Genomic DNA, 72089 nt, shown 5'->3' with positions numbered 1-72089 from the left:
ATTCATCATGGGCAGGATGTCACTTGGTGGATGCAACTTTTTCCCTTTCATGTGGTTGTTCTATATGCGATAACTGTTGTTGGGCTGTGCACTGTGATCCACATGGGAGGTCTGTTGCACCATTTCCCAGTTTATTTCATTGTACTCTGAGTTTTTACCAGATTCCTTTCTGCAAAAAATGGAAATTATATTCTTGGCTGAAACCAGCTGCATTCTGGAATCCTGCTGCCTCCCATTGTTTTCAGAAGGTTTTCTAGTTTTTCATCTACTCAGTTGGTCTTGCTATTTTTGTTTATTTTGTTGCTAAAGAGGAATTGGAGGCACATTAGTATTGTCTCCCAATTTTTGGCAATTACTGTTGACAAGCTACTATAAAATTCTGGTATTTCTCAAAAATAGCCCATACATTTCAAAGCAACAAAAAATGACTTGACATTTAGAATGCACTCAAGAACACAAAATTTGTGAGTAACGCACTGAGTTTCAAGATGTATGCGCTCAAAATTTCCCATATTTTAGATTCAAAGGAAATACACCAGTAATGACTTTGCATCATAAATTAAATCAATCCACTTTTCTAATGCAAGTCTCCCTAAAGAAAATGCACCCTTTGAAAAAGAAATCAATTTTGGTTTGGTAATAAACTAACTATTTGTTAAATACAAGTCTAGTGGCCTATGAAAAGCAGAGAGAAAAATAGCCTTCCACGTGACTGATCTTCTTTAAAAGGAAATAAAAAAACAAGCTCCTCTTTCTAATTTTTAGCCAAACTCCAGAATCGTGACAGTTTTTACCTCTCCTGATTTTTCTTTTTACTGGTGTATGTCAGCTCTGAGAATTTTGGAAATACTGGTGTGACCAGAAAATGACAATTCCAGTCAAGCAAGGAACAAAGTGCTTTGTTCTGCCTAAAGAAGTTCACTCCTTGCTTCAGAAAAGTTTATTCTTTTGCTTAGCTAGAGCTATTGTATAATTTGGTATTTTCCAGTACTTTACTGAGGTATTCAAGGGTGCCATCATGATCTTAAACTCTCTTGCAAAAGAAAGAGAGCAGGACAAGAAAGCCAAAGAGGCTGTACCTCTGCTATAAGACTTCATAGCTTGATAATGATTAATATAGTACCAACCTAAGTGTCCTGATAACTCTCAGTTGATTCTTTCTGGTAATTCAACTATCTGTCAGGTGATTCAGTCAATAATGCACACCCAGGTAATAACATATCCAGGCAGACACATTAAAAAAAACCAAAAAACAAAAAAACCTGAACCAATGAACCAACTAAAACCCCCAAATACAAAACACTGACAAAAACCTGCAAATCCAGGCAGGAAAAGAAGCTAATTCTTATAACTACTACGGTTCCAACTCAGCTATCTTCTATTCATGATGAGTAGAGAAAGAAAGTTATTTGCTCTGTGGAAGATGAAAAAAGATTTTTTAGTCAGCTTGATTTTTTGTAAGAAATTTATCCTTTCAGTCCTTTGTCATCATAATGTTTAGAAACATAGAGTGCAGTGGTAAAGCATTTCTGTATGATGGTGAGGAGCAGTTTATATTTGAATAAAATGAACACCAAATATAAGCGGATGACTATAGAAGTCATTGGAACTATTTACTAGATAGTAAACTAAAGTGAGCCAACTAGAGAAATGAAATCCTTTTCCATCTAGAAAACTGAGATATTTCTCCACAAAATGCTTTATTTTTCAAAGAGGATGCAATATTTACCTCGGGTAAATAAAGACAAAAACATCTTTGATTTACCTGCTGCATAACTCCAGTATCTGGTAATGCTATTGGAGTAGACATGAACATCTGTAGGCAAGGCTAGATGTTTTAGTCAAAGGAGAAGAAAGCATACCCTGACAAGGTTTCTCTGTCAGAATTAAGGGCTTCTAGTTCTCAAGTTGCCTATAGCTGATTTACTTTAAAAAAAATTATTTATTCACTACTATTTGAGAGTTCACCTGGAAAAACAACTTATTTTGAGATAAATAATGATATTTTATCCACCGTGCATCCTTTCATAAGTAAAAAGTCAAACACCTCAAAAATCTAGGCTCCCTAAGAAATATTTTTTATGTTACAAGCTTCTCAACAAATACACCTAAAATCCAGAATAAACTGTTCTGGGATATTTAGGTGTTGCTTTTGAGTCAAATTTTTAACTGGAAGATGCAGATTGCATGAGATTTGGACCTGCAGGAATGGCTTTGGGTGAAAATGCTTTCACACATTTATATTGTGCCTGACATTTTTGAGACTGGTTTCTTCTGTGAACTCAGATTATGTTTGGAGGCTGGAATAAGATCAAGCTCATTCCCAGCATAAAAGGCACGAACAAGAGAAAATTACAAGCCTGTATTTTTGTGTAGCTGAAATATGGATTTGGCTTGACTGCACAGTCTTTATTCATATTAATAAAAACTTATCAAGGAAAGCAAGCTACCAGTTTCAATACGAGAAAAAAACCTCAATCCCAACCACAAAACAACCTAACAAAAAACTCAATGACTACTGTGAATAAGTATTCATCCACAGAAGCAAGGTTTGCACAGTCTAGCCCAGTTAATAGTACACGATTATAGACACTTGACTATCTTTTGTATGATTCTTAGCCAGAAAGCCTTGAAGAAAGAATACTCTGTTTTCTTTCTGGAGGAAAGAAGAAAAGCCAGTTCTGCTCAACCTTATTTGCATGTCATTTACCCATAATTCCACCTGCTAGCTTTTGATTTTTGATTTATTTGTGCCAGTGGGTGGTTTGGCACATTACTGCTCCCAGGAATAAGAGAGGTATAAAGCTGGTTTGGAAGCTACCTTTTCCTCTCAGCTGTGACAAGTGTAAACTCAGCATAGCTGAATGCTCTGAGTTGGCCCCACAAAAATACTTTGGCACTTAAATCAGCATCAAAGTCCAAGATCCCGTTCAGTTTCTCACTGCCTAACCTTGCAGCTCCTTCCATTTTTAAAGAATAAAAGCTTTTTGATATTTATCTAGGTACTTAAATGTCTCCTTGTGGGTGTTCCAAGAATTGCCCACACTCAGACTATCTTGCCCTTTAGGTACCTTGTTTGTATTTCAGATCTATAGATTTACAGACTTTAACTTGTTTTTTTTTTCACTGTTTCCTTGTGGGAAATGTGCTGTAACAACAATGGTTGGTTTATTAAACATGATGCAAGCTAATAGTAGATGCCTCTGCTCCTGGGCACTCTCTTCTTCTTCCTCTTTAGCATGATGAGTTTTCAACTAAATGTGCAATTGAATTGACTGAACAGAGAGGACAGAAGTAATTGAGTTATACCAAGCAATACTCTACAGCTGCCCACTGGAGTACGTATCAAAGGATGGTGAGGTATAAAGATTTCATCCCATATGCCAGCTACAAGCTGCTGAATATAAAAAGAACACCTTCAGGAGCTCTTGGTGTATTTTACAGGATGTATGTGTATGGCTCAGTGAATTTTTGTAGCTGTGAATTGGAAATGGAAGGGCTTGTCTTCCTACAGCCAGGTGGATGCCTAATTCACTATGGTCATTCTTAAAGATCTGCTTGAGAAAGTTCTGTTCAGCAGTCTGACTTCCATGGAGCTGTTTTGGGCAGCCAGCTCTGCCCCTGGAGGTTGATTAGGGGTCTGACTCAGAGCTTTGAGGTACTCATATTTTTGCAGCTAGCTGGCAAGTTTAGTTATGGTATTTACTCCAAGGGAAAGACCCTTTGGGGCTTGGCTGATCTAACTAAACCAACCTGGCCTGGTTCCATGTTACATGCATTAGGAACAACTGTAGTAATTACTCACTGATCAAGTATAAAGGATCATACTGGAGAATCAGACTCCCCTGGTCCTCAAAGATATTCTTGTTGCCAACTTTAATTTTCATAAAAGTAGAGTTTAATAAAATTATAGTTTCGTAAACTTCCTATCTTCAACAGAATCTGATGCATATAAATATTTGCTTTCATTTACATCTGTGTATTTTCTCCAATAAATACTAAATAATTTTTTTTCAGGATGTCACTGGTATTTGGTTCATGATTGCTGTGGCAAGTAGGTTAATATGTGTGTTAATTTGTTTAACTGTAGAAGTAATAGTGGAAGAATGATCAAGAAATATTTCAAAAGTTAATGTGTTGCTTAATCAGATAACAGCCCTAAATATTCATGAACAGTAGATAAAAAACTGCACATAGATCAATTTTTCTGTGACCACATCTCATCCTGCTCACCCATTCTCCTGTTACTACTGCTTTCTGAGTATTCACAAATGTTCTTAGGCTTCACATTACTTTGATCCTAAGTAAATGACACTAAATCAATTTCCTTAGTTTTAGAAATAATTCTCCCTGACAGGTTCAGTCTGCCATAGACTGGGCACCGACTATAAGTTTTAAGTGGAATAGAAAATATACTTTCATCGAGGAGAAAACTGCACACACAGAAGGAGGTTACTCCTTTTTTTAAAAAAGTTCCTGGTTGTTCACTGGTAAATCTGGAAATGTTCATTAATACAACACTGCATGTTTTGCTCAGTTTGCACCACTTGGACAATGAGAAATATCAGGTTACAGCTCTTTCAACAATTTGACTCATACACGCTTTGATGTGGGTACAACAAAACTAAGCAGCAGCTGAGCAGTGATTTGTGTTGGTTGCTTTAAGTGATAGATATGAGTGCACCTTAATCTTTTTCTGAATCTAGCTCTTCACTGCTAGTTATTTCAACTTGAAGTACTTGTGCTATTATTTGAAGAAGTACTGAATATTCTGTATGTAAGTTCGTAGAGAATCTATTAAAAAAGAGTTACATAGAATTTGAATTACTTTGAAAAAACAGAGTATTTATCATACAGTACCTTGGCAATACAAGGGTTTTCACTTTTAGTTTAATCTTAATATGCCTTCATATATTGAGTGGATAGTGAAATGAAATAATGCCTGGAGTCACAATAAAAAAATTCCATCTTTTTCTGAGGAGAGATAAAGGGCTAATTGAAAAAAAAACCCAAGTACACAATTATGTAGTTAACTATTTCATAATATACCAGGAGGAGAACTGAAGTTGTTTAAGCATCCTAAATTTTGGCGTTTCTTAAATTTAATTGGCAGCTTTCCAATCTGCAGTTCAATTACACATAACAAAAACAAAACATAACAAAACATGCCAGTTATGAGGAATATGCTCATCTGTGTATACAAAAGTGTAATTTTGATTTTATGTCAATAATTTGCTTGATTGCTTTAGAACAAACACTGAGATTTTAAAATATGCTTTCATTATAGCTATGTTGTGTATTTTAGAGGATGGATTTCAGCTTGAAAGTAGAGTTGGAAAAAGCTGCTATGTACAATGATGAGTTGTGGAGTACCAATATTTCTCCCCTGGAAAGATGTAGTTGGTGAAAAGATGTATAAGCCTGTGCCAGTTGTGCTCATTCCAAGGAAGTGGGAATGACCATGAGAAAGGTGTACAGATGGCCAAGGCGTTTCAGCCCAGGTGAGATTATCATTTATATCAAACTGTGACCTGGGAGGCCTGCATCAGTACTTACACCACATATGAATGCTGAAGAGTCTGAACAGCTCATTAGGAAAGAGTGACAAATAACCTTTGATGACCTTGTTGCTACTTGGGCTGCAGTTCTGCTTCAGAAAGCTGGGTTACAGGCAAAATGGATTTCTCCAAGCCATATGCATCCTTGGCCTCAGGAAAACACACTAAATGCCACCTGTCTGACAAATTAATTTATTCCCCAACTTTTGCTCCAGATTGCTAGTGATTAGCAAAATTTTTCAGTAAAATTATGTCTTAGCTTTCAATTTTATGTTAAGTTTTAAAAGATTCTTTGGATACAAGTAAAAATGTTTGTCTTGTTTTTTAACACAGAGCTTTTTGTTCCACTTCAGTGCATTTTTATTGCTTCTATTCTTAATTGTACCTTCATGTCCAAGAATGCAGAAACAATTTTGTCAGCATCATCTTGACCTAGTATTGGACATTACAGTGTATAAAAAAGTAGTTCTATGTTCACATCACCGTACAAAACTTCACTTTAGATAACTGGCAATATCATGGCTTTCACACTCTAATTCATTTACATTATGCACCTATACAGTAAACACTAATTATTTTCATTTGATAGTTGTGGAAACTGAGGCACACAGCAATATGTTGCCAGAACTTCTTTAGAAAGGTAAGGATTAAACCTAGGTCTCCTGAATCCATCTGTGAGTCATGGTGCAGTCTGCCTAAGCAGATGGCTGTGCCCTGCATCAGCTGGATCTCCCAGCTGCTTTGAAGTGCATGATCTCTGCAGATTTTGAAGAACAACTTTTCAGAGAAAAAAATGAAAAGGTGCATGCGTGAAGAAGGATTGAAGGCCAAGGAAGGCACAAAAAAAAAAACCCCAAACTTTTCTTCCAGTTTATCGCAGAAGTAAAACAAAATATTGATCTGCTATTCCCTGAAAAACTGAAAATGTTCATTTGGTACCGAAATGTGTTTGCCTGTAAGGCACTTCCTCTGACTAGTAGAAGACAAAAAGTGCCAGATGACTGCACAGCCTTTGTTTGTCCCTATTTAGGTTGCTTATAAGCCTTGTACATGGTCCACATAGGGATTATCACAGGCTGTTCTAAAAAACAAAACAAAACAAAACAAAATTTGACATAGTTTATATATTGTTTCCATTCCCCAGCTAAGAGAGCCTCAGAGAAGTGAAGAATTGTATTCTGTTTTTCCAACCAAAGAACAACTCAATTTAGCTTTTGTCACAAACACTTTCTCTCAAATCCGTGTTTTCCATGAAAGTTGGCTCATTTGAGTATTGCTAAAATACATCCCTGCATTGCCTTCTGACTGCACAAAATCACAGTCTAAGGGCCAGGGCAGCAAAAAGGGTTTACTATATTGCAGTAGAATAAGGATAAGGATCAGAGAGAGCTGGTATTTTAATGCAATTACCTAGAGTTAGACATTCTCTCTTATCTGTCTATTCTTTGTGTTAGGCTGTGATTTGTTTCTGAATAATGCTATGTCCCAGTTACTGAAAAGCATTTTTTTACTTTCTAAGTTACTGCTTTGGCTTAGCAGGTAGAAGTCTGCACGCCTGAGGTTGAAGATCATAAATTCTATTTCCAATCCAGAATTTGTAAGGCTACCTGACAAACTTGTTGTTCAGAGATGGACTCAGATTCTTAAAACGGTAAAAAGAGTATAGTTTTATTTCAGATTTTTGTACTTCAGGGCAACACATCCTACCTAAATGGAAAGGAAAATTAAAACCCAGACTGCACCTTGAATTTCTCAGATGGAAGGCCAGGTGCACTCTGACACATGAATTCCATACATTTTAAAAAGTTATAAAAATCTTCTTGACATTTTACTGATTCTGCTGCTCAGCAATTCTACCACATAAAGTTACAGTATAATTTCACTGATCTGACACATTTTCCTTCAGGATTGGGCATAGTGGTCTTTTTAGCTTTTAAAGTTTATTTCTTTAGATGGAAAGAGAAGCAGATTTTTAAATCCACTGCCATTTTAATGGAAAAATCATACACCAGCTGTTTCAAATTGTATGCAAAATGCACCATGTGTGACTGTGCCATTTTAGAATGTGCTTATGTGATTTGCTCCAACAATTAATCAATGAAAATTAAGCAGGTTTGGAAAAAAGGTTGCTCATTTTTGAACTTGAGGCTTAGATAGTCCTTCCTTAAAACCCAAAAGCCCCAGAGCACAGTAAAGTTTGAAAGTTGATGTCAAAGGCTGACACAACCATTTCTTGGGATGGCACAATTAGTGGCACCAGAGATGCAGTCAAATATTTTCCTATTGGTCCATCTGTCTGTTGCACTTGTTTAATAATTTCACCTTTCTGGGCCCAGACACTGGAGTCTAAACATTCCCAAATTTAGGCTACAATCTAAGTAAATTAAAGAAATTTGCTGATTGTCCTGTTTATGTAAAGAGTCCCCAAAAGACCCTTAAATGATGCTACGATATGGATGAATAAAATGATTTACAAAGTCTGAAATACAGAAATAGATTTCTTGATTTCTTCTAAAGTGTCTAGATTTGTGTGAGTGGATCATACTATCTAGACCCTATCTTCTCTGAATGATTGTCTCATTCATCAGTCATTCTTTTATTTTTCATTTTCATCAGGAAAATAGTTTTCATGAGACGGCTTGATCCATGGACACAGATCAGATGCAGATCTTTGAAAAGAAATGTTAGTGTCAAAGAGTGCTTCAGCTTTGATCTAACACTAAATCTTTTCTTGGTCAAATTATTGTTCGCCTCAGGAAAGGTAGTAAACTTCTGAGTGTGTGAAGCAAAAATAGTGTTGTAAGTCTTTTAATATGGATCCCAGATGTTTTATATTGACATTTATTATCCAGAAAAAGTATAAATCAGCAAAAATACAGGCCGTCTTTTTTGCTGTCAAATTTTCATGACAGTAAGAGTGGATGAAACTCCTGGAAACAGTGTTTTTCTTGCCCTGGTCTCTGGACCAGTCAAAATGAAGAAAAATTGCAATTTTCTCATAGCAGAATCTCAGTACTGTGTCCTTCTCTGGAATTATTTGCATATTTTCTACTCCTTATATTATAAATATATATATATATATCTATAATTGTTCAGCTCATGCCTTAGAATGTGGAATATGTAACTTAGAATATGTAAGTCTACATATTGTTTTAATTTTAGGAGTGATTTTTGGAATTTGGGTAATGTTTTGGTATTTATTGCTTGAAAGTCAATCTTAGCAAAATCATTGCATCTACTGTCCCAATTACTTTGCCAAAGATTTCCAAGATATTTTAACAGGGAGAAAGTGAATGTTTATTATCCCATAACTGCATTTGATTAGCCCATAATCTAATGTCTATTTCACAACAGTAGGTGATGATTTTTCATTGCAAGTAAATAGCTAAACAAATAATCTGCTGTGCAGTAGGATGAAATCTGTCATCTTCTCCTAAAAGTAGTGGGAGTATTTTGACTGAGACCAACTGGTGTGAAAGGCCATCATGTGAAGGTCTTCCATCGATGGTTTTGAAAATAGAAAATATTTTCATGAGGTCATGAAAGGATGTATTGATCTTGGTAACTGGCAGGAAACATAAGGAAACATCTACTTATAATGAACCAAATAAGACTGGAGCAAATAAAACTGATTATATCATGTATCAAGCATGCATATAGAAAGTTCTGCCTCTTTCAAACAAAAGATACTTAAATAGGTAAAAATAAATATAAGCTGTGCATCAGAAAAACACACTGTTTGAACCATCAGGAAGACCAAGAGTGAAAAAAAAAAAAGTACATGTGAAGTATTCTGAGGGAATCTTACAAAAACACCCAGATATCCAGTACATGAGTGACACAATATACTTCAACTATGTTACTAATAATTTACAGTTTTCTGTGGCTTTAACAAAGCACTTCAAGCAGTACCTTGATGTAATAAAATTAATTTGTCTATAGCATATTTTACAGAATATTTTGAGTTGTAAGGGACTCACAGGGATCATCAAGTTCAGCACTTAAGTGAATGGCCCATACTGGACCTTCAACCTTGGTGTTATTGGCATCAGGGCCTAATCAACTGAGCTAATATATATAATAGAGTATGTAAAATTCCAGCTTCAGCCATGCTACTGATATTCTATGAAGTAAGGAAAAGGAAAAGAGAATAGCTTGAATTCTACAAGTACCAGTGTGTCACTAACTTACAAGTGGGAGACTGGAGAAGGAAGAAATTTATTCAAATGTCTCTTAAGGTCAGTACAAACATATTGGTTTAGGAAACATTTGTGAAAGTAATTAAAAGAAAAAAATTTAGAACAAGTTAAAGGAAAAACATAATGATAAATTATTGCTTTTTCATGGAATTCCTAAATACATTGTAATAAGTATTATCCTTTTAGATGACTCCTTAATCCATCATTTCCTATTAAAAAATAATAAATCAAATCATCATCCTGTTTACCAATATTTATTGTACTAACCATCTTGATAGATGTTCTTTAAATACTCATCCAAAATAAATTTGAATTTATACACAATAACAGACTGAAATGTCAAGAAAGAACTCTTCATTATCCTGAACATGCTATTCAGCAACAATGTCAGCAGATTTAACATTTGTTCTTTGTCTTCATTAACATTAATGTTTTTTTCTTTTTTTTCCCCCAGGAAAAGCATCAATCCATTTAAATACTAGCAAATGGCACACAGGAACAACATCTTAGCTTGACCAGCTCTAGGACATATATGGAACTTTTTCTACCAGAGTATGCTTCCTCTGGGTAAGGAGAATACCTTTGAATTTAATAATTCATCTCTCATTTCCTTATAGGATTAATAAATGCTTTGTTCAGGTATTTATGTAAGGTCTATCAGATTTATATCAGATGAATACAAATAAATCTAACGGCCCTATTTAAAAGTATCCTTAAGATTTTATTTTTCAGTCATGTCTACCTAAAAATCCTTACTGACAATACAGCTGTTGATGACTTTCTAGCATGCTCACCAACACTGTATCACATTGAATCTGTTAATCTGCTGTATCCTTCTTTGGAATAATAGTATTGTAAAGTTATAATATTTAAATAACAGAATAATCCTTTGTGTGCATGTATGTGTGTTGTCTAACACAATCAAATCCTTCTTTATGATGATGAGTGCATTCCTCCATGTCACTGTAATAGCATTTTAATGGATTTCACTCCTTTGGAAAACATAGGAGTGAAAACATAAAAGTAACAAGGGATGGCATTATTTTTTCTTCGGTGGTTGAGATAAAACAATAGTGAATTGTTTTCTTGAATTGCCTGATTGTATATGTGTTTTCAAATCATCTGAGAAAAAAAATCTGTTTGAATAAAAATAAAACAATCAAGGAATTTGAAATCTACCTCTAATTTTTAAAAACTCTGATTTTCTTTCATCATAAATTGCTGATAACTGTTGCACTGGCATTAACCAATAATGCTCTGTAAAATCACTGCAAATACAGACAAATAAAGAACTAGACTTAATTCTGGAAAGCACATTTTTTTCATACTCCTCCATGGTACAAGAACCAGGCTATAATTTTACTATGCCATGCATAGTAACTGTTTTCCTAGGAGTTCACACACGTGTAACACGACTACACACACCCTTACCCTTGTAAAACAGTCTGCAAGGATGTGGAGAAACATGACATGCAAAGTAAAAGGAAAACTGCTGTTAGAATTGGAGGTAGAAGGAAGCGGAATGGAAAGAAAAGCATGCACAGGAGTCCTGGTATCGCAAAAATGGAGCTTACTCTAACAAACAATGGGAGTTAGAGTGCCACTAGACAGCTGCATTTAGAAAGAGGAACCTGAGCTGCATACTGTGCGATTAGTTCTGTAGTTAGACATGTTGTGCCAACAACTCATGCTTTTGTACTCAGCACTGAAGACCTCTATGTGAGTGTGTACAAAGAAATAGTGTCTTGAAAGGTGTGTCTGTTTGGGATTTTTAAACAAATAAGGTGTGATGTTATGACTGATGGATGGTATTCCTGCTTTGTCCCTTCAGTTTGCAGAATGTTACATTCAGAACATTCAAACATAGAAAGATGTTTGTGGGCAGCAGAGATGAAGGCTGCCAATTTGTTTTGGATGTTACTGAAGTGAAGAAAACACCAAACTGTGAGGAAACTCCCCCAGTAGGAAAGGCAGATTGCTGCATCTCCAGTTGCTGGGCAAGGAGAGCTAGGATAAGGCAGTGCCTGGTCTTTGGCATGGGGCAGGCTGGCAGTGAGGAAGATGGCAAGCTTGCAGCACGAGGGCAGATGGAAACCTCTGATCAGTAAGGCAGTCAGACTTCCAAAAGGACAGAAAAACACGTCTTTATCTAAGAGCCCAGAGGAGGCTGAGTGTGGTTTGTTTAAATTTTGGAAATTACAGAAAGATTCTACACTGTGAGAGAGGATGACTAGCTTTGCAAGGTTTCCTGGGAAACAAGGTGTTGACAACACCTATATATTAATCCATCCCCAAAATTAAACATTTTAGAGTCTATACTCTCAAAATCATTAGGTATTTAAAGGTCTTCAGCTATTTCTATGACAAAAAACTGTGGCTAATTCAAGGTCCCACAACTGATATAAAGATTTCTCTTTCTTTAGCACATTTCAGGGAAGGAAGATTATGATGATGCTTTCTAATACGTTGACTACAAGGGCAAAGAGAGAAATTGCAAGGGAAGCTAGCTGCTGTCCATTCATCTTCCATTGTACTTTAGACTGTTGCTTTCCAGTCCTCTGATTCTGTGCAGCAGCTACAAAATATTTTTCTTGTATTTGTTATATTGACAGATACACAAATTCTTGCAGTGCAGGAAGTGCAGTGCAGAGTCTCGTGTCTCTGTCAGCAAGGACAGCAGCTGGTGGTCAACATCAGGTCTAAAATTCAAAATCTCTACTCCAAACATTTCTGTCCATAGTGGTGACATGGTGTTTTCTAATTATCATGGGATGCCCAGATTGACTCCAAGAACTTGATTTTTTGTATACTATATGGAAAAGAAATGCTTCTCATAAGGCTGCAAAAAATGCAGTGGAAGCATTATAAATATGAATTAAATTGCAAGAACAGGAGTGGCCTAAAATAGGGGGGTTTACATAAGAAAATATGGGGTTTTTTTGTTTGTTTGTTTTAATCCCCCCCTTTTTGATTTTGCCATAGCTAAAACAGAAGAAAAAATAAGAAACTAAAAACTTTTGAGAATCACTTTCTTCAAAGACATTTAATAATCAACACCACTTCCCAAAATTTTCTTCCAAGTTGTTTGGAAGCAACTTTTTCAGTGTATTTGATAAGAAGTGGCCCGAATGGTGAGCTGGTTTGACCTTGGCTAGCTTCTGGACTCCTACTTGCTCTCTCACTTGCCCTTTTCAAGAGGTCAGTAGATAAAAGAAGACGAAAAACTTGTGGGCCAAGATAGAGATCACTTACCAATTAACATTGTGGACAAAGCAGACTCAGCTTGAAGAAAATGAAACTATCTTTCTGCCAATTAAAATAGACCGGTGTAGTAAGAAAAAAAAGACAAAAAAGACTAGCATCTCCTCCTCCATTTTTTTTTTTTTGGTCTGGGCTCTAGTTTAGTCCTTCACTGCCATTTCCTTTACCACCACACCATCCAGGCAGGCATAGGGAGGAGGGTGGAGGAATAGGTGTTCCATTCATAATTTCTCTCTATTTCTCCTTTTTTCTCACACTTTTCTTCTGCTCCAGCAGGGATCTTCCATGGGCCATAGTTCCTGCCAGAAGCCTGCTCCTCTCTGGGCTCTTTATGGGCTGCAGTTTCTTCAGGGCATGACCTTATGTTCCAACATGGGGGCCTCTGAGGGCTAGAGGGGAATCTCCTTCTTCTCTGATCTTGTTGTTCACAGAGCTATTTTTCATACATTTTTCCTCACTGATCACTGTCTAGTCATGCTATGCCCTTTCTTGAACCTTTCTGCAGAGGCAAGCCCAGCTTGGCTGATGGGCTCATCTCTGTCCTGAGTTGGGTCTGTTGGAAGGAACAGCTGGGTCCAGCATGGACATCTCTGGTCTCTTCACCATACCAAAGTCTTTGCAAGAGGAAGACCACAAAATATTTAAGGCTTCTTTTTAGGTTGCCTGCTTCCTGATTAAGGTGGACACTGTTTCTAATTTTTAAAGAATGATGTACTCTCAAGTGGCATCTAGTGCCTGGTGCAGTTTAAGAAAATATATTTCATGAATTTTGGGGCAAAAAGTTTCTTTGGAGATGAACAAAGATGAGCAGAATTAGCCTGATGATAAAGGAACACAAGAACCAATACAGTGTGGAGCTGCACACAAAAAACGGCAGCAGATCTTCTGGTCCTTCCTCTACTTCTTTCTTGGAGTACAGAATACCTTGAATATAATTTGGTCTTCAGCTCCACTGGGATTAACTTAAAAATAGAGGTATGATTTATGTAGAAAGTCTGCTAGGTACAGAGTTCTCTCAGAAACTGATATACCTACATTGTAAATCACCTTCAGGCCATGAGAGAAAAGTAACAACAGGGTAAATATATATGATGTTTCCCCAGTGTGCTTTTTCTTCTTCAGCTTCATGTTTTTTATCAGTTTAGAAACATTCTGTGGATTTCTCTTGATAATACTTCCTGGTCTCTTGAACTCATTTAGGGTTTTTGATCTTTACCATTCTTTGATGAAGAGTTACATCTATTTTCTCTTTCTTGTCTAAAGAACTACCTTCTTTTTTGTTTTTAAATTCAGGCATAAATTTATAAATCTGCCTTAAAAAAATCCCAATAACTTTTCTTTATTAAAAGGACATGCCAGAACTTCTGTTGAAAGATGATTAAAAAATCTTCCAATTTTCAATCTAAATATATTCACTGCCAATTCTTTCCCTTTTGTTTATTGCTAATTATCTGATAGTTAATATGGTGATTCTCAGAAAGACGCAGTATGTCCCTTCTCAGACATAATTTTGTTAGACTAAACAAGCCAAATTTTCTAGCATCTGCTCACAAATCACTTTTATTTCTTTATTTATCTACTCTGCACCTTTTATGGTCTTAATTAATGTTTCTTGTAAATTAAAACAGAAATGGAGAAGAGAAATAAATCTAGACCTTTGCCTCCTATCTCCAGAAATTCTTTTTTAGATCTTATGCCTTTATGTTTCTTTTAAATCTGACAGACTGCAATACTCTGTGTGGCTGGTGGCAGTACTGCTGCTTTTTCAGGAGATTTTCCATTAGAGATGTTGAAGAAATTAAACACTAGATTGTCATTTACCCAGTGATCTGATAATAGTTTGGTCTTATAATAAATGAAATCAAGAGCTCATGTATAATATGCAAGATACAGCCTTCAAAGAAAAAAATCAATTGTAGTTAAAGACAGACCTCAGCCATACTGATGCATTTTGGTAAGCTTTGGAACAGCTTCAAGTCCAATGCCAGTCCTGAATTTTGTAGCTCAATCCTCGCCAAGACACAGGGAGAACAATGCCATAGAAGGCTCAGAGAGCAATGTGGCATCTGAAGTCTGCCGCAGGTTCCCAGAAGTCTGGGTGTATCAGTGTTGTTGGCACCCACAGGTGTCTATATGAATGTGTCTGTCTGTGTCTCTATTTCTATTTTAAACTCCTGTTTCCCCCCCCCCCGGGGCAATTACCACATTGACGTCAGAACATTGCCCAGCACCTCATTTATGTCTGAGAAGAGAGGGGAACAGTGTTGAGAAGAGAGCTCAATGGAAAAAATAATATTCAGTGTGTGTTAAAAGCATTGAGGGAGGAGGAGTAGGTGGAAGAGATGGGAAATTTTAAGTCAGTGTATTTATGTTATCCTAAATACCAAAAAACCTGGTTATTTTGGATATGAATACTGCATTAATATCTGAGAATATAGTTAGGCAGAGGTTTTGGAATATCTGAATACCTGACTATACATGAAATAGCTTGAAGATGTATCTCATTGTTTTATTTTTCATTTGATGATTTTCTTTCTGTCATTAATCAAAAATCATGATAAACCTCTGATGCCTTTATTCTTTCACTCCATGTACTTTTCTTAGACTAGTCACACATAACTTTGCAGCAGATATTAGATATTTATAGAACTCCAACTTGTTAGTCATAACATCATGTACTTAACTGAAACTGTTGTGAGCTCCAGATGGAGGTAGACAGTATCTTGTCCAATAAACTCTGGTGTTAATGCACCAAATAGGCAATCTATGCTCATGTGTCTTCGAGTCAGAGAATGACAAAATGGAGCTATACTGTGTGTAGTAGCATTCAACACTCAGCATTCCACATGTTGTTTTTAGTAGACCAGAATGACTTTCAAGAAATTTTTACCATCTCTGTGACCTAAAGCAATAAAGGCAAAACACCATGTTACACAGCATACAAACTGCAGTCCCTTTTACATCTTAATCTTTCACTTTTCTTTCTTACTGAACTTTGTTATCCATTTCTATCCCCATTTCCTGTTCTTTTACTCCATTCATTTCCATTTAACTCTTCCTTTCTAGTCCTGCAGTCCAGTAGGCGTGTTTGGCTTTCATTTCTTAACAAAAAACTTTTTGTTCTGAGGAGGCTGTATCGGACCCAAATAACTTAACCAATAAGGAAAGTACATTATTTATTCCTATGTGAAGATTTTTTTGGTTTAAAAGCTGGTCCTGCAATTTGGAGACAGGCTTCATGTTTTCTGAAGGCTTGTGGTTGGCAATATTGCATGGAGCTCTTCCAACCTTCTTCATCTGTAGAGAGTCTGAATAGAAAAGCAGTCTTTATATTTCTTGAATCTGGAACATTGCTCTCCAATATAGCTGGCTGATATTTTAATGGAAAAACTGAGTTTTGTTAGCTTTTTTTTTTTTTTACAAAGGAGAAGGGAATTTCCATCCCTACCTGGTTTTGCATTCTTTTGGATATCCTGAATTTCCTGTTATCCAGTTAAAACCAAAGCAGAGTTTCAGGTTTTTATTTTATTTGTTAAATCATGAAATAACAGCTTTTAATTTTTTTCAAATGTTCTGGGAAGCATGTTATTCACCCAACATGTAGAATACTTATCCCGTGTTCCCTTAATTACTTATTGTGATGAAGACCCAATTCTTCGTACTGTAAACCTCTGACAACTCAGGGAAAAGTAATACACACTTAAAAGGTCGACTTGACTCCTCTTTGGGAAGCACAGTGCTTTGCTGAAGGACATTGCCCTCTGCAGCCTATGCTCACCAACAGCAATTTGATGATGGCATCATTTTGAGGCCTGGGGTGCAAGGGAAACTTAGTTTTACTTTGATTACATTAGCCCTATTTAACCCCAAGTGGAGTTTTTTGTTGTTGTTGCGAGAGGTTTGGGGCTTTTTGTTTCTTTATTTGTTTTCTTACTTGAAGGTTTGGTCTTTTAGAAAAGAAAAGAGTGTGTAATGTGTAACAACATAGCACAAGTCAAAAGACTCTATTTCTGCAGTTAAAAATAAGAAAAAAAATCATGCCTGCCTGCTTTTCTCAGTCAAAACCAGCATTGTCAGACAGGTGTGCAAGGAATTCAGTCAGTAGCACTAAATCCTGAGACACTAGCTGGTTAGGTAACCTGGCAGCTAAATTTTGGAAACATCCAAACGTGTCTGAAGCACAACATGAAGGAGATTGATTTACTGCTTTCCCTGCAGCCAGAGCTTGTTTCCATAGAAATAGCTTTGGGTTGCTTCCTGCTTTCATGAGTCCTTTATACGCCTCTGGTAGACTGTATCATGGCCTAAGTGAAAAACATGTAAAGATCTGATTCATCTCTCCCTTGTAAAAACTTTACACTGCTGCTAATCAAAAAATGTGATTGAATTGCTCCTGATCTGCAGAGCAATTCCTCTTAATGGACTAATATTGTTTATTTTCCTTTAAGGAGATGCACAGAAATTATACTGCTTGCAGAAGAAATTAATATAATTTTTTTTACATTAAACTGAACTTCTTACAGCAAATATTTTTACAATTTTTGCACATAAAAAATGTTACAATTTTAATAATAACTTGGAGCTATGCAATCCTATTATATTCGGAATAATGATGACAGCTAATGTTAGAAACAAGAATAAATATTTTTCACTGCATTGTTTTTCTTTCCCCCTTTTTACATATATATGAAAGTTTTATTATTCATCAAAATGCAACATTCAAAGTTATTCATAAAAGAAAAACATCCTCATGTACTAGCTTGGTGGTATCTTATGCATGACTAATTATTTAATTCTAAAATTTCAAGACAGTCTGCTTTCAATGATTTTCTTAAACCTATAAAACTTCATTTCATGAAAGCTGCCAGAAATGCTAAATACAACAGTCCACTCTTAAAAAGGCCATGCCCTATCAGCTTATAGCAGATGTCATTATCTTATTTGTTTCTCAGAAAACTAAGGCTATAATGGTTGGAGAAATCAGGCATCATGCTGACAAATATGTGAAATGATGGCTATAATTTCTTGATAGGCAGAGTAATAAAGTGTATACCAAAATTATACACTTATAATCTCATACAATCTCATAATTATTTTGGAACTGTGATCTATGCTAATAAAAAAGAGTAATGCTGGCATATGAGATGCTATAGATTTGCAGCATTCAATGCCTTCAAATTCAAAATGTCTGCTTCTTTTGTGTGATTTTTCTGGTGTTACATGCTAAGGTTGCTAAAGAGCCACCTGAAAGCACTTATGCACATGCCTGTTCCATACCTACTTAGTAAAGTTCTTAAGCTCATTCTTCAAGTCCTCTTAAAGTCAATAGGAATTGCACATATACCTCAATAGTGGGATGTGTTTGAAAGGACAGCTCTTACTGAGAGGAGAACTTGTTCAAAAATTATTATTTAAAAAGAAATTTCTCTGGGTTCGAATGGATTTAGGTTTGTCAGAGAAAACGTGTTAAAAGGAATCACGAGTCAGATAGCAAGGAGCTGGTAGGGAGATTGTACTGTGTATAATAAATCTAAAAAGAATCCTCTTCTTTCAGATAACTGAAGTCTTGGTCATAGTTTCGTTTCATTGGGAAGAATATTGATGTGCAGCTTTGATGGAAGGTATTAACCAAAATTTGTGAAATCACAATAATGAGAAGCGTTTGCATTTCCTGTTTCAATGATCCTACCACCATAAGGAAGCTAGCTTCAGTTACACTGTTCTACGTGAGCTAAAAGAGCATCAGTATCACAAAAAGACTTGGGACATGATTCTGTGTAGATGAAGTTAATTAATTGAAAGAGGAACTAGTTCTTCCTGAATAAGGCCAAATAATTGCAAGTAAAAATAATGGAAGAGAATTTCTTCCCTGTAATTTTATCTTGTATCCATTTAATACTCATGGACAGTGGCTTCATAAGAATTACTCTTGCTTCTCTTTAGTTTTTGTGGATTTGTTCTCTTACTTTTTGATGCTTAAAATGGCTACAATGCTGCTTGCACCAGAGCGCACTCTACAAATTTGTTCATATGTTTACAGTATAGATTGATTTGTAAATGCAATGTGAAAGTGTTCTACAAAATTATTTGGTAAAATAATCCAACTCTGTCAGATTAGTCAATTTAAGACTTCAAAAAGAATGGATTTATTCCTTTGTTAAACTCAAAAGTCACATGAATCTTCTTCATCATCTCCTTTGTACTGGGAGAAATTAATCTCCCAGGCAATCACTAATTTTATTTCAGATATATTAGGTCAACAATTCATGTCTGATCATCCAAGCAAGGATTGTGAAAGACAAGTAACTGAATTTCCAGAGCATTTGGTTGGTAAGGCACTTCTGATTTTACAGCATTCTTGACTCTCAGGCATTGAAGTGTTTCAATTTAAATGTAACACTAATGGTGAAGGAAGAATAGGATTTGGGTTTGCATTCAAATATAATAAGGAAAAAAATAGAGATTCTGACAAGCAAAATGGAACAAAAAAAGGATAAAGCTCTCCAATATCTCAACACAGGGTACCTCTCTTCTGAAATATCTACAAGTAAATATGTCCACATGTTTGTACTTACAGCAGAATACATGGAACAATATTTTATGCATGTGACTGCTATTGTTCAGGCAGCAGTGAAGCTCTTTTATGTTGTTTGTAATTCTTCTTTTAGCAGAAGGGAATTTTTCAGATGCCTGATATCTGTCACCGGAAACATTCTGTGTGCGTTTCAGGAACTGTAGAGATGTGGCCTCAAATTACAAATTTCCTTAATTTTGGGATATCTGTTGAATGTCCATGGTACTTGCCAAACCATATTTAGAGAACTGAGTAAAAAAAGATAGTGTGGTTTGGGAAAGAATTTTGAAATGTAGTTGCATTCCACATTGGGGGGAAAAAAACCAAAACAGAAGCTTTGATGCATTGATGAAAGGGAATAGCATCCCTCCTCCAAAGCAGTCTGTCTAGTGGTCTGCCCCCAGCAGAGATCACAGAAGCCCCAGTATTTCAAATCACACACAAAAGTCTGGCAGACAAGTTTGCCAAGAAAGTGGAAAAACTTGACAGACAAGTTTTATAAGGCTCCTGGTCCGAATTCCCTTATTTGAATTTTATCACTGCCTCCTTCCATAAATCTTTATAATTTTGATTATCTAAAAACTCTGAGGAAACAGAAATTTTGTTCAAGTGTTTTTTTCAGCTTGCGAGATTAATAGAGTTTATTCTTATTTTAATGCTCACTATAAGCACGATGATTTCATTAAAATTCTGATATTAAGAAAAATTGAACAAGGAGTAAATTAAGGGGATTTTCCAAAAAGAGTAGAAATTGTGCTGAAACTTTAAGAAAAATTTTACAATAAATGTGGAATGAAAATATTTAGATAGTATTTTGGTAAAAAATTAGCTGCTGCCAAAGCCTAAATATGTGACCAAATTTTGTCTTTGTAGGAATAAGAGTACCTGAAAGAGCAAATTCAACTGCAGAATGAAGTATTTTGTGAAATGTTTTGAAAAGATGGCAAATTCTTGCAAGAAGAGAAGAACAAGTGTGAAAAGCAAGGCTGAGTGAGACTGAGTGCTGAGAAGGAAAAGTGTTCACGTGCAAACCGTTCTGCATTGAAATTCTCAGACAGCCATTAAGCCTTTCTGGTGTTTGTTGTCACCAATAGCAGCAGCAGTAACCAAGTAACATTGAGAGAAATGGTAGAGATCCTTCTTTATTTTTCCCTAGGGAGTGGATCCTCTCTGGGACCCCTTAGCTTTAGGAAGTGCTGTATTTCCAATCCTTTTTAGGCAGCACAGTTATTGCATGAGTATAAGCAATGTGCAAAATAAGCGTGAATAATTTCTTTTCTTTGTGTATCAGCAGATACTGCTGTACAGTTATTATGTTTTTAGAAGAAAAATAAGCCAAAGGGTTTGCAAAAGCCTAATACCACGTGGTGTTTTTATTGCTATCTACTGCACATAATGGTAATAATCTATATTGATATTTTAATATGGAAATGTTGCTATGTCCTGTTAAAACGCAGTAACTATCATGTTTTACAGACAAGTTAAAGAACTTCTTGGGAATATAATTATTACATGCACATGCCAGACTGGAGTAGGGGAAAGGGAAAGGGAAGACAATTTAATTTTCAGGCAGTTACATAGATGGGTTGCCAAGAAGTTAGAGTACTTAATTTACACAGAAATACGTGCACATCCAGAGGCTTTGGAGATGCAGAAGACACCTCATAAACCTCTATACTTATCCTGCTTGGAGCACAGGGTTTCCAAGTTCTGTAAGAGACTTCCTTATGTGCTGGTGGGAAGGTCGTCACAGTGTCTTGGAAGAAGGAGGTTGTTGAAGTTGACTGTTTCGCAGTCTCTCTGGAAGAGTGAGATTAGCAGCACACAATGCACACAAGCAATTAAGCCCATAAATAAAGCAGAAGTCCCAGCTTGCATCAGAAAGATGAGTACTTTTAGAACATTGTTTAGCAGAAATCCTTCCTCATTGATATTCGCCATGCAGAAGGCAGTATCAAGGGCAGGAACTCTCTGCTCACTGGAAGCTGCTTCTGCTTCTGACATTTCACCAAAGCTGGGGGGGTGCCTGCATTTCTTGAGTGAGGACTTTTCTTTCTTTATGTTTTTAATTAATGTTTGGCTGCAACATGTACTGAAGCCAGGGCTGTGACATTATATGACCAATTGATGAGGATATTCCCAGCATCTTAGGGCAGTTTAATATTAATTAAACCCATCAAATTGTATTATTATTCTATTTGACTGTGATTCTCATGGATTTCATATTATTTCCGAACAATTCTGTTTCTGAATACAAGCCTGTGTGTCATGAGTGGGTCCATCAATCCAAATGTGAATGTCTACCAGGGCTGGCATCTTGTGGTTTAGATATGGGTTTTCCAACTCCTTTTAGTTACTATGAACAAATATAGAGACTGAGAGAAGTAGAAACTAACCATGACACATTTTACAGTCCTCACACCTTTTAGTCTGAGAAACTGTCACCCACCTTTGCATTTGCTAATGTACTTCCGTAGTAAGGTTGAAGAAGTAAAGAGAGCAAAAGCATGGCAGTACAGCACACACTCTTCCCATCTTATTAATTTGGGCTAAACTCTAAAATCCAGATTTGATTCTTCAATATTTTTCCAAACACTAAGTTACCCCAGAAAATAATTTGGTTTTCTTTTTAAATATAATTTCCCAGCTTTTGGGTATCATGTCTGTCAGAAGAGGAATTCAAAGGCTCTTTTGTTTTCATTTTCTGTATAGAGTATTTAGTTTTTTTAGAATTACTTGGTAGCTGTTCTTCTGCCAATAGTCTACTGGATCTTCACTGGGCAGCCAATATATCTGAGGAAGAAACTGTTCTTACCAGGGATATTTCATCACAGTGTTTTGACAAGATACAATTAGATTTTTTCCACCTTTTTCTCTTTTCTGTGAATAAATTTCTAGGTAATCCTTTTCATTTCCACTAGTGGAAAAGTAGGAAAAGAAGACAGTTACTGTTTCTGGCAATCTGGTTTTGACTGCATTTACTGCAGATATTTTCAGGATTTAATGGTTTAGGCTTTAACTAAGCTACAGGTATTTTGGAGATGCAGGAACTGGATTTTTCAGGGACAATGATAAATTTCATGTTGAGCATCTAAGACTAGTAACATTGATAAAAAACCTTTTCATTAAAATTATAATGTTGATGGGAAAACAGAGGCAGAATGGTTAATGGAAAGAAAGATTTAGAAAACTATGTACAGAAGGAAAGAAACAAACCTCTAATAGCTCAATATGCTCAAATAATGAAAATAAAGTATTATCTATCCTACTTCTAAAAGAACTGACTCATGAAAACAGTTCTGTACCAAGCCTAATCAATAAATATAGTTGGAGTGGAGTAGTACTCTCTACTCTCTAATGTTCTATAAGTAATTAAAAAGGAGGTTGGAGAACTAAATCTCTGCAGTTGGAGAGATACTAATCACAGCAAATCAAAGAATAGTCTGAATTGGAACAGAGCCATGATGATCATTGAGTCCAACTCTTGCTTTAATGGCCCATATAGGGATCAAACTGTGGTGTTGGTGGCACCATACTGTAACCAGCTGAGCTTTCTCAGGGTCTAACATGACCTCTGCAGCTTTAAAGAAAAGCAGAATAAAGGCCCCTGTTATGCATGTAAAAAGGTATTAAATGCAATCCAGGTTTATTAAAGGTGGGTCATAATTTTGATATGATCATTCTTTAATAAAAAAACCTCTACTTTTCTCAATAGGAAAAAATAAACCCACATTATCTCTCACCCTTCTTAACACTCCAGGAACAAAATGCTACTTTCTTTTGAAAAAGATAGTGATTAAGACAAGAACTGAAAAGATGAAAAACAGAGTAAAAGAAAAATTATGTTTTCTGTTGAAAGAGTAATTTCAGGCTGAGGAAGGCTACTACTACCATCAAAGTTGCAAGTGATTTCTTTCAAAATGCTCTTTCCAAATTTGACAGAAAGGGAGTACTGGGTGAAAAGAAACAAATACAAAACAATTTTTATTTTCTCTACATACTAGAGAAAGACATTTATCCTAGTAATTAAATTTATGATTTCTTGATTTATGCCTGTTGCTTGCATTTATGCTCTAGTGTGTGATATATTGTTTCTTTTCTTTGACTGCTGTATTTCATATGAACAAGCCATCCTCTGAACTTCAAAAAGAATATTCACATCATTTAACTTGTGCATAAAATATTTAAATATTTTGTTTGAAGAGTCTTTCCCATTGAGGAAAATTTGCAAAATTTGATATATATAAATGCTAACACCTGGAGTAATTCCCTTCATGTTTTCCTCATACGGAGTCTTAAGGATGAGTTAACAGTGATGCTTCACCCCGAATTTCTTAGTTGTTGTTACTTCTAATTAGATCTATGAAATTGTTTAAACTACTCTTTTGGTATTTAACAAACTGTACTGATCTCTTGGAAGTCACTTTGTTTTCTTTAAGAGTAAACAGGATAAAAAAAAATTTATTTTGGTATAAGTTTAAAAAAGTAGAGAGAATAATGAATAAACAAAAGAAATCCCTATCTAAAATCCCTGCAAGATGTAATAAAGCATGAATGCAACAAAGAAATGTAATAATGTTAGCAGCTATAAAAACTGTTTAATTAGAGATTAAATCACACTCAGAGGTTGTCTCTGTGACACATATCACTGGAACTCCAGATATCAATGGAATGCTTGATGAAAGAGATGCAGAGCTGTAATATGGATCTATTTTTACTCTTTCAATCACTTCAACGAGAAGGATCTATTTACAGAATTATTATATCATTGTATTATGTAAAATGGACAGGCTCTAGGGAGGTCTAGGAAGATGCACACTTTTGCTCAAAGTGAGTTAGAGCCCGGACAGTATTTATGCAGGAAAATCCTGAATATCTGCAATGATGGAGACTTCACAATCTCTGTTGAAAATGGTTTTTAGTATTTGACCATCTTCATGGTAAGTCCATGCCCTGCCCCTCCATCCCACTTCCTACTGCTCTCTTCAAGTCCGTTTCTTATGTCCTACTAAGGACATTTAATAATATTGGCCCCTATATTTATCCCTGAGGGGTGCTCCTGATAACCATCCAGACTTCATATTGTGGATCACAGGACACTGAGCCTAGTGATGAAGCCAATTTCCTCAGCCCCTTCCGTTATCTAATTCATATATTACCAATTTTCCTCTAAGAACACCATGGGAGACTGTCAAACATCTGACTTGAGCTGACGCATCCAACACTTCCCCAGCTGTACTCAAGGCCAGGCAGAAATCAGGTTGATCAGCCACTATTTGTCTCAATCACTTGACTGCAAGTCTGCCCTTGACCTTTGCATTCTCTGCCATCTCCCTCTTGCCTGAGCACAGCAAGAAACCCCTGAGTCATGCATGTTACCTGCATGAAGGGGTTGATGCCAAGACATTCTAGTAATCTCCTGAACTGCTCGTATCCAGGCCTCTTCTCTTCCCAGCAGATATTGGGATGGTGGAAGTCTCCTATGAAGTCTAGGTTCTGTCATCATGAATATCTTTCCAAATCTCTAAGGAAGGCATTATTTCTTTCCTCTTTCAGATATAACGGTCAATAGCATATATTCCTAGATATTTATTTACAGAAAAGTCTGACAAGATGTTAATTCAAAATACAAAATGAATGGAGAATTCTTTTAGAAGTTTTCAAGAGTTTTGAATAATCCAAGTACTTTTCTTAACCTGAATTTTGCCAAATATTCAGATAAAATACAAGCTTTTCAAATCATTCATTAAACAAAATTTTGACCTGTCCAAATCTGCACTAACCTAGATTTTCTGAACACATTACATGGGGTGATTGTTTTCATTGATTGTATAAAATATTTTATATGAAGTATTGGTTATGTGATTTTCTTTCTGTCCTTGATCAAAAGATGCTGTTGATGCTGTCATCTCAACACTTTATATGTTGCTTCCAAATGTCTGGTACTATTGATATTAATACAACACAACAAAGAAAGAGTCAAGATACATTGAAAAGAATTTGTTTGAGCCACAAGAATGGTATTTCAGACTGGGGTTTCCTGGGTAGACTCTATGTGAGTAAAATCTGAAAAAAAATTATGGTTATTCAGACATAGTCTAAAAATTATCAAATTATTCTATCTGTGACAAACTCGTGCCCCTCTTTACACAGGGCCAAACTACTGGAAAAGAATGAAAATAGCTTTCTTTCTCTATATTGAAAGAAATTTAAAAAGAACAGACAGCACAAAGGAACTTGTGAGGAATAAAAACTGGCATATATGCTATTTATTAACTGAGTTATTTAGGGATTCAAGATGGGCCTATTGCTTGAAGATGGATAATCTTGCACAATAAATTTATATTATTGCTTAAGAACTTATAAATTTAATGCTGTGACATGAATACAAATGATATGAGTTTAAAATCATAACAAGCCTAAAGTGATGCTCTGAATTTCATTCCCCAGACTAAACTGTATTTCAGTCACACTTTTGGCCAAATTTTTATTGATTTCTTTTTGCCCAGGAGGATAAAATATTTCCTGACTTCACCTGAGAACAATAATGGTAAAAATGCCAAAATGCTTGTGGTGTTAAAAGCAAACACTTTGGTTTTCAGATTAATAGCTAAAATTTAGCTTTTATGTCTGCTTTTAGTAATCAAAATAGAAATTATTTTATTTTTTTCTTGCACATCTAAATAGGTTTTTAAAATATCTATAGCTTTCAAAGAAAAGTAGCTTTTCCTTGGATGGAGTTAACCTTCACATTTGATCTCTTTTTTCTTCAACAAAATCCATGACATTATTAAAAAGTTATTCAGTATTCTTTTGCACATGCATGTATATTTCACAAAGCTAAAAGAAAGAGACAAAAGGAAATGTTTAAATAATCAGTAATAAATCATTTTAAAAATCAATTTTATCATGGCATAACTGATATTTTTCAAAAGGAAAGTAAGAGTATTGATTGTCAGACATCAACTCTGTATATTTACCTAATTTATGAATTTCCATTAAAAATCTGAAAGGTCAAAATCACTTGTTTTTTTAAAGAAATTACAAACTATATCGATTTGAGGATTCTCAAATAGAAGAATAATCGGAGTTGAAATAACAAATTTTCTAGGCAAGCATGGCAAATTTTGGGAGGTTCAGTGAAATGAATTTTTTCTATCTTCATTAACAGACTATTGCAACTATCCAGACATACTCTCTTTTGATTTAAATGGTCGTGCTAATATAAGTGACCCTAGAAACTAGTGAAATGAGATGCTCAGTGGTTGTTCAAGTGCTGGTATTTGCAGAAAACTTTAATGTTTTCACAACAAAGAATCTCTTTATCCTGAAGCTAAAAGGATTAAATAGGTTGGAATAAGATACCTCCTGTTGGCAGAAAGCACCTTTAGGATAGAGCTATGCTTGTCACTACATCTGTGCATTTGCCTGATTCTTTCACACCAGAAAATTTCTGCTTCCTCATGAAAGTAGACACAAGAGGTCCAAAAGATAACACCCAGAGAAACTGGTCAGAAAAAAATAAAATCAAAAATCTGAATAATGGTTCCTCAGAAATTAATGGAATACATTTAAAGCAGTCCTGGCTCTGATGTTGGCAAGACTCAGGATTATATGTGGAGGTTTTTTTTTCACAGTAAAACCTTTGCTTGGCACTTCCTCAAGCTTTGGTACCTAGAAGTACTGGCCCTGGATTTATATTGTTTCTGGTATTTTATCTAAAAAATGAAAGCACTATTTTTCCTTTGAAGGCAAGCAGCTAACATGAAGGAAATATTTCAATTTTAATTTTTTTAATTCTACATCGATAAAATTTGCAGCAATTACTAAACAAGATCTTTTTGAAATTTGTTACTTTTCATGAAAGAGTACAGAGTTTGTTTTCTTTTTCTTTTCCACCTAGGCCTACTAGTTTTTTGCCACTTCAGTGAAATTTAGCCCTCATTCACAATTGAGAAAAACTGCATTCTGATGGGTTCAATTTGAATGTTTTTTCCACATTCTTCTTTTGCCTAGCAGAGAACAAATGGTCTGGTGGGAAGCCTTCTTGCATTGTTCAAAAAAAAAGTTAGAAAAATAAATAATAAGAAAACCTCTTTTCTCTATTTTTCAACAAATAGGAATCTGAAAAAAATCAGAAAACTGCTGTTATTTCTTAGCACCTCTGCAATTCCTTATTCACTATCTTAGGCAATGATTGAAAAAGGCAATTAGGCATCACATATGTGAGTCATATATCCTTACATACCACCATCAGTGCCAAGACAACCAAGAAAATGTTTGCTTTTTATGTCTTTGTGTAAATGTATTAAGCAAAGATTAACTTACTGTTTTAGTTTTTAACTTTCTAGTTTTTACTAAAGTCATCCCATTACAAGTATAAACCAAACTTGTTTGAAGTATGAATGTTATGTCTTTGTTTCAATATAAGATTATGATTAAATACAAGTATTTTCAGTTATGTCAGTTTTGTTCTCCTTTTCAGGTTATATAGAAAGTTATTAAATCCCATAAGACATTAGGAACTAGAGTGCAAGCATTTGAAAGCTGTTTTATTATTATATAAGTACTTTCTTCACATACTTTTAACATTTTTTTTACTCTGCTGAAATTTTAATCAAGGTACATTTCTGCAAGATTTATGTCAAGCCACATTCAATACTGTTACAATGCTCTTTAAACTGAAAAAAAAACCAACCCAAGAATAATCACTGGAATTTATATTGGAAGAAATTTTCAGTGAATCTGCCCTTTTCACCCCAAGGAATTTTAAAGGATATTGTCTTCCAAGGGTTATATGCAATATCATTAATTTAATATAAGGTGGGAAAAATGATACCTCCATCCCCTTGCCTATTAATTGCAATTTCCTTGATTCTGTTATTGCCTAAAAAGTTGTGATCAATTAACAATAGTACCTTGCCTCAAATGGCAATTCACTATCTTTTCCTTTCTACTAATTTGTTATTCAGACAGTCATGACAACACATTTTGTTTTCTTGTAGGAGAGGTCACCTGACTGTAGCCTTCACAGCTGTGCTGGGACACACTTCCAATCTCCAGTTTATGCCCTGGATTCAGAAAAACAAAGATTAACCATCATAGAATTAAAAAAAAAATGTTAACATGTGTTTTCTGCTGCATTCATGCTTCACAATTCTGCTGGATCAGCTATAGAATAATGGAAATTACTTTCTTTGCAAAATATGAATGATGATTGTTTGCAAAATACTATGATTATTATGTAAACAACAAAAAAGTAACCACCTTATACTCATTAGCTATTTTACTATACCTTTTTTTAATGTTTTGGGCAGGCTTTTTGGCAGTGTCAACTTCTTTTTTTCTTACACATATACTGCAATATCTGTCATCATTCTGGTAGGCACAATGGGCACTACAAAATGAGCCTTAAAAGCTTGGATGGGAGGATACTATTATTATTATCATTACTACTACTACGACCTTTTTAGCCTGGAAGATTTATTGTATCCATGCAATTAAGAGTTTCCACAGTGAAACATGGTACTACTCAGAGTTTACTTTTCTTACATATGCAACATTTCTATGCTATTAAGTATGTTTAAGTAAAGGTGTTGCCAGGTTCTATGTGCTTTTAAACACAGTGTGTAAATGCATTTTAATTCCAACAATTTTTGTGACTTTGACGCCTACAGTTTAAGAGATGCATACTAAACACACGGAAAAACTGCGCAGGAAAATGGGCTAGAAATTTTAGCATTCATACCCTGACTCTAATTATGTTTAGATGTGTTAGAAACTGCTGCCTCACACCAAGAAAGAAACATAGATTTAAGGCCTCTATAGGACTTGGGAGCTTTGTCATTACACAGATATGGTGAACTTTAAGTCTGAGCAGACTGAAGATTGGAAAACCCCCTCTGAGCTCTCAGCTCCTGTGTGTCCTATGACAGCAGACTCATTTTTCCAGTTTAGACTCTCTGCTGGGTATCATTCTCATCTAGTCAGGTCAACTGTCACCCACAGGTGCTGTGCAGAATGAGAAATCTTTTGGAAGGCCAGCAGGAAGTCCAGAGAACTTGTGGCCATGGTCAGTAAAATGTAGGTGAGTCAATTCCTTGCATTTAATGTCTTCAAGCATCTACTAAAATGAGAGGAAAGGCTGTGTTAAGAGAGAATTAACTCTGGCTTGCCAGGGTTTATGAATTGACTTTCTTGTAATATGGACTTCCCCTGGTTCATATACAGAGTTAATAGGGGATAGTTTGCTCCTTCATGGTACACTCTTTTCACATCTCACTAGGAAACCTGACTGAAGGAGTCTTGCAGAAATTTTCAAAGCTCTCCCAGAAATTGCATATCTCTTTTCAGTGTGCAATCTAGAACTCATCATCTGAGGCAAATGTTTCTACATGGCAGAAGTAATTCAAACCACAAAAATTGAGAGAAAAAATATGCCCTTGGTTTTAAATGTCTTGAAAGAAGGAAAGTAAAAAAAATGTTTATACTATGATTCTTACCCAAAGGCAATACAACTCCTCCCAGAAGAATAAACAACAGAAAAACAAAACACCAAAACAAAAACCCAAAACCAAACCAAACCAAAACCAAACATGAAACAAATAGCAAAAACAAGACAGAAAACAAAATGAGGAACAAAACCATTGGACACAAAACCAGCTAAAATTTTTGTCAGTTAATATATAACGGGTAAAATCACCCAAGCTAATGTACCTACGAGTTCTTTGAGATCTTTTTTCATACTCTAAAGCTTTAAGGGAATCAAAAGCCTCTGGGTGTCAACACTGTAACACTTACTAGAGAAATGAGATCTGCAAATTCAAAAAAAGTGGAAATGTTCCTTAGTTTAGATAAACAAGATGTATGCTTGAGAAAAATTCATGTGTGCTTTAGTTCATTGACTTTGACGGAAACCTTGTTAGAGCTGAATCTACTGGAAACTTCTAGAGTAGGATATTACTATATGAGAAATAAATTCCTAAAATTCTGCTTTAGTTATTTCTTTATAAATTATTTATATTGTCAAGTACTTCAATTTTAATATTAATTTATTCTCAAGTTATTTTGTCTAGATAAAGTACAAAAATACTTATTTACATTTTTTACTTAGCATTAATTTCTTCAATAAACCCTAATTGATCATAATGAAGACCCCTTGGAAAGGAAGCTATGTTTTAGTTTTCCAGGTCAAAACCACTTATCATTTTAAAAGATAAACTTGTTGTCTTTCAATCCTATTCTTATTTTTTCTTTATTGCTTTCTTTTTTTAATTACTCCAAGACACATGTTTAACAATTCTGGGCTAAATATCTTTTCAACTTATCTTCTAAGAAAAATGTTTTTGAATTTCAAACCTGTATTGAACTGGGAAAGTTTCTCTTGATGTGGACAATTTTTACTTTGTGTAAAATCATAGCAGCATAGAATTGTTTGGGTTGGAGGGGACCTTAAAGATCATGTAGTCCCAATCCCCTGCCATGGGCAGGGATACCTTCCACTAGACCAGGTTGCTCAGTAGCCCATCCAGCCTGGCCTTGAACACTGACAGGGATGAAGCATCCACAACATCTCTTAGGAAGTTGTTCCAGTGCCTCACAATCCTCAAAGTGAAGAATTTCTTCCTGAAATTTAATCTAAACCTTAAAGCTGTTCTATCAAACTGAACTGATAGGTGCTGGTATGTTGTATTGTCAGCCTTTTCCTTCTTTAAATATTTAATTTCCCACGACATTAACAGCATATGGAGACTATTTACATTTGCTGTTTGTAGCTTCTTAATTATGACACTGTATTTTTTTTTCAACAGCTGTATTTATGGTTTGCTTTACTGTCCATTCATAATTGCTTGGTTTTATATTGATCTATAAAAAATACTATATCAAAACCTTCAATTTTATTGAGATTTAGAATAATTGTGAAGTTTATTGCTGATGGGAAGATCTCTGAGACATTTTAATTTTTTTTTTCTATTGTGAGTTTGTTTCTACAGTTCTGATGAATTCACACAGTGTAAAAGTAAGCAGCATCATACAGGAATTGCTTGACCCTGATATATTCTACTGTGCAATTAAAGGAAAGCTTTGCTACTGAATTAATTGAAGACTCAAACTTCTATTTGCTTAAGTGCATGTTGTATTTTTAATTATTTATTCAAGTGGTCCTTGAAAAACCTATTGTTACACATTTTCTTTGCTCTTTAATTTGCTTAGGAGCCTGGAACCTGCTTTGTAACATATTTTTTAATATTTGAAAGTGCTGGGGAAAAAAGGGGAATTCAATAGTTAGTTGATGTAAGTTGAGGGCAATTTCATCTGATAAATTCTTGTCATGCATGTATATGTAAACCAAATCCTTTTCCAGATGCTACATTATAACAAAGGGAACAGCTGGGACTGATTTCTGATTCTGCAAGAGCTGTAAACAATAACTTTGCATGAGAGAAGAGAGCTGGAGAGACATCAAGACAGCTTCGTAAAGTAAAAGCCTTTTAATTAAAACTGCATACAGGGGTGAGAAAGCATTGGGTAAGGAGGGCTGCCATGGGTGCAGTTGCACAAAGAAATTAAACCAGAAGGTACACAGGAAACATGGGTTTCTCTTATCAAATCCAATGCTGGTTTTACCACAGTTCCAAGAGGAAATGGTCCTTGAAAATCTCACAGGATGCAAGTTGGTGGTAATGGAAATTATTAACCCCTAAATGTCCTAACTAAGGAAGTTAGGTCATTCTGAGTAAGGCAGTGGAGAATGGTGTTCCATCCATCAATAAGCAGAAGCAATTGCATATTATGGAATCACAAATTTGCTTCAAGTACTTCAGGTGTTGTACTTTGTGCAGCTGTTCCACTATCACATCCCTGCTTACCTTTCCTTCTGCTAGACTTACCTAGTCAAGCTCTGTAATTTTCCCTCAAAGGTAGGGTCTCCCGTTCTCTTGTAGCTTTTTCTGTACCGGTCCTCATTCAAATTATTCTTTACAGAGTTAGAAGTGTGTACTGCCCTCCAGACATGTGTTCACTGGTTATAAAACTCCCCTGCATCTGTGCCTAAATTCCTGGCTTTATGTAGTCCAGGCATACCTTCACTGGTTTGCCTTTCAAACTTGAAGGGAATCTGAGGGCCCAATAGCACATGGAAGTCTTATACATTCTGCTTCTGTATGGAAGGTGGCAGAACTGGCTACTCATGATGGAAGCACTTCATTTCAACTCACTAGACATTGTGTGGTTGAAGTGAATATTGCTACAGGCATCACAAATGCAGTGAATCGTGCCATCTAAATGCTTACCTCAGCAGCATGTTTAGCTCTAGCCTGAGTTGTATGACTCTCAGTTGTGTGATATTCAGTTGGTTATTAGGATCTTATTTTAATTTATTTGCTTGATTCATTCATTCTGCAGAAAAAAAAAAAGTTAAGTATTTCTGCATTTTATAAGCCTCATCACCCCTGTATTATAGGAACCAGGACAAAGGATGGAGAAATCCACTTTTCCTGCATAAACATATTTGGAATCAGGTCTTCAAGCATTTGTATTTCAGGCACTGAGCTGAAGGATAATCTTAAAGGATGAGATTATAAAGCCTGGGGACAGCCAGAGTGGAAAGCAACATGAAACAGCTGCTGTTTGCAAGTGTACAGCAGGGAAAAGCTGTGGATGCTGTGTACAATATGACACTAGCAAAGCAGTGAAAAATGTAGGCTATGAGGATGCACTTATTGATTGGGGCTGCTGTACAGACTAGAAACTGTTTTTCTTTGTGAGTGCGAAAAGAACTGTACAAAAACCCCAATGTACCCCGACATATTTTGAGTGTTTTACCATGTTGCTGACTATGCAAGCTTTAATATGCAGTGCCTTTACAAGGAGTATATAAAAAGGAGTCCATTCTATTTTTCCTCATTTATTTGTTTGGTTGGGTATGGAGAATTAGCAGCGACACAGAACCAGAATTTACTAATTTGAACTCAAAGTCAATATGACATCTGAAGATATTTAATGCCCTTAGATACTGAGATGGAAAAAATCCAAGCTACATAATTATATAGAACTGGAAGCACTGAAGACAGCTCAGTACTTAATGCAAGGAATATTATTACAAGCATCGAAGAAGAAAGGAATTTTACAGTCAAATTTCTAATCAGGATACATGGTAACAGCCTTTGCTTTCTACATTGGTTATCTAAGATTATTTTCCTTAGCATAATCTCAGTTCCTTGAATGGTTTATTCTTTTCCACTTTGTATATTAATCATACACACTTCTTGTGGCAGATCTGGCTTTTAATACAGATGAACAATCAGGGACCTTCTGCTCTGGTTACTCTGGTTTTCACAATATAACAGCACAAATAATCATTTCAGTTCTCTAGTACAAAAGAGGTATTTCAGAAGTATGACGCTTTATATGATCACAGAATGATCATAGGAACTGGAACATTGGCCTGCACTGTAGCATGTGTTACGAACAGAGACACACGAAGACTATTTTTTCCTTCTTTCCCATTTATTTGAATTGTAATTGAAACTGCCTGTTCTTGTGGAAACCCTTCTTGTCTTCCAGGATTTTATTTGCAAGCTGTGGGACTTGTTTCAGTTTCACCTAATTTCACATCCTGCTTAAATTAGGAACAGTGTTACCTGACGCACCTTTTCTGTCGGATGAAGGTACAGGAACTTCCAGAAGGTAATTCACCCCACTTTAGAACTACTTTAGAACTGAATCACATTCTGGAAGTATTGACAGCCCAGGGCAGTAATACATCTGACTTAGACTGCTTAGTTAGATGACTCAAGGAAATGGATTGGATGGAGGCTGCAATGTGCAGCAGGGATATGGACTTTTGTGACATGGGTCATGAAGAAAACATACCTTCTAAAGAGAGAGACAAATTTTTAAAAAAACCCATCATAGTGCTGTGAGTTATGATCTGAGAGAGAAAAGAGGGAAATGAAAAAGAGAATTACATAAGTTGAAGATATTCACACTTGAACATGCATGAATTATGGCACCTGGAATGTAGTCCATGCATGCATGAACTCTTAAATCAGTACTTAGAAGTGTTATACCTGTATGCTTACACTTGTACATTTGCTTTCATGAGACTAAATGGAGACTAAGTAGTTTAGTGGAGAAATAAGTGACATAGATGCCTTCAAAATTGTTTGGAGGAAAGAGAAGAGGATCAGAATGGGGCAAGGTAGCAGGAGGATTCACTGTTTGTCCAACATCACAATACATATATAAATGCAAAAAGGAAAATTCTAAAACATTTGAAAGGGAAAAAGATTACTTTAGTCACCAAAGACAAGAGAAACTTATTAGAGTGAGGAACTGAAACTAGGTCCTCTCCTATAAAGGTAAATGGCTACTTTTAAGATGTTACAGCAGCTAGAGTATCTTACATATCACAAAGAAAAAATTTTGTCCCTTTACTGATAGTACTTTGAAATTTCTAATATATCCAGCTGAGATCCTACACAGTATGCTGTTGTTGTTTAGGGATGGTGCTGCCACTGAGACTCTCCAAACAATGTGCCTCTTACTCATTTGTTGTCCCCCCCTCCACTGCCTTCTCCTGTGGCGGGACAGAGAGGAGAGCTCGAGGCGCAAAAGGTAAAGATCACAGGGGGCAATAGAAACAATTTATTGTGAGCAGCAATGAGCAAAGGAAAAATAAGAGTAACAGCAACAATACTAACCATAGAGGGTACAAGAAAGAGGCGAATGATCTCATACAGGAAAAACAATACCCAACTGCTGTCTCCACTGTGCTGCAACAACCAGCAAAGATCCCTTCTCCTCATAAGGCTCCCTTCCCCCTATCCCTGGAAATGACATGAGGTGGTGCAGAATAACCTCTGGGTCCTGGTCATGCCCTCTCCCAGCTGCTTCAAAAATTAACTCTGTCCTGGCTGGAACTAGGACATGTGCAAACAGTAGAGACATAATTTGCTCATAGTTGCACGAAAGGTGCAAAATAATTCTATGCAACCCTCCCAACCCTCCAAAGATTTATATCTTCCAATCTGCCTAGAGTAATAGGGTATGAACACAACACATACCTTCACTCTTTTAAAGGTAGTTGTGTCAGTATTTATAGCTGTGAACAGGGACAAAATCTTAGAGGATCAGTTGACCTCCAGCCAGGTTCACACCCAGAGAGCTCCAAGGAATTAAAAAAGAATTGTCTTTCTTGTGGATTGCCAGAATGCTCAGTTACACCAGCTAAAAGGAAGAAAAACAACCAAAAAAAGAAGAACAGGCCAATTTCTTGCTAACAGGATTTTGGTAGATTATTCTGTGGACTGATATTCCAAAACCTGCAGTCCTTGAGACCTTCCCTGAAGCAGCTGGGTCCTGCTGAGAAGTTACTTGATTGACAAGACCCCTGCTTCAGTCCAGGATAGCAGTTTGTATGTGCTTGCCACACCTCTCGCTTCTTTAGGTTTACATCCTTCCAGGAGGGAGTCGGGTGTTGTTAGTTAACTTTTCTACCTGCAGCCAAATGTCCTTATTTACAAGCCTCAGAAGGCTTCTCTGTTTCTTTTGTTCCTACCCTCATCTCTTGGCCTTCCCTTGGCTGTCAGCAAGTTTTGGCCCAAAGTTCACACCACCCTTTTTTTTTTTGTCATGTTTTCTCTTGTTCTCTTTCCATTTGCTACTTTCCCCATTTCAAAAAAAATCTGTCAACACTTTTATCCTTCCCTTGTGAACTACTTTTCCAACTTCATTTGTTCCCACAGCAGCAGCAATAACAAAATGAAAATAATGATTTGTAAAAATTCACAGAATGCTTTCAAACGAATGGTAACAGTCAGACAAATAGGTAACTTTGGCCTGGTTTTGATAAATGCATCCCAGATTTTTCCTCAGACATGAACAAGCACATGATTTGCTCTGCCTGCCCAGCCTGACTGCTAGAATTTATTTAAAAAACTGTAGAAAATAAGTAGTCTAAGAATAAAATAGATATTAAAAAATTGTGTTTCTGTGCTGACCTTCACTTCAACATGGAAATCACAGTAATGAAAAGCTTGTGAAAAGGGGGTAGAGTTAGTGAAATTAATCACATTTCTCCTACAGACATAGGAACCCAAAGAATACATGAAATTTTTTACATTATTTGTAGATTTTAGCTAGGAGTCTACCAAATATGTAAGAAAGCACTTCACATCCTCCACTTGATATTTGTTTAAGCACCTCATCTAGGTATGATTCTGCATATTTAAAGTTTTGGCAACAAATTTGCCTTTTAATTTGCTCCAAAATTTCCTTTGCATTTTCAGGGATCAGAAGAAACTAGGAGACAGTTCCCATGGCCAGAGTTTCCTACTTGACTATTATGTGGTATGAATATCCTTGCCCTCAGTGTTTCCAAGTTTGGCTGTCAGTACAGCTGGCATTCCCAAGCAGTTCAGCTTTGAGGGAAGAGCCTGGAGTACCACCAACCTTAAAGTGGTTGGTAGTCCTAAATGGTGAGACCTAGGTTGCATTTCTAATCAAATCTAAAATATATGTCCATCTATTCTGGTATTGAACTGTATCTTAACCAGGTTCTTGCTGCACAAAAAACATCTGTAAAACCTTTATCATACCCCATTTCTATGGAATGACATCCACTATATGGGTTTGCAGTTGTTTTGGTGATACAGGTTTATGGTTGGTGGGAGTGACAAGTAGTAGAGACAGATTATATAATCGTTAAAAAAATAAATCTAATAGTAGTGGGGTAATAATCAGGAAAATCAGGAAGTATTTATCCTGATAGAAATCTAAAATTGAAGTTATGTGAAGAAAGGTAAGGAAAAGCTACAAACCCCATAGAAAATTAGGATGGTTATGCATCAGAGTGACCAGTACTGGCAAAAAAAAAAAAGCATTTATGGATCACTGTGTTGTAAAATTTTATTTGTGTGATCTTATAGGAATCTCTTTCAAATTCAATTCATTAATACTTATTATTTTTGAAGCAGTTATAAACTATTTTTTATTTCAAAAGTGTAGCAATACTCCCCATTTTTAACAATACTTTAACAAAGGATAATATAAAGTGATAAAAAAATGAGCACAACCATTGAAATAACATTACAGAGAAACATGGAAACATATGTTATTTGGGAATAATTTACCTGATTTTTATTTCATATCAAATCTTCCATCACTCATAAATGTCAGTTCTTGTGAGAAATACAGGTAGTACATATAACTCCCTGTGTCTGTAAAAACAGCTTGTCAAGGTGACTTAGTACAAAAAAATAGAAGACACGCATTAGGACAGTTATCACCATGCTCAAAATACCTTTGAGTTGCTCTTTTTGTATTCATTACAATGGACAGCACTACACAACTCAGGCTGCTTGATAAGGGCATTACTTAGAATATCACTGCTTTTACTCTAAACAAGTTACAACAGAAAGATGTATTTGTAAAAATTACCTAATCATCAACCAATTTAGATAAGACCATTACTTTATTGTTCACTACAATGTATCTGAGCCTTTGCCAAGGGTGAAAATGTTATACCAAAGATTATATCAAATGTTTCATAATTCTTTCAAACTGCCATTTTATCACTTACATGTCATAAATTAAACATGTCACCCAGACTATCTGCTAAGCTGGCACATTTTGCTGCATTTTTCATTATATTCTTAAATCACGAGTATCCAGGAGATAGCAGACTTTAAAACAGTCTTTAGTTGAAAAGGCTGTTAAATAGAAGTTAGACTGTTGTGTTTTTTGCCATGTACCTCATAATTTATTAATACACATCATTGGTAGGAATAGAAAAGGTCAGCATCAAAATAATTATTTTTTCAGTATCTATTTGGTACACACATTGCTGTTTGACAGTGATAGGTTCTGTGGGTAATTAGTAGCGTAACCAAATGCTACTGCGGAATTTGTTTACAGGTATAACAAACATCCCTGAAGTAATACAGCTTTACTGAAAGGTGTTGATATAGTGCACATGGTTTAACATTTGAATTAGTTGTCAGATTTTGTTCAGGTTTGTGGACTGGTGCTGAAATATTATTTAGGAATTGAACCACATAGGGTCACTGACTGATTAAAGACTTGGGAATGTAAAGATTACAGGAATCAGATTCACAGGATCCTCCACTGTGATCAGGTAGCTACTTAAACCAGGGTGTCAGAAAAGAGAATGAAAACTTCTCCTGCCTTTTAATGGGCCTCCAGTCCAGAGTGGTAAATTAGGTAATCTGTCAAACCTGGTGTCACCCCACATGCCAGCTAATTCAATGAATATTATTGTCATGTGCAGAGGGATAGATAGGGCTGGCCTCTCTGCCTGAGCTGCAGAATGAATACAAGGATTTGGAGCAAATCAATGGTTTTAATGGAGATGTCCCATTTCTCAGGATGTTCCTCTTAAACCCTGGTTTATCAGATACTTACATAGCATGTTGTTCTCCAGGAAGGCTGTTTTGAAAATACTTCCTAGCTTGGCTTCTGCTGTCATGATATTTAGGGGATTACTGGTTTTCAAGACGCCTTTGCACGTAAGTGTCACCGTTAGGCCAGGCGCGACATATGCACGTGATCAGGGTCCAAGAAGAAAAACGGTTTTTTATTCTGCGTGTTCTCCAGTTTATATACTCTTAAAAAAGTGTGATCTTAAGTCATTAACTACATCGCAAGAACTTATTGTATTCATTGGTGCAAAGTAATTAACGTCAATATAATTGGCAAATGTTTTACAGAAATTTAACAAGGCACGTATACGCATCTACTTAGGCATATCGTCTAGCTCACAAAAATTTTCATGTAAATTTTCTAATCTGTTTCTATGCTGACAGCCTTGTCTTCTTACTTGCTATGGATATGCTTGAAAATCATCAATTGTTATTTCTTCTATTAACTCAGCTTTGCTTGCAGGCCAGGTGTCAAGCCTCTCCATACTTACGTTACTCATAACTGTACGCAGCTCCTGGAAATTTCACTTCCAGAGATATCACCTTGAGTTAGCAGCAGGAACCACACTATTTATTCTGGAGGGTGTAGGTGCTGTCCCTTCCATAAATGAGTCAAAGCTTTCTGGTGATATGAACACTGAACAAAGATATTAGTTCATGAATCACAAGCAGTTGGGTCTTCTTTTTGTGGTGAACACTACCACGAGCTGTTCCCAGGTTTCTGGGAATAGAAGGTGGTGAACGCAGGCAGTGCAGTGCTGAACCAATGAGACAAGTCATCCTGGGTATGTAAGTTATATTCCTATGGTGCTGTTATTCTGTTAATAATGTGTCATCCTATTTCATTACTGTCAGGCTTATTTGACATTGCTGTCTTTAGATAATGTTCCTATACTTATTTTGCAGGGAGCTCATTAAAATGTGTCTGCATGCCTGATATAGATTGTGCCCTGTATAATTTTATATATCCAATTCTTTGCCTTATATATTATTTAAATACATGATGTGTTTTGCAGCCCTTTTAAAAAGTTCATACTACTTACAGAAAAAAAGACCATACTCCAAGTTCTTTTCAAACTAAAGAAATGAACAGGAACAAAGGACCATTTTAATTCTATAGTATTTAAAATGTTAAAAAACCATAAGAATACACATCAATGAAAATATTACATAGCTAGTTAATTTCTGTTTTCTGGCAGACACCCCCACAAAATATAGACAATAATGTAATTAGAAAGAAGGTTTCATTTTTAAGTGCATCTTATAGGCACAGAAAATGCTAACTATTCACTACAAGCTGAGAAGACAGAATGGCAGAAGTCAGTAAAGCTGCAGGTTTATGTTTTCTCCTTTAAAATCAGACCACATACCTTCACACAAGTCTGCATTAAAATGAGTGCAGGTAAAACAGGTGGCCAAAGTCACAAGGTTCCACCATTTTTAAGTATCTGTGGACTTATCTATTACATTTATCTTGGTTAACCATAATATAAAAAATCAACTATACTATTCAAAAGTAACTTAGAACAAAGGGTTATAAACTGTATAAATCTTCTATCATTTTGTAATGATAGAAGATTGAAATGCTTCTTCTGCTCAACTTCATATTGTTTAAAGGTAAGTGCAAAGTTCCAATCCAGAGTTTGTCTGAACCCAAGATGTTTCAGAATAACAGGCAGTTCAGATTTGATTTTTCAGTTCACTGCCTTTCCTAATTACAACTCAATAAATAACACCAATTAGCATACCATAGAAGTTTTAATCAGTGTTTCTAGATAAATTCACATATGTGCCACAGTTGAAACCCAGTGTAAAAAATAAGATTAATACAAGAGCAAGAGAATACGAACTAGTTTTTTAAAGTTTGGGTTTAGTTTGGGTTTTTTTTTCCAGTGTTCTATCTGTAGAAAAAAAATTGTCAAAATTTGATGGCATAAGAAGAGAGAAATACTGTCACAACTTTTATTCTATCTGTTTTCTTTTTTGCCAACACCTATCTAACATTCCTCATAAAATTTCATTTGGCAGGTAGCCTAGAAAAAGTATGGTTTCAGGTTTAGACACTTAAAATGTTATTATTTTTTTTCCTTTAAACATCATTGTTGAAGAGTATCGTTGTATAAACTGGAAAACTCTGTTTTCATTATATACTATCTTATCTGTCAGTAGAAAGTATTAACATAATATTGTCCCAGAATTCACTTATAGCTATAAGGGGAAACGAAATGATGTGTTGATAACAGATAAAGCATATAATACACAAGGCCCAAGGCTTTTACTCTCAGGAGACATTACATTTCCATGGCAATACCAGGATATAATATAAATAAATGAAGAGTTACAGTCTGCTAGTCAGGCATGCTGAATTGGTTTTCAGGCATATTAACTACTTCTAGAGTAAGCAAATGAATATTGCTGATGGACTGAAAGAGATAGGGAAGGCATTCTAGGATTTAGTATCATTTAAGCTACTTACTCAAATATCCTGTAGTAAGACTGTATTTCTGAAGAAGGTTCAAGACTATTTGAACTTTTGCATTTTTAAAAAATTTTTATTTTGTATAAAATATCTTGCCATAGACTTCACAGTGAAACTCATAGGGAACAAAAATAAAATGCATTATATTTAAATTGAGTTCACAGACGAAGAGTGAAAAGGCATTTTTACTGACTTGTGGCATCAGGGGAGTCAGTGCAATAGAAATGAGGAAAGGAACCTCTGTCATAAAGACAGACTAAAATGTTTGCCAGTAAGCCAGGTAGGGGGACTGAATTTGTGTCAAAAAATGATGATACTTTTTAAAGAACAATCGAAGCAAGGAACATGGAATTTCCTGAAGAGCACTGAAATTTGCAAAGTCTTGGATAAGCCTGTCTCAAACATTTAATGTTTTGAGAAATGTCCACCCTCAATTTCCAGTGGTCACTGTATTAAACAAAGGCTACAATAAATTAGAAAACTCTTAGACTAAACCACTTATCTGTATGGTTTGATTGATAAAGCTACATCAAATTGCTTTATTTCACGCTCTTCTGAAATTGGTAGGCATTGGATGACTTCTTTACATTTAAATTGTGCTGATTACCCAGTTTTACCTTAATAACTCTCTATGATAGTGACCACCTTATCTTGCCCTTTAATTTTAAAATTAATGAAGTAATCATTTATCCTGGTCTCTTTCTGTGTTCTGCCCAATTACTCTAGTGCTGAATGGTACTTTGCATTTTTGCTGGTCCATTAGTCCCATATCAAGCTCTTTCTGGACTTCTTTGTTCAACTTAGGGATAATTAAATAGTGTCTTTTATAATCTTTATAACCTTGGCACATAAATTTCCTTTGCAAACAGTTCAATCTAATAGATAAATGTCCCTTTAAAATTGCGGCTTCTTTTTGTTTGCTTCTGATTAAGGTATCTAACTTCAAAATATCTCAAACAACAATCTACCTTGGATTATTTTTTTTATTCTACACATAGATCCATCCATTGATTTTTGCCCTTCAGGAAACCATCCCTACACTGAAGATGCATGGAAAAATGTTATTTCTTGACTCCATATTGTGGTAGACTTTGAACTGCCAACAGAGAACTAATAGGAATTTTGAAGCACTGCACTGACAGTGAATGAAGCAAATTTAACACTAGATAGTTCATCACTGAAGGCTTGAAACTTATAAATGCAGAGCAGTCTGCTGTGGACTTTATGAAATAGGATTGTAGTGAGCTGTTTACAAAAGATTTGCACTATTAGGAGCCAGACTCTTTCTGCTTGCTTGGGCAGTCTCACAAGCTCTTTGTTTGCCCTTTATGGTCTGAATGAAAGGCAAATTTTAGAGCTTGATGGTATTTATTCAGAGAATGTCCTACACGGGGAAGTGTGGCTGTTGTCTAGGAATGGTGAGGAGCTCTTTGAAGAGAAATGATTTGATGCAGAAAGAAGAAAAGATTTTAAAACATTATTAATGTTATTTCTTGAAGATTTTCTTCATTTTGGTTTAATTGAATTCTTCCTACTAGATTCTAAGCATACAGAGCTATTAGAGAAATTATATTTATTGCAGAAATGTTGGTGATCTGCACACACAGCCAGTTCAGACGTTAACAGGTTAAGGAGAACCCTCAATTGAATGCAGTCTACAATACATTCAGATGCTATTACAGTCACATTTTAATAAGTACAAGTGATGTGATTGACATTTTCTGAATTTTCATGTTTATGCGAACATATATAACTGAACTGGCACACCTGTAAACGGAAATCTGGGCCTCTATTTAAATACTTTACTGCTGTCTTATTAAAGTTTTGTACTAAATTTTTTTTGTTTCTGTTTTTTTTGCCAGAAAGTAGTGTCTTCATTGAAAAAGTGCTTATATATAGAAATAAGTAGATGTGGAATGGTTTTGATCATATTTAATGTAAAGATTTAAGAGAAGAAATTCAGCATTACATTGTGTTGAACATGATTCAACAAATCATTTTGCATATGAATACAAAAACTAATTAGCAAGTGCATATTTCCTGTGGAGTCATATAACTTCACTACCTTCAAGAAATTCATTGGTTTAAATTCTGGTCCTCTAAAGACAAAGGAAAAAAATATTGGCCTCAATAGAAGCAGATATTCACTGCAATCTTTTCTCTTTGCAGCTGGTGATATGCTGTGAACTGTGAGTGAGACACTAAGCCTTCTCCCTTACCATTGCTCTTGAGCACATTTATGGTTGACAAGGCTCAAAATGTTTTTAACCGATAGAGGCAAAGCACAGACTAAAACACAGAGATGTACTAGTCTAGTGACCTCTCTCATAGCAGAGATCGTGGAATTTCATTAAGTCCAAACTGGATAAAATCTCTATCTTCTGGATGGTTTATTGCATAACTTTGGCAATCTATCTCATCTTCATTTAAACACTGTGTACAGTGGAGAATCCATAAATGCTTGACTGTATCAATTCCTATAAGTTCTTCTAACTGCTCCAGTGTCACAGTTGTCTTTGAGAATAATTTATGCCTTGCACATACAATTTGAAAATACAGAGAGCAACCTGGCCTGTTCTTAAATCATTGTACATGACAAATAGCAATGATTATTTTATTATCATTTCATCAGGCAATCTAAATATTTCTTTCTGTAGCTTATTATCTATATATCCCAGACTTTTTCATTATAGAAAATTATATTCAAAGGAAATACCTGACAAACCAGTTAATACCTCTCAATCATTCTGGATCAGGAATGTTAATTCACAACTGGCAGACCTCCCAAGTCCATTTTTGCAATTTAAACCAATCTATTTTTTTCCTCTGTCATTCATGATTTTTAACTGGAAATGATCCATTAAAAAAAAAGCAGTAGGTGAATACATAGGTGAATACACACTTTAATTCAAAGGAGAAGAACAGAAGAAATAGGTATACAACTGCATTTTTTTGTTTTCAAAATTAATTACATTGTTTTGTTAAAATAAATTTAAGAAGACAATATAATTATTGTCACCTATTAAAAAATTAAGGTAAATAAAAAAACTGCGCTTGCAATTTACTCTTTCATCTTATAATTCAAATTGCTAAAGTAGAACCCTGGAATCCAAGAATTACCCAGAAGTTTACTTTGGTTGGGAACATTTTAAGATCTCAGACTGCTCAAGGCCTATCCAGCTGAGCTTTGAAAACCCAGGAGGAAAATTTTTCACTACCAATTTGGATAACTTGCCTCCAGGTTGGGTGGTTTTGTTAGAACTGAGTTCTTGAAGTTATAAATAATCCTTCTGACAGCCTACCTATTCTGCAGATGCAGCTTTAGATTTCCTTTATTACAGTTTATTTACTTTTTAAAAAATAAATATTTCTGAAAGGTGAGATCTGCTTATTCTAGAAAACTGAAGAATAAGAGAAACTTAATACTGAACTACAGATATTCCAAATACATTTTACAGATTATTTAATTTGAGTTGAAAACATTCTTTTCTTATGTGTCCAGCATAGTTGGTGTTCTTTCATTCATCTAATAAAAATGATTTAAAGATGGTAATTTTCTGCACTTAAATTGAATTGCAGTTTCCATTCGAAGCCATTTGATATAGATTATGAATGAAAAATGAATCATCTGTTAAAGAAGAAATTATGTTTATTACTATTTAACACAGCACAACAGAAATGAATAATCGATACGACTGTATGTAAAATTGCAAAAAACTGATTAAATGTGTATATACTATAACCTGTTTAGGAAAGTATAGTAGTGCTTTTGTTTTATTGCAGTAAATTGTAAACCAGTCTGTCTTAACAGTTGTAAACTAATCATAACCAAATTTTAGCAAATAACTAAGGCAGTAGAAACGTACAAGCTTGCATGGGGCCAGTTTGACAGCGTCTCTTTGACGCTGAGGCTCTGTTGCATCATCTCTGGTGCTCTGCTGCAGGGTCTGGGGACCCCTTTGAGGCCCTTTGATGTCACCCCCTCTGCTGGAGAGAAGCTTTTCCCGGGTGGAAGGGCCCCTCAGCCGGGCTCCTCTGCACAGCAGAAGGTGGAGTCACTGCCTCTGAGGCCTTTCCAGCACACGCCTAAACCCTCTCTCCCCCACCCTTTGCTGTTCGGGTCTGTGAGAGCCTGGCAGCTGATAGCCCTGGGGCTGTGTTCTCCACCCTGAAGGTATCAGGCTCGTGCTATTCTTCTCCCCCAGCCCTGAGATGTCATTTTGTTTTATCTTCATCAGCAAGTGGTGTAGGGCCTCTCAGAGACCCATTCAGGGTGTGGTAATCTTCTCTGTAGCTTTTGTAATACAGTTTTAGAAGTCCTTCATGAAAAGGTTTAAGTCAGAAAATATAATATTTCAGTCTCTGACAAGAGTGTGACGATCTATTTCTCTGACAAGCTGGAGTGCACAGAGCTTTGCCTAGGGATGGGTAAGGAGCCAACTGAGAATGTATGGATGAGGGTTAAGGGTAGAGCAGGGACAGGTGTTACTATAGTGGGGGTCTGCTAGAGACCACCCAACCAGGAAGACCCAGTAAATGAGGCCCTCTGGAGACAGATGGGAACAATCTCATGTGAACAAGCCCAGAGCCTCTTGGAGGACTTCACCCACCTGGATATCTGGGAGAGAAGGAGAGCACAGCGAGGCATGAGCAATCTGGGAGGTTCATGGAATGTGCTCATGTTATCTTCTCTTTCCAAGGGACAGAGGAGGCAACAAGGAGAAGTGCTGAACCTTGCTCTCACCAACAAGGAGGGGCTGGTGAAGCTCAAGGGCAGGCTTGGATGAAATGAACATAAAATGGTGTGGTTCAAGATCCTTAGGGCAGTGAGGAGCCAATTTAATGAACCTGATGGTGCACAATCTGATGATTCTGATGACAGAGGTTCTGTGGGAACTGGTGGGTGGAGTGGCTAAGCCACTATCCATCAAGTTTCAGTTGTGGCAGTGAAGCTCCCACTGACTGAAAAAGGGGAAAGCCCACACCTTCCTATAATGACAAAGAAATTAAGACCCAGGGGATTACAGGCCAGTCAGTCTCACCTCTGTGCCCAGCCAGACTGTGGAACAAATCCCACTGGAAACAATGCAAAGGCACTTGAAAAATAAAGAGGTGATTGGTGACAGCTAAAATGGCTTCACTAAATAAAATTGTGCCTGACAGATTTGGTGGCCATCTCTGATGCAGTTACAGTGTCAGTGGATGAGGGAAAAGGAGCAGATGTCATCTACTTGGACTTGTGCAGAACATTTGACACTGTTCCACATAACATCCTTGTCTCTAAATCAGAGAGAGAGTTGGGATTGTTCAGTCTGAAGAAGGCCCTGGGTAGACCTTAGAGCAGCCTTCCAGTACCTAAAGGAAACCTAAAAGAGAGTGGAAGAGGGCTTTTCTTATAAGGTCATGAGGTGATAGGACAGTAGGGAGTGGCTTTAAACTGAAAGATGGTCAGTTTAGATAAGATATTAGAAAGAAATTCTTTATATGAGGGTGGTAAGCCACTGGAACAGGTTGCCCAGAGTAGATGTGGATGGTCCATTCCTGGATATGTTCAAGGCCAGGCTGGATGGGGCTCTGAGCAACCTGATCTAGTGGAAAGCTCTGCCCATATCAGGGAAGTTGGAACTAGATGATCTTTAAGGTTCATTCCAACTAAATTCATTCTATGATTCTATGGTTCTGACCAGATGAATAATTATCCAAAATGATTGAGAAAATATCCTATGACTATGAGGATCCTAAAAAAAACAATTTATATGACATTACAGTACTGGGTGAAGTATAATTTTTGGAAGTTACTAGTTACTTCGCAGTTATTATCAACCTTTTTTTTTGGCTTCTCTTAGTCTGATGTAAATGCAATAATTTCCATTACTACATTTCTGCTAGCAATTGTGTTAAGAACCTGCCACAATTCACATGCAAATTCAGAACTGTGGATCTGGATTAGTATCCTCACTCTGACAATAGATAGCGCCAGTACTTCAAAAAAAGTGAGCAACAAAATCAGCCCCACTCTCCAGCATGTATAACAGATGTGCTACAAATCTGCCCGTGTAAGGTTAAATTTGTAAGGTCTATCATCACTGAAAATTGCTCTCCTCATCCAGCCAAATGTCTAGTCTTTGCCTGAATATTTTCTATCAGTCCTGACTGGATGCAGCTGAAATGACTGAGGAAACTGTGCAGTCGTCCTCGCCTTGTGCAGCAGCGGAAGCGCACACAGCAATAGAGGTGGGCAAAAGGGCTTTGGGTCTGTATCACCTTTGCTTCCTGCAAAAATGTATCAAATTTGCACTGAATTTAGTGTGTCACAGAAACAGATACTTGTAATCAGTTTGAGATTCACTATATTTCAATGTCCTGCAGATATCCTTTGCCAATGTGGTGTCCTTTTTCTTTCAAATGATGAAAACTTAGTCCTGGCTACCATTTTTTACTGCAGCCATTACTGTCATATTGCTTCTTGTTGACCATCTGTATAAAACCACTAGTCCAAACTCACAGTTTCCCTTTTATGGCATCTCTCCATTCCTCAAATCACATTTAGTAAGTCAGACCAGGGACTTGGATTGCCCTTGAAAACCCAATCCAGCACCCAGAGACTGGTTCCTTTGCTGCTCTAAGAAACTGGCAACCACTGCATGAACAAATACAGGTGTCAGGTAGTCTCCATAAAGATTTGAGTACATTGCATTTATCTCTTCTGCTACTTTTATAGTTTCTGATTTTTCTACATACAATACTATCCCTTTGCCTTGCCAGAACTTAAGAAGTCCTTATGCCTTTTTATTCACTTCTTTCTTTTTTTTCTCTGAAAGTCTTGATAATCTCTAAAGAGCTTGATAAATATATGTGATTATATGTGATATACTCAGCTTGTTTCCACAGCAGAAATCCAAGGCAAAAATGGAATTTACAGTCATTAATGTAGGAACACTTCTTAATCAAAGAGAAGAGGAAATACTTTCAAGGACAGTCCTTTGTTTAAGGCCAATAATCAAATTTAGTGTGGATACTGCCATTATGAAAGTAATGAATGAATCTGAGAGTCATTGTACTGTTCACTAACAGGGTTCTGAAAATAAAATAAAGCCTCTACAATGATCTGTCATCCTGCTCATGGCCTCATGGCTGCTTTATGTTTAACATTGATTTTTTTTCCTTTTTCCCTTCACAAAGCAAGCAGCTGATAGTTTATGCCTGCTGCCAGTAAGAATAAACTGCCACCCACTTTGCTTGTGACAGCAGAAATCAACATTAAGTGGAAAGTGTCTGTGTGCAAGACAACTGATTCCTTTCAAGGTTTCTTAACCTTATTTCCAGGTTGGTGCTGGGGGACAAGAAATTGCTGCTTTTGAACAATTGTCACTAAATGACATCCTGGTTGGTAGTCTAGGGATCAAGCACAGGGAAAGGCATGAATAAGCAGCATCTGAACTGACCTGGCATTAGAAGTAATTTCTGCAACAAAAACTGAAACACACTCCTTCAGGGTGTGGGAAAACACACATTGCAGCAATTTCTGCTATTCTTTGTGCAAAAAAGGGGTGCATATCAGAGCTGTCAATTCTAAAACCTTATTATACCTCAGTTTAAAAACCAAAAAAATAAATCACTCATGTCCTTTCTTTCTACTCATAAAAGACCTCCAACAATAAACCAAACCAAACCCACCCAAGAAAGATTTATTAGCCTGTCTCCACACCCTGTTCAATATGTCAGGTTAGTATCTTCCAAATAGAAGAATAATTTCTTCACACAAATTACTGAAAGTAACCATACAAATTTGCAGGGATTTGCTTTTGCAATATGTTTGACCAGATGATTTTATATGAGGTTTTTCCTTTTGTTTTAAACAATTAATTCAACAATTAATCTTTTTTCAGACATTTTCACCATCACAACCTAACTGTGCACATCTCTATTTAATCACTCTATTGTCATATTAGTGACAATTTTTAACATACGTCTCACTAACCTCCAGAGTCCACCTCTGCTTTCATTTATGCTACAATGCCAGGAAGATTCAACACTGAACCACTTCAACTATACATTTCTTAGACCCACAGAGAAAAGAGATTTGCATCCAAAGACACACTAACAAAATACACAAACAGTACTAAAGAAAAAGTTTAAATTATTTCCATGTAATTGCCCTATGTTTAAAACAAGAACAGGATAAAAGTTCTGACCACTGCGTCAAACTGATACATTTTCTGACATTGCCACAATGGGCCATGGATATTTCAAATCTGCAGTTGCTTAAAAGTACTGCAGAGCACAGTCACACCAAAATACCTATCACTTCAAAGACTTTGAGTCATATGAATAATGGAAGGCTCTGCAAGTAATTCAAGTAATTATGAATATTGTACTTCTGCACATTTCCAGTGGATTTTATCAGTATTTTCTTTGGGTTTTTTTCCTATTAATCTTTTCAAGATGAAAAGCACTATTGCATTGTTTTTCTAAGTGCAACTTGCCTCATTGCCAAAGTTTGACAGCTACCCATGTGCTCTAGAAACACATACCAAAAGCAAAACTAAAACCATCCCAAGACTGAAAGAAAACACCTTGTGAATATTATTTGAATGCAATTGTTTTAGAATAACAATTATGCTGTCAGCTCTTAGATTAATGAAATCTTTCAGAAGACATTAAGAGAGAACAATTAACTACTAATTTATTATTGAGTCTTTAAAACCATTTCTGCCTACTATCAAATCTCTAGTAAGTGGATATTTCATGTCTTCCAAAGTAAATAAGGTCCCTTTAATGCTGCACACCAAGTGAAAGTCTCTGGTGGTGGGAGTGGGACTGCCAGAACAGTCAGACAGGAAAAGTTCCTTAATGATTTCTTTCACATCTCTCACTCTCCTGTTTCCAATACGAATGAATTCTAACCTATTTAGTTCAGAAAAAAATCCATACATTTCAATATCCTTCCTGCACCTCCTCACATTTCCAGTTCTACTACAGCTTTTCTAAGATAGAAGATCATCACTGTATGCAATGGTCTGGGTGTGTGCCTAGCATGGTTTGTAAAATAGTATAATGATTTTTTCTGTTATGCTCAAATTTGCAAATATTGTGAATATTTGTTTCCGTTTTGACAATAACAGAACACTGAACTAATTTCCAGGAATTTTCTATTATTTCTGATCAAAAAAACCCACCTAATTCAGAAACAGAGTACATCCAGTCTTAAATATGAAATATTTCAATTTTTTTCTGTCCCCAGCCCACTTGGTCTGTGATATGTTGCCTTAGAGCAGCTTGGGAAATGAATAGGAAGTATTTCATTAAAATTTGTCGGGCTTGACTGTATAAGATTTGTCAGAATGGCTTCTACTGGATGACACGAGTAGTGAGATTATTAGATATGTGAACAAGGATATCAGAGAGAGATCTCGACTGCAAACAGAAAAAAATGTCACACACATTTATGACATTCTGAATAACTGCTTGGACAAGAACATTCATATGCAAATAAATGCTCTAGATAAATACAGCAAAATAGAGTAAATGGAAGAATCTGAGGTGTCAACAGCTAGCCAAGAGAATAATTTAAAAAACATAAAATCATTACAAAAGCACATACAATGAACAATAGAGGCTTAAAGACCTCAAAATTCATTAATCAGAATGGACAATTGTTGATCCTTTGAGCATGAAATGGGATTTTGCTTTGGCAGAACAATTTCAGATAAAAGGGACACAGGAAATAAACAATCCTGTGCTTTGAGAGTACCATCTAATGTTAACTCCTTTTCAAACCTTTCGCCTTTTTGATCGAAGAACACCAAACCAAATCAAACAGGCTTCCTGGCTCAAGGAATACAGAGCACATAATGTTTCATCTTCTCATGCTTTATTATTGTAGTTAACCCACATGTCGATTCAGCCATCTGAATTCACATCTACACATGTGAATTAAATAAGTTTTTCATCCCTACCAGTATCTAATGATCATATGAACAATAATAAACAATAACACCTGTCTCTCTGAGCTTTAGCACTTGCAGAAGCCTCCCCTATTTTGCTGGCATCCTAGGTCTGCTAATTGTTGATTTCTGACAATACAACAGCAGTGCTTAGAAGAGAACTTTATCTGCCAAGGAAACAAAAGGAGATTTCGAAGCAGACTTGTACCTTGTGTTGCTTTCAGCAAGCCCACAGCTACTCTTTGCTGTCAGTAGTGTATGCATGCTTCACAAAACAATGTATTTCTCTCAGAGACACCAAAAACCTTCGCCTGAAACAAAGCAGATGGAGAAGGAGATGGAATTTTGTCCTTTGTTTATCGACACAAGTGACTATTACTGAGCATACCATTTAGCACAAAAAAGGAGGAGTATGAAGGAAGTAATCAATATATTTCTTATTTCTCTGTTTCACACAATTACCTGAACCACTAACAGAAAACACAGGATTATTTCAGCTTTGTAGATTAGATAAATCAGAAGGTTGCCCTTCAAAAATTGTGTTATCTTCCTAATTAGGACATTAGTCAGTTTGGGAATAAACATAATTCCTGACAAAACACTGTAAATTTGGTTAAAATAAAATATATTAGAAGTGAAAAAAGCCATAATTTTTCTCTTTTTAGGTGCCAGTATCATATAGCCTATGTTAATATGACCTGAAAGCTAAATATCTTTTTCTAATTTTTCTGAGCTTCAAAGCTTTTCAGACAACATCTGACATTTTGGTTCTGAAGATGCAATGGGCATGGCTTCTATGTATCACAGAGAGTGCAGATTTCATGCCCTTAAATTTAATCATATGAGCACAAATACGTTTATCTAAGATATAATTTTCCGAGTTATTCTTCCATATACTAGTTTCTGGTAAAGAAACTGAGAAAAAATACTGTATTTTAAAGTTGTATTACTTAATAATAGCAAAATAATTATGATAATTAAGCATATATATAATATTCTAATATAGTTAATTTAGAATATATTTTTGTAATTAATGTCAATCTATAAACTACACAATCCAGTTTTTAAAGGTGTATTCACATATTCTTTCTAATCCAACTACTGATAGAGCTCCAGAACTAGTAAACAAAGCACCAAACATTCCAAATTTTTTTATTTTCAAGGATGGCAACAATGCTCCCTGCTTTGAGGCAGTATTTACTTTAAGATTATTCTCAAGAACTTAAGTGGATGGTATAAATTATTTCCAGGCATATTGAGGACATTTCCCATTTTTAAAAACTTAAAATTTGAACTTAGAAAGAAAGTACAAGCGAGAAGGATACAGTTATGAAACATTTCTAAATAGCTTGTAATGGGGATCAAAGTGTGATTGGCATTGTACAAAATTGTTCAAGTGTATTGAATAGGAAACTGGACTCTAGATTCTCTTTATCTCAATTGCATGTTGGCTTTCTTTTCTATCTTTTTCTTTCACTTGTTTTTCCATTTTTCTCACGTATTTCTGCTTGCATTCAGCTTCTTTCAAAACAAAGCAGGGTTTTTTTCCCTCAAAGTCTGATAGGATATATCCTGTGTTAGCACAAATTCCCAGAAAGCCCCTAACAGCAGCGTTTTTAATGTGTTATGGATGACTGTAGTAAGGATAAAATATTTTTCACTGACCATTTCAGTTTTGGTAATGGTGTTGCTAACCAACAGATGACCTTTCTTGCTCTTTCTTTTAGTGGCCAGCATGTTTCTTTTCCTCTGGTACCTATAGAAAAATAAATCTGGGGATTTTGTGATGCCCTTTTTGGAATATAAAGAGAACTAAAAAATAATAATCTATTATTTTTCACACTTTTATTTTTTGATAACACAAATAAATGTCTTGTTTCCTATTTCCCTGCATGTAATAGTTTTGAAAATTCAGTATTCTTGAAATTGATAAATACAGAAATGAAACATGCCTTCATTTCAAATGAAACATTTGATCCAAAAAATAAAATTACCTAAAGTCTTGTGAATTTACACTTCAATTTCGTCCTTCAGTTTTTAAATAGTTGAGTTAGTTATTCTTTCTTTAAAAAACTGTATTAATAGGTCAATATTTTTCATTGCATATAGCTTACATTGATGTAAAGAAAGCAAAATCGATTTTAAAAAACCAAAAAAACAATCCTGTTGTATCTCAGGTAAGGTTAATTGAGTTTCATCAGAGCTTAAGTACTGTGCAATGTCTAGTGCAAGCTGTTATCTGACTGTAGCTTTCTGATCAATACCAAAATGGCCCAGCAAACACAGTTCACAGAAGTATTTTCGTGAAGCAGAGAGGTGCAATACCTCTTCACCAATTCCATTGATTTCATAACATTATCCTTCGGGTATTCTTTTTCGAGGTCTTAAGGTAGTGCCTGCCAAGCTTAAATATTTTGAGATTGGAAGACTAACATTTTCAATATCATATTCTAGATGTGAATCAACTGAATTCATCTTAAAGTAGTTGATTTGCACAGTATCCTCTCAAAAAACCAAAATGTGCATACAAGTTAGCTTCCTGCACCACTGACATTTTTTAAAATAAAACCTAGTAATTTTAAAGAAATGTTAGTTTTCCTTAATATCTCAGTTCATCAGACCTGCTAATTTTCTGTTTCAAAGTTCTATATGCCTTTTTCACCTCTCATTTCTAATTATTTTGCAGTATTAGGAATGATTATGTGGACAACTTGCGCAGTTTCTTGAGAAAGTCGCAAAACAACTCTACAACTTCAGCAGAAAAAGGTAGGCTGGCTGGCACTAATTGTGACTGAAGGCAGTCTTTATACTTCATTCCATGTGAAACAACACAGTATGTATATATTTGCATTGAAATGCAGGTATACTGTTAACCTTAGCTATTAAAGGAATCCTTCCGCTTTAGAACACTGTCACAAAACTTCCTGTACTCTCCTGGACACATTCCATTTGCCTGATTTATAAATAAAGGCTGTGTTGTGCTCTCAGGCCTGACACTATAGATTTGCTCTCCAATATATGCAAATTTCTCAGTATCTCACTTGGTTAAAAGTCTCCTGAATACTTTAATATGTATTACAGGATTAAACTTTCTCTCTTGAAATTTGTATTAAGGGCAAATTCTTGACTCATCAAATTTCTGGCTGTATCCTTTTCTTTGTTGTAATTTTTTTGAGATTTTTGAAACAACAGAATGTTTGAATGTGTGTTCTTGGCAGACAAATTTGCAAGGACTATAATAATCTATAAATATTTGCAGAGCATAAACATCAAGGATAGTAAAAGGCTATTTATCACACTATAATTTTAAGAGTTTATCATTAGGAGAAAAGGAATAAAATGAAGAGATATAAAATGCTACATGAAGAAGAAAAATCATCTTGACCAAGTTAACTAGTCTAAGGAATTGTTTTCTATGGGAATTAATGGAATACTCTTAGCTATGACTTTAAATTAGAGTTGAGAAAACACACTCAAGTGAACAATAAGGAAAAATCACACTCTGGCAGAGAGAAGGAGCAGATGACCTAATAGATCTTTTTTATTTTCTTTTTTAGTGACTTCCATTCTTCTTTTCCTTTAGCTGATAAAACAGTATAGAAAGGAATGACCTTGAGGAAGGACTTGTTCTGTGTGACTTAATGAAATGCAATCATTGCAACAATCTGAGCTGCAATTAAAATGAGAGCCTGGTGTGGAAATCAGGAGCACAGTTTCCTCAAGCCCAGAAAGTAACATCAGCCTCCGTGTGCCCTGTTTTTGTCTGGATAAAAGTTACTTTTCTTTCTAGCAATTGGTATAGTGCTGTGTTTTTGATTTGAGACCATGTTTTTGTTTTCAGTTTCTTACGCTTCTCTTCCAGCAAAAAGCTGGAGGTACAAGAATTTGAGAGGAGATACAGCCAGGACAGCTGATCCAAACTGGCCAAAGAGGCATTCCAAACCATATGGCATCATGCCAAACAGTAAAATTAGGGAAGAATTGCCCAGAAGGTTGGTGGCCCACTGCTTGTGGACCAGCATGGCGTCAGCCAGCAGGTGGTGAACAATTGCATTATGCATCACTTGTTTTGTATATTGTTTTGCTGTTAATATTATTTTTCCTTAATTTTCTGTCCTATTAAACTGTTTTTATATAAAACCTTGAGTTTCACCTTTTTTTCTGATTCTGTCCCCCATCCCACTGAGGGAGCGAGCAAATGTGCTGGTAGGGTCTAGCTGCCTGCCACGTTAAAGCACAACAGCCCACTTAGTGAACAGTGTATCACAAGGTGGGACATGACACCTTGGCTCAGGCTCCATACCAGCTGCTTACAGGCTGCTGGTGAAATACAGATGGTCGATGATTATATAGAGAGCAAGACACTTGCGACATTATTACAGGAGAGACCAACTACTCACCCAAAACATTACCAAAACTGTTGCTGGATCAATATCTCATATTACATTGATACAGTTTAAAATAAATTTCTACAGGTTTTTTATGAAGACAAATCCGCCATTGGAACCTGCTAGTTCAAAGCATACCAAACATAGTGACTTTCAGTGTAAAGATCAACTGTTTTGCATATGTGCAGTGATTCTGTTGCTTGGAAATAGAAGAGTGTAATCAAGCTTGGATATCCTTGTGGTTCGATTTTGTTCTTGGGAGTTTTTCATCTGCTTGGTCAGATTATCATTTTATTGCATTTTTTAAGCTAAGCAAAGGTATTGTGCATGACTCTGGAAATGTTTTATAAATCTATTTGGTATCAGAAGTGCGTATGCATCCCAGTAAAGCAGAGTATATAACAGGACTGTTAATATCAATACAGTGTTTGCTGTCACTGTGAAGTTTTCTGAAAATTTCAAGGTCTAAGCAGTCAAATGAAATAAGAGATTCAATCAGTTCACCAAAAAAGATCATCATCTGAGGTTTTGGTGTAAATTTTGACTTGTTTTCAATTTAGGGAATTTGCTGAGCCTGTCTTTGCATTACTACATGAAATAGGGTAACAAGCAACTAGAAGACCTGATGACATTTTTCAAAAATTTCTTCCCTTTCTCTATTCTTTAGACAACCCCTTACCCCTGCTGTTGGATGAATAGAGAACCTCTGGGTTTTTCTTGTGAGAACCTGGGCTGGTACCCCTCTGAATCATGCTAAGGGGTGACTAAACATGAAAAGGTCTGTATATGCCAGAGTTCGAGCCCATGGGCCTCTTTAGTCTAGCGCAGATGCTGCCATTTGTGTATTTTGGACAGATTTATATCCTTGTAAAGTAGAGCTTTGAAAACAGATCAGATAAATGATGCTCCACCAGTATACATTACTCTTAATCTATTGTTAAAAGACCATAAAAATTAGCCCAAATATAAATGATGCATTGTAGATATCTAAAAGTGGGATTATACAGCTTCCATCTTCAGTCAACTTAGATGAAGCTGTTGTGGAGATATCATCTGCTATGTGAGACTGCAGCCCCCAGGCCCACCAACCCAAAATAAAAATAATATTCATAATCTGTATACTCTGGCATCTGTGAGAAATGGGAATGGAATGGGAGAGAGATAGGGAGAGGGACAGGAAGAGAGGAGGGAAGGGAAGGGAAGGGAAGGGAAGGGAAGGGAAGGGAAGGGAAGGGAAGGGAAGGGAAGGGAAGGGAAGGGAAGGGAAGGGAAGGGAAGGGAAGGGAAGGGAAGGGAAGGGAAGGGAAGGGAAGGGAAGGGAAGGGAAGGAAGGGAAGGGAAGGGAAGGGAAGGGAAAGAACAATATGCTTATGAACATAAGAACAGAACAGAATTGTTTCTCAACAATCAATTTTCCTGATATGACCACATTCCTTCTTCTTTCTGTGCTAATTCTCTTACCATGACACTCTCTCCTTCAAAATGTGCTCTCGAACTCTTCAGAAATGGAATTATCTAGACCCTATCATTTTATCTTTAACACTTCTGCCCGAATTTGTTGTTTCCACTTGCAGATGGCCAGAATGGTGACCTGCAATTTACCTAACCTGCATCCTGCATCCTAAATTTTGACTGACACATACTGAGAACATAATTATTTTTTCACAGTCACATCAATTTGATTAGTGGTAGGAATCATGTCTATGGTCCACACAGTTACTTCTCCCTTTTCCTTCTCTTGTTTTTCATTTGGTGAAATGAAATGATATCAAAACCTGATCTGTGTGACAATGACATGTGGAACAAGCTAAAATCTACTTCGGTCTTACATGTTTAAAAGTGATATGTGATGAAAGTGAACTCCTTCAGGCTCAGAGGATTGGATATGATCCAGGTCACAAGTTTAGACATAATCTGAAATATAAATCCTTCATCCAATGACTTTTATAATTCACTAGTCATTACAACAAGTTGCCTAGATACCTAGGTCTTTGGGTGTTTCTGAATATTACCTACATCCTTGTCATGTCATTCCAGAGTATTTAGTGGAGAGAAAGAATAAAAGTGGTTCAGATAGTCTTGGTTCAATTTAGTTTTTTAAGGCTTTAAGGAGTGCCATATAAGAGGTCATTGCCCTGAATACCTCTTCTGGTGAGCTGAGTCTCTGAGAAGACTTTGCTGTAACAACTACTCAGTTCCAGTCACAAATACATTGTAAAATATATTTTCTTTTCTGCCTAGAAAATTAGCCTTGAGAGTAAGAATTCTACTGTATCTTGTAGCCCTGTAAAATTCCAAAAAGGCTTCAAAAAGTTCCAGAGAAGTGACTACTGCACATTTCACACTTTGTTACTGAGTTAGGTGTACAGAGTCTATATAAAAATAAAAATTATTACATACACAGAAATTACAAACCTAATGTGTCCAGAATCCATGGGAAACACCATGCATCCATAGGTCCATTTTCTTCTAAGGATTGCAGAGACTGGTGCTCATACTTCTGCCAAACTTCATTTATGACATTAATGACAGTAGCTCAGTTGATCAGAACATGGTGCTAATAGCGTCAAGGTTGTGTCTTTTATCCCTATATGGATCATTTACTTAAGACCTGGACTCAGTTATCCTCATGCATCCATTCCAACTCAGAACAATCTGTGAAAACAAAAAACCTGTGACCAGTAACAGATTGGAGTCCATATTTCCAATCCAATCCAGCCAAGCCATCAGACGTGGAAGCTAGCAAGAATCACTAAGTAAAAATCATGGACTTACTGAGGTGGCCCCAGCACAACTGTAACAGGAAGCAGGATTACTGTTCATGTTTAACATACCTGATTTACTGAAAACTTGGAAGACCTAGTCTTATCTCTGCTTCCCGAAAGATTGAATTCTTTTCATATTGTTTTGTAAGTAATGAAATTAAATTCAGTAATTACATAACTTGCCTTAGCTGAATTGTACAAGCATTACTCCAGTAGTCCAGGTAGATGCTTGATTTAATACACATTTAATGTTAGAATATTTTTTTCATTGGTAATGTATGTACCTATTTTTCAAACATAATGGAAAATCTGTTTGGATGGTCTCTGCAAATAACTCATGTTAAGAAAGTGGAAGAAGGAATTACACAGCTATTGGCCAGTGATCGTTTTCTTCATGAGTTCTCTAAATAGATAATGTATTTCTTTTTGTCTTGAATACAAAATATAAATTATTATGTTTCATCACCTTTTAATGCTCCAAATTTCCCTACAAAAAGAAGTCTTTTTCCTTGTTCCTTTTTTTCTTTTTAGTGAAACATAGCCACTGGAAAAAAAAAACCCAAACAAATGTTGTTGGTTAGTACTTGACCTCTGCTAAAGGGTAACTTCCAGTGGCAAATGGCTCTCAGTGTTGTCATAGTGAGGAACAGTTACTGCAACTGGACTTGAAAAGTAGGTTTTGTTAGATTAAATAAATGGGCAGCAAGTTCCAGTGTATTAATCTCATTTATGTTTATTTACAAAATTATAATTCCTGTTAATATGCTTGTAGTTGAGATTCCTTGAAGAACAGCAGTAATATAACTGCTGTTTATGAGCTATATATCAGAGGGTGTTGCTCTAATATGCTCCTAGAACAGACTATGTGTCCTAGTTTTCAGTAAATCTCAGATTTTCCCTTGAGAATTACAGCTATTGTTTCACTTCTTTCTCTGTGGAATAGTTTACCAATCTTAAAGCCTTCCACAAGACCATGAATAATATAACCCTCACTGCCTTAGACCTTGTACTGTCATTTACCCTGAATCTAAGTAATTTTAAAAAAGAAATATTAGAACCCTGTAATAGGATGTTATCAGATGTTTTGGCATATATATTGTTAAGTGTGCTCTTTGTATAATGATCAATGATCAGCCAAGGTGCACAGCCGTAGGAGGCAAGTCCCATTATGTTATGCAGCTCCTAAAATGTTCTTTCTGAGGAGGGTAAAGTCCGAACCACTGACAGCATGGTAAGGTATGGGCAAGTAATAATACCACAGATATGATTTTCTAAACCAGTAAAGGAAAGACTGTAGGAGGGAAGAATTAGAAACCAATGTCAGGAAGCCGATCTGTGTGCATACAGCTACAATCCTGGTTGTATTATTACGATTATAACATTATAACATCTCTGAAGAGCATCCTTTTAACAGGTTTAGTCTTCTCAAGGGTATATGAAACCTGATGACAGGGAATACTTTGGAGATAGAGCAAAAGAGAAATAAAATGCTATTCAGCAGCAAAAATAAGACACTTTGGGTGAAGAGAAGTGACATTACAGAAGCCCTAAGACCACAGGGAATGTTTTACTGGCTTTCAAAGAAGCCAGTAGGGGCGTGGAAGACATGGCACAAAGAAATGAGTCTTAAAAAGCATTTATCGTTGTGGGGGAAAATGAGAAAGTGAAGTTTTTTATTTACTGATACACTGAAAGAAAGGCAAAAAGAACTGAATGGAATAACCCTTCATAGGGATAAAACAAGAAATAAAGCATACTCCAGCAATTGCTTTAAATGATTGTGTACAAAGATACTGTATTTTTACATTCTTTTTGCCCTATCATTTTTATGTCCTCTCTTAAAAAAAAAAAAGTCCCCCAAACCAAACAGAATGTTAGAAGGGAGAAGAAATATTTTGTTAAAGATAAGGATGCAGGTATTTTCATGCACTTGGGGACTTTGTGAAATATTCACTAGTCTTCAGTTGAAAAATGGGCCAGAAGAGGAACCAGTACTTGTAGTAACTGTGACTGAATGCTTTGAGGACCCAGTCCTCTGTCCCAGATTGCCTAAGTTAGGAAATTGTGTCCATTCAAGACAAGTGACAGAAGAATATGTAAGGGTGTATTTATGATCTCACACTGAGGAAACTGAGGACAATAGCAAGATCTTTTAATGGCATTAACAATGTCATAGTACATTTTTATCTTAGTGTAGGTGAGTAGACCCACAAAAGGAGTCACTCCTTGCCCAGAAGTGTCTCTGCAGAAGGCAAACAAAATTTAAAAATAAGCACTAAGTGACACCTGTATGCATCTATTTTCTAAACAATGAAAAACATCAAAGGAACCAGGAGAATTGGTAGCAAAAAAACAAACAAACAAACAAACAAACCTAAGAGGAAGGAGTTTTCCTGTGCTCTAAGTTGCAAGCTCAGCGGTAGTCTGTTGCCATTAGAAGAAAATAGGGAAAATAATTTTAAGAAAATAAGGGATCACTCAAAACAAGAGGCTAAAGATGAAGCCATATATACACAAGTAAGTAGATCTGATTCAGATAGTGCCCCACAAATTATAAACTAACAGAACAATAAGCTCTGCAGTGGAACCTAAGGCTTGTGAGGCCACAGATTCAAGATAGCAGAAACACAAAGACCCCACAGACAGACAGACATTAATGAAGACCTGACTACAGGTGAGAAAGGGTAAGTGATAATCTCATTTAGATTTGTATGATGGGGTTTATTTAAAAACCCAGAGGATAAAAGACTTTTCCCCAATCTAATTACATCTTACACTTGGTCCCCCAACAGTGCTCTCAGGAGGTCTCCTCTTCCCTGCACATTTCTCCTGGTCTAGGAATATTGGACACAAAATCTTGTTGAGTAACTTTCCTCTAGTCAGAATCTTCACCTTCTTTCCAAGACTGATTTTTGTTTCCAGTACCACTTCTTTCCTGAAACTATTCTTTTAGGCCTGAAGCCATCAATTTGCCCAGTCTAAATAGTCCATATGAAGAAGCCCAACTTATAATTACCCTCCAAATCGTTGGTTTTACCTCATGTTCCTTTATTACTTGGAGGATTCAGGATGTGCTTAATTTGTTTACTTTAAGTTTTACCAAAATTTAAGTGCAGCCTATACTGCTTGCAGTTAGGAAGTAGCAGGCCTCTCCTTGTGTTCAGTAGTTCATCTACATATTCCACACACATATTCAACATTATGTGCTGTCTGTTAGAATTTGTAATTTAAAGTACTATTTCACCTACAAAATACGCACAATCAGACTTAAGGTGGTAAGCATCAGCTCTAAGCTGCTCTCATACAAGGAAAAATTTAACAATACATCCAAGATGAGAGGGGTACTGCTCAAAAGAAATAAGACAGGAATAGTAATGAAATAAGGCCTCTGCTGTCAGACAAATTATATTGACACACAATACTGAGTTGGAAGCCAACACACACATTTCTTGTTGGATAACCACCACATTTATAAAGACAAAACTGGAACACGATCTCCTGAAAAGACTATTTCTCTTGTGCTGACTACGTATTCACAATCTCTACTGCAAGCAAGCTGGCAAATACTCACAAAAGTGACCGAACACACACTAAAAAAAAGACGGTTGTTACCTGAAAGAACAGAGAAATTCAGAGGAGTCAGACTGTCCCATATGTTATCCTTCTGTAAAGAAACATGTATCATTTTATTTTCAGAAGAGACTGGGGTTTTTTTGGTATTTTGGTAATTCATAGGATATGTGAAGCAATAAGAACTTGAGGTTGCTAATGGTGACATTTTCTATCCTTCCCAATTTGATGGTGAGATGTAGCTAGGATACATTAAAATTTTGTCAAGGATACAGAGATAATATGGATAGAGATTATATTTTCTTCTGCATTTTAAGAAACTAAAATTATAAAGGTGGCCTTTTCTATTTTTGAAATCTCTGGAGATCTGATGTAACTCCTGCAAATTCAGTATAGTCCTGGAAAAGAATAAAACCCTTATACTATACAATGTGTAATTTATATATACTTATAATTTCATCTCTTCAAACTATAATTCTACTTATGTTTTGCCTTTTTATTCTGACTTCAGCCATCCAAAGACCAAACACTGTATGCTAAGAAAATTTGCCAATATAAACAGGAAGGATGTTTGTGTTAGCAATGGAGAGAAAGAGAGGAAGGCAGAGGAGTTATCTTCAATAAAGCTTTTTGAAGCAATTTTACTGACAGCATGGTATATGGCTGTTAGCAATCTTCATGTGAGCTTTTATCTCTGGTCCCATGCCTCAAGGACTGATAGCAATGTAACAGTTCTCATTAGTTTTGAAAATGGATTTTGTTTAATTCCCTCAGTAACCTCACTGAGTGCCTGTCCCTGGCTTATTTCAGGATTTATGCTTCTTTTTCTGTTGTGCATGACACTCTCTTCTCATTTCTTCTGTTTTCCAGGATCCCATTTGTATTAATCTCTGAGTTGCTCCCTAATATTACACTAACGGGAAAGGTGCTGTCAAGGTACAATAGTGTAACAGACCTCAAACTTTTTTTACAATGTACACAATTTCTGAGAACTTTAAGAAGCATCACGCAGAAGCAATAACTAGATCTCTAGCATTTGTTGATGAAATTTCTTTGTTTTACACAGAAAATTGCAGAAAACCTATTAACTTGACATGAAGCTAGACAAGATAGAATTTATAGTAAGTCTGGGCTCTCATTGAGAACTCCACTGGAAAGTTGGTGTCTGCTTGTAACACACTGAATTTTGATAATGAATGACATGATTATAGACATTTTAGTCTGTTTTCAAGAGTAGAGATGGACAAACAGAAATAAGAAATTATTAAAAATACAAATACAAGAAGGCCATGACTTCTGGGGCTTGCTAGTAAAGAGTGGATCCAGAACCTCATTCTTCTCCAAGTCACCAGGTCTCCTACCTGTTCAACAGTGGGCCCACATCTTCCCTAGACTTCTTTTTATCATGTATGCAATTATGGAATACTTTCTTGTCTTTTACTGGACAGATTCAATTCCATTTGACTGTGACTTTGAAAACATCATCCCTTCACGTTCAGGCAGCACCTCTGTATCCTTTCCAGGGTACTTGTTCTGTTTTACCCTCTTTATACTTTTTAGTGCTTCCGTTTGTCCAGGATCTCCTTATTCTCCCATGGAGACCACCTGTCATTTTTTACTTGATTTCCTAATTGATAGGGTGGACTGCTCTTGAGCTTGGGTGTGATCCTCGAATATCAACCATTCTTTTGGGTCCCTGTTCCCTACAGGGTCTTTTTCCATGGGCCTTTTTCAAGAAGATCCTAAGGTGACCAAAGCCTGATGTCCTGCAGTCCAGTAGTGTGATCTTGTGGTTTTGTCCTGCTCCCTCATCACAGGATGCTGAAACCCCCTGGCTCTTACAGTCACTGCAGCCAAGCCAACCTTCTCATTAACAATGAGCTCTTCCTTGTTTGTGAGGATATGCAAGTTGTGGGTTAACACTGCTAAGACGTTCAGCCCCATACAACCACACTCTTCAGTGGGAATGTGGCAGAGAATTAGAAGTGCGAAAGTGAGAAAATTCATGTATTGAAGTAAAGACAGTGTAATAGGTAAAGCAAAGCTGTGCACACAAGCAAGTCAAAATAAGGAATTAATTTACTACTCATCAGTGGAAGGCAGATGTTTAAGCATTTCTAGGCTAGCAGGGCTTCATATGCTTTAAAGTTGCTTGGGAAGACAAACACCATCACTCCAAAGTTCCCCTTTCCTCCTTCTTTACATCAGTTTTATTGCTGAAGACAGTGCTAAGCTGTGACATTTCCCTTCAGTCACTTCTGGGGCAGCAAGAGAAACTGAGGAGGCCTTGATAGTGTGTAGGCACTGATCAGCAAGAACTAAATCAATGGTGTGCTTTCAATACTGTTTTGGTCACACATACAAACCAAAATACCATACAAGCCATTGTGAAAAAACAATAACTGCCAGTCAAAATATTATCATAACCATATATTAATTTTCTGCTTATCCCTGGTCATTGTAGTGTATTCCTCTTTTCATACACTATTAATACCAAAATGAACTCTTCCAGCTACAGTGAGCAACATGTAAGTGAAGTCTCTATGCACGGCTTAGCACAGCAGTGCTTGAATTCTAACTGATGTCTTTAGGTGCTGGATTAGCAGAAAGTGAAAAAATAATATCATCATATAATTTTTACCTTTTTACCAATAAACATGAACAATAATATCAAAATATAATTTTTTTTCCTTTTTACCAATAAACACTAATACTCCAGTTCATTTATTTATTTTGTAGAAATTTATTTTGTAGAGGTGTTTTAAATGTTTTTTTAAATTTTATTACAGATTTTTGGACATTACTGTGAGGCTGAGCATCAAGGTGACAATAATCCATATGAAATCTATTGGCAAAGAATATGTGTGACAACACTTTCCTTTTACTATGAACCACAAATTCAGAGGGAAGCTTAAAGCATTTCCATTGCCTTTTAAATTAAATTATGGCACACAAACTTCCAAGTAAATGGCAGAATATTAAAAAAAAGGTGGAGGTGGGGAAGAGGAGGCTGGAAAAAATTAATCAGCAAAAACTCAAGCACACAATTTAATTTACTGGCTTAATGAGAATTATTTCTCATTATTTCAATGGTCACATGCTGGTCTATTGATGAGATGGATATTTTCAAAAGTATTTTCTCCAGTTATAAACAATAATGTTAAACTCAGCATTGCCACATCGCAGGCAAATATGAAGTTAAAAATTCAATCTTTGCACAAATAATTATAACAAATAAATTGAAAAAGAGAAGAAATCTCTTACAAATGAGGGAAGCAGAATTTTAGAGACAAAAGCAAAAACTATTAATCGAACAGCATCTAGTTTATTTAATGTCAACAGTGCAAATTGACAAATTTATGGAATTAACAGAGACATCTCGGGAAACTAATGGAACACTTGAACACCATTGTCTAGTAAAAGAATACTAAATTTGTTACTACTAACTGATTTAATATCTCGCTCTGGTATATCAGTACTTTCCAATTATTTCGTTTCCATAAATTTTTACACCTGAGGTAAGTCAGTACCTGGTAGTTTGATTTTTGGGTGACTGTAGTCTCACAGTGAATCTTTTCAGCACTAAACAGACCACAATACACTTTATGCATCCCCATAAGCAAAGTTATACAGAATACTGGCATCAGTTGCAAAAGCAGGGCTCTTTTTAAGCATTATCTCACAGTTGGAACTCTGATGGCAATATGACCTGGCAGTAATGCATAATAGAGCCTTCAGTGAAGTTAGTAATAATAAAAAAAATATTTAAATAGATAAATTTGCCGGATCATTAGTTATCAATGCAGAGCCACCTGTAAATATTTAGATTTAGGACTATTAAAATTGAATTTAAACAAATGAATGCATGAAAATATACCTTTTTTTGCTATACATCGTTAGTTATATGCACATAGAAGGACATCTCCTTTAGTAAGGGATAGAGAAAACACAGCAATAGCTCACTGACGACATCATTCACCTACAAAGAGCAACCAGATTCAAATGCTTGAAGTGACTCCCACAGAGCAGTAATTTAAAAGCTTAATCTCTTTGCTCCCATGGGAGTAACCTAACTATAAGACTTTTCATTATTCTAGGAGCCTCTATTCTGCTCAAATGTGTTCTGCCTACTTTTGCTTTTAAAATCCAACCTGGTCTGAAATATCTTTCTATGTGAAGGCTTAATTGAAACTAGGAGATTAAAAAAATAAAAGGATGTTTTGGTTTGGTTTGGTTTCCCCACTGTCTTGGGATTTTGTGATGAGAAGCATTACACTGAAAAATCCCCATTTCTATAAAGAAAGCTGTCAACATCAATATAAAAAGCTATTAAAACTTCTACTTACAAAACATAAACACATAAACTCTAAATCTAAATCTTCTTACTGGGGATAATTTCTGAAAAAGTGGCAAAGAGTCAATTCCTATTACTTTTAGCACTATTTCTATGTCCCATTGATCTTCCATCTCCATCATAACAAGTAAATGATTGAAACATACTGGTTAATGACTATTTTGGCATTATGAGAAGCAAGAGAATATCTTTGCTTATGCTTTCTTATTTTCCCTCAAAATTCACATAAACAAAATCAATATAAAGGTTTATGCTTTCAGTGATGGGTTGTGTCAGTTTGTGAAAGAATTACATTCCATTAACATAACTTATTTGGCTTCTAAGCTATCCTAAGCATCACCTAGAATGACATTATTAGGGCAAAAACAATCCACTTATACTGTCCTCTTAAGGAATAAACATTATTCTTCCCTACTCATAGAACTTGTGATCTGGGTGGAAATAATTTGACTGGCATTTGGTCTGCAGATATAAAGAGCATGAACATACATGCACAAACCTATTAGTGTACCAGGTAAATGCTTTAAAACTTGTGAGAGTATGATAGCATCACACCATATTTTCCCAAGAGAGGGTGCTCTTGCCAGAAAACAGCACAAGAAATGCTGTGATAAAACTGGAATATGGTGGTAAGAAGAATGCTACAGAACTGTATGACTGTGATTTTTTTTTTCTTTTAGAAGCTCCTTGAAGTGCTGGTGACCTGGTGCATCTTGTCTCTTACCTTGGGCTAGTGCCCAGAAATGCAGTCTTAGGTCTGTATGTCTTTCAGTCTGTGTACCAGTCCCTCTGTTCTCCTAGCAGGTTTTGATCCATCTGATCATTTTTAGTCATACCTTGAAGACAGGTAGAGTCTAAAATGACATATGCTTAAATGTTATTCTAATTAGAGGAGGGGACAAGGAGTAGCATTCATCTGAAACCACTGAGGGAAAAGTAGCAAGAATTCAGCCATCAAATAGGCAATTGGCCACTTAGCATGTAGAAATGGCTAGTACTAGACTGATAGAAGGAAGATAATGTGTAGAGTTAGAGCTGCTCTGGTTCTCTCTGGATCAAGAGAGAAAGAATTTATATCTGAATGAAAGAAGGTTTCACTGGTTACATCCCACCGCTCCAGCAATTTGTTTCTGTGTGTGATGCAGCTGCCATAGGTATTGCAGTTGTCATGACAGATGTGCACTGCACTTTGGTGATCATTTCCTGACTGGTTTTAAGCTTAACCCCTCTATGAGACACTGCTTTCACTTTAACAATATAAATTTAATTTTTTGGAGCAAGGGCATGTTATGTAGTACAAATGTTTATATCATGCGATACCTGACAGCAGGTTATACAATATTACTCATAAATAGCAGCCATGTCTATTTCCCTGTCCCTGAGTGAAATAATGAAATCTATGTTCTGTTTTTCTTGCTTAGTTCTTCTCTATACCAAACCCACCGATCCAGAATTAACTTTGAACTTATTGACTTAAAAGTTTGTGGGAATGGAGAATGCTTGTCATTAAACTGTTAATATTCTAGAAAAAAAAATGTGACAAATGTGTTTTTGATAGCCTTAAAGACCATAGTTAATTATTCTGCAAAATTTATCTATTGCTTGATGGATTTTTTGGTCTATGATCTACAACATTCACAAGCAATAAATCTACGTTCCAGACAGCATTAATTCATCCTCACTATAAAAAAGTAGAATGGTGCGCTGATGATCACTGAAGTTTACTAAGATTTTTAAAAAAAATTCTTGATAAATTGGAGACTGATTCTACTGAAGGTAGTAAAGTTTCCAAGTTTTAGCTTCCAGATCTTAAAGGCATGGTTTGGAAGGAAGATCCATGAGTACCTCAGTGGGGTGCCTATGCCTCTTGGCTGACTCCTGGGAAGAAGCATGACTACCTCAACCCTCTCTTTATCCCTAGGCTAACTCTGCCTCATCTCATGATGCTATCAATGTTAAATACCTTGTCCAAAGAAGGACTAGGAGATCAGAGAAGGATCTAGACTTTTTTCCAGTCTAGGCTTGAAAATTAAGTATGGATAAAACTAATTGTGTAATTGATTTTTGGTTTTGGTTTTTTTTTTTTTTTCTCACACTAGGACTTAGGCAAATACCTAGATTTCACATGGCATTGCAGGAAATTGAAATTGGTCCCAGAGAGGACTAGGGGCTTCTGAGGTCTGTTTACTTCTCCTTTTGTCAAAATATTTCTCCTTTAAAACCTTAAATTCTTTTTCACAACATTTCTCTGACTCTCTCTTGTTTGTCATACCTTGCACAGATAATTTTTTTTTCACCTCTGAGATCTTTATGTTCACTTTTGAGATCTTTCTTTTCTAATCTCACATTGTATATCATCACTCTTACTGCTGAGAATCTGGCTCCTCTTTCACTGTGACATTTCTTCACTGGCCAAGAGCTATATTTTTCTCAAACAAAAGATATTGTTCTTTGCTTCTTGCCACCTCTTAATGAGTAGGAAGTGTTCCTGCAATGCCACATCGTTATTTGCCTCTAAAACATAACTTAAAATTCTCCTGTTCCATGATGCCTAAAACAAGTGTGACTGTGGTCAGACCATTGATGTGCCTAGATGCCAGACAGAGCAGTCTCATTTTCTTGAAGTTTCACACTGTCTGAAGTGCTGCAGGATGCCAGTAAAAATATTTAACTTCATCAAGATTTTCTATCAAGTGATAGTTTGTAGAGTCTAAGTAAGAGAATGTTTTAGCCATTAATTTAAACTGCATAACAGTTCTTTCTTTTGCTATGCTGTCCTTTTCAGACAAAGCTGAATTCCTTTATTTCTACAGTTTAGCATTTCCATTGACTTAATGATGAGAAAAAGCCCTGATAGAGGCCAGACATTTCATGGTTTTACAGTACATGGGAGGATTTAGATTTACGGTTGATAGGATCCTTTCAAATGGTAGTTCAACCAGACTGAAAATAGAGAGCCAAAGGTTGTTCATTGTCCTAAAAAAAGATTATTTTAATAATTTATTTTCAAATAAACAAACCTGGATCCCTGCAATTCTCCATTCAGGTGTTATGCAGGCATCATGAAAGACCAAAAGGTGAATAAATTCATTATGGGAAAAGGCAGAATGAAATAACATCACAAATTGACTTACTGACACCTTCACACCCCAAGATCAAAATGTTTTGAGCTTACAGAACAAAGCATACATCCTCAGACCCTAACATTTACACTTTAATCTATGGTTCTGATCATTAAAAACCTGATGGATATCTCAACTACTGCAAAAGCAAACAGAAAAGCAAAATTCTAGAGGTTAAATTCAGAGGTATTATAGGAAATTTACTACAGCTATTCAAGTTTGCCACAGAGTTACAAAATACTCATGAAAAGTTTCAGCGAAGAAAACAGATGATTCAGATGAACATACTGTAACATCATCCTCAGGAGTGTCTTACTTAGATGACAGTCAATCTTTGACCTTTGATGAAATGTAATTATTGCAGGAAGTATCAAATACAGTTTATAATTCAGAATTTCATGTATATATAAAAATAAAGCTTTCAGTAATAAGGATGAAGATTATAATGGGAATGCAGATTGAAAACTCAGAGAAATATAGTAACAGTGCTTTAAACTGAAAACATCAGGGAGCTGACAGTCAGGAGAAGTGTCACATTCATTTTGAGCTGATAAAGAAAACAGACTTCACAATCTCCAAACTATTGTTGGCTTACTATTATAAAAGCCATTCCTAGTGACCACTGAACCTGCAGTATTGTACTGAGATGGGATTTGCTTCTATATTCCATACTCAGCACAATCCACCAAATACATTAATTGGTAGCATTTGGAAGTGTTTAGTGACCTTTTCCAACAGACTTCCCCTCTCTCCTTAGCATTGAAATTGGGTTGTTTATACCTCCTGAGAAAAAGGCTTTGACTGTCACGCACTTCATGGCCCCAAGGAACAGCAACAGCAGAGGCACTCACAGGAAAAGAAGACAGAATCTTTGTCACAAAAAGAACATGACAGTCAAAAGAAGCAATACACCCCTCACAGTAATGGCAAGCCTAAAGTTTTTTGAAGTAGTTTTATTCTCCTTCAACTTTTACCTGAAGCGTGTTTGCACTGCTCAAATGAGCAAAATTGATTAATTTACAGGATCTGATCAGAATTAATAAATTATATCTTCAACAGGTAAGCTTAATTGTAAGCTTAATCTCTAGGTTTTATTAAAATCATGTTATGTTATTTTATATTATGTGTTATCTGCATTCCTTGTCTAATATACTTTCATGATTTAGAAACAGTTTGATTGTCCTTCATTAAAGTGAATAATAAAATTATTTAATTATTAACTTTTTTTTTCTGAGAGAAGATCAAGCAAAAGGCTTGAATCCCTAATATTTTTTTTTTTAGAATTTCACTCTTTTTTTTTTAGAATTTTGACTTTTTAGTTTCAGTTGAAACATGTTTAACAATTAAAAGCCTGCTTTCTGCTTTAATTTAATGTATTCCTCGATATCTGTTGTCTGATTACACTTAAGCAGAAATACTATTTGCACTTTCTATTTGTCTTGGTAAGAACTCTTCCAGCGAACTTCCACTGTAAGTTGCTTGTGTCAGGCCTTTGGGAAGTTTCAGGAATGTTCTTATGAAAGATTTGCTTTGTCAGCCACTGGGGACACTGAGAGAACTATATTTGCTAAACCAGTAGGACACATAAGAAGAGAAGATGCCTAGGAAAAATAGTTAGGAGACTAATGGAAAGTTTCTGAGGAGGTGGAATTTTGCTGCTCTGCCACCTGTTAATTTTTACATTGAAGCAAATATCATGGTTTCAGAGATTTCATGATTTCTCTTTCTAATCATACGATTAAGAAAACCAAACCAAAACCAAAAACAAACCGAAGAAACTCAAACCAGCAAACGAGATTCACATTGCTTGACAATTATATTTTTCAATTATTATTTGTATTATTTTTATTTTTATATTATTTGTATTGGTGTATTGAGGACTAGATGCCCAGCAGATCTCAAAGGGCTGTAATCAATGGCATGTGTCTGGTTGGAGACCTCTCACTAGTGGTGTCCTCCAAGGTTCCAAACTGTTTAACTTATCCATCAGTGACTTGGATGAAGGGGCAGACACCTCCTCAGCAGGCTCACTGATGACACAAAGCTGGGAGGAGTGGCTGACACCCCAAAGTTCTGTGAGACCTTCAGAAGGGTTGGGGAGATGGGCTAAGAAGAACTGCCTGAAACTCAACAAAGGACAGTGTGAGGTCCAGCACCTAGGGAGGAATGACCCCATGGACCAGCACAGGCTGGGACTGACGTGCTGGAAGCATCTCTGTGGAGAATCACCTGGGGGTCCTGGTAGACAACAAACCTTCCATGAGCCAGCAGTGCCCTTGTGGCCATGAAGGTCAAAGGAATCCTGGGATGCTTTGGGAAAAACATTTCCAGCAGGTCAAGGGAGGTGTTCCTGCCCCTCTACTCAGCCATGGTGAGGCACATCTGGAGTGCTGTGCCCAGTTCTGCACTTTTCAGTGAAAAAGAGACAAC

Source organism: Camarhynchus parvulus, chromosome 2 (genome assembly GCF_901933205.1).
Source record: "Camarhynchus parvulus chromosome 2, STF_HiC, whole genome shotgun sequence".
NCBI classification, from domain to species: domain Eukaryota; kingdom Metazoa; phylum Chordata; class Aves; order Passeriformes; family Thraupidae; genus Camarhynchus; species Camarhynchus parvulus.
Note: the sequence above shows the minus strand (reverse complement) of the source record.